This window comes from Mus musculus, chromosome 6, assembly GCF_000001635.26.
Source record: "Mus musculus strain C57BL/6J chromosome 6, GRCm38.p6 C57BL/6J".
Lineage (NCBI taxonomy): Eukaryota > Metazoa > Chordata > Mammalia > Rodentia > Muridae > Mus > Mus musculus.
The window spans coordinates 130,709,303-130,781,391 of record NC_000072.6 but is presented as its reverse complement, the minus strand read 5'-3'; the positions used below and the strand labels follow the sequence as shown (position 1 = coordinate 130,781,391).

The window sequence follows — 72,089 nt, the reverse complement described above, 5'->3', positions numbered from 1 at the left end:
GTAGACAAAGCTCCACTACATATGTAGCAGAGTATGGCCTTGTCGTGCATCAATGTAAGGAGAGGTCCTTGTTCCTATGAAGGTTCTATAGATGCTCCAGTGTAGGGGAATCAAGGGCAGGGAGTAGGGAGTGGGTGGGTTGGTAGAGGCCCACCCTCATCGAATCAGAGGAAGGGAGGATGTGGTAGGGTGTTTCTGGGAGGGAGGGATTCCAGGAAATGGGATACCATTTGAAATGTAAATAAAGAAAATATCCAATAAAAGAAGAAGAAGAAAATATTGAAGACATTCTGAGTCTTGCAGGCAAATGGATGGAACTTGAAAATATCTTCCTGAGTGAGGTAACTCAAACCCTAAAGGCCTTGTATAGTATGCACACACAATAATAATTATAAAATAGCCAAAAAAGCCCCTTACAGAATACCCAAATACAGTCCACAAAAGTAGAAACGCTCAACAAGCTGAAGTGCCCAAATGAAGATTGCTCATTTCCACTTGAGACCAAGAAAAAAGGAATCACAAGAGGGGAGGGAGGGAGGGAACTCAGCGGAAAAGTAGATAGGGTGGTCTTGAGAGGGAGATGGAAGACCTTATAATGTTTTGGGTGAGGGAAAAGGATTGAAACCTGAAGTCCAGAAAAAAAATATAAACAGTCAGCCTCAGAAAATAAGGGGTTGTAGGGAGACCTGGGAGGTGAGAGACTCCCAGGACTCAAGTGGAGGGACATTAGATGAAATGCCAGACAGTAGGGAATGGGAAATTACAGAGCCTACCTCCTGTAGGAGGATAGTGCATCAAATGAGGGATAGGGTTGCCATCCAACAGTCACTTCTCTGACCCAAAACTGTTCCTATCTGAAAGAATCACATGGATGTAAATGGAGAGGAACCAGAGGAAAAGAAGTTCCAGCAACAGGCCCAAAGTTGGATTCAGCTCTAGGGGATTTCCCAAGGCCTGACTTTATTACTGAGGTTATGGAGAGCTCACAATAAGTGACCTATCATGACTGCCTTCTGAAAGCAACTGAGACAGTCAGATATAGATATTTCCACCCAACCAATGGTCAGAAGCAGCTGTTCTTAAATTAGCGAAGGTTGGAAGAAGCTGAGAAGGGCAATCCTGTAGGAGGAACAGCAGTCTTAAATAATCGAGACCACTGAGATCTCTCAAACACTGAACCACCTCCATGAAGAAATTAGAGCCAGGCATGGTGGAGCACACCTTTAATCCCAGCACTCAGGACGTAGAGTCAGGTGGATTTCTGAGTTTGAGGACAGTCTGGTCTACAGAGTGAGTTCCAGAACAGCCAGTGCTACAGAGAGAAACCCTTTCTCGAAAACAAAACAAAACAAAACAAAAATTAGAAAGTTCTATTAATTGCAAGTAAATTGTACACCTGAAAGCTCTAGAAAAAAAAAAGGAAGCAAAGACATACAAGGAAAGAAATTATAAAAATCAGATCTCAAATCAGTCAGTTACTAATAGAGAAAATAATACAAATAGCCAACAAAACCAAGGTTGGTTCTTTGATAAAAATCAACCAGATAGACAGATCCTTAGCCAACCTAACAAAAAGAAATAGATGAAATCCAAATAAGCAAATTAGATCTGAAAACAGGGATATAATAAAAGATATCGAAGAAATTCAATGAATCATAGGTCTTACTTAAAAAACATGTACTATACAAAATTGGAAAAATCTTAAGAAAATGGACAACTTTCTAGGCAGATACCACTTATCAGAGTTAAATGAAGATAAGGTAAACTATTTAAACATCACTATAACCCCTAAATTAATAAAATCAGGCATTAAAATCGCCCAATTAATATATTCCAATGCCAGATGGTTCAGTTCTTCATGGTAATGAGACATACATATAACCTCATAATTTTATCCTATTGAGCAGCTCTTCCTGGGCATTCACCCCCACAAAAGGTATTTGATTTCTGGTTCACCACAAACAAAGTATATGCATTCACATCCACCATTAAATAAATCAGTATGAATAAGCAAGGATCATCACTTCGTTAAGGATATCCTACGGTACGGTCTTCCTCTTACCGAACAGAGCCTAAATCTCTGAAGAAGAGGGTCTTCTGCAACCCCTCTTAATTTTGGTGCTCACTCAGAATCAGATTAGTTCTGCCACCCCAGACAAAGCCTTCTCTTATCTGCCTGGCATGCGGATACCCTGAAGGTAAGTTGGGACCAGAAACCACATTTGTCCCAGACCCCTTTCTTTCCCTGTCTGTTTTGGCAAAGGAGAACACAGACTATAGACTGCCATTAAAGTCTGTCTTTTGATACACCAGGTAATATGAGGCCGCTGAAACATATAGAGCAGAGGACAGAGTAAGGATTCAGTCAGAGAAGATGTACCTAAACCTTGAGAGACTTAAGGCCTCAGAGAGTGGGGAGATCTTGTGGAGTAGCATGGGGTAGAGTAGGGACATCCTCGTGCAGACAGGGGAGAATGTATGGTATGAGGATCAGAGAGAGTGCAGACTGGGAGAGAGGTAATGACTGGAGTGTAAAGAAATATTTAATAATAATAATAATAGAAATAAAAATAGTAATAAATTAAATTTTATCAAGCAAAGCAGGAAAACGACTTTGTTCTGCTTCCCCTGAGCTTATTGCTGGCTGTACTCCATGCAGCCAGAGCAGTGAGACATAACACAGTAGGGCACCTGTTTGCCCCTTAGAAACCTAAGCATAAGTTCATACATATGTATGTCTACTTTCCATTTCAAAGTGTTGTAGTATATAGGCTCTCAGGTTTATGTTCATTTCTGCCTTGTTAGAAAACATTGATTTTCTTTATTAATAGTATCTCTTTTTCTTGCAAATCTCATATAAATACAGAATGAAATATGATCATATCTATTACCTCCTTGCCCCATCAATCTTCCCCTGTATATGCCCTAACGTCTGAGCCACATTTTCTTTTTCCCTTCCCTTCCCTTCCCTTCCCTTCCCTTCCCTTCCCTTCCCTTCCCTTCCCTTCCCTTCCCTTCCCTTCCCTTCCCTTCCCTTCCCTCCCCTCCCCTCCCCTCCCCTCCCCTCCCCTCCCCTTCCTTTCCCCTCCCCTCCCCTTCCCTTCCCTTCTCTGCTCTTTTCTCTTTGTTTCATTTCTCTCTTCTCTTCTCTTCTCTTCTCTTCTCTTCTCTTCTCTTCTCTTCTCTTCTCTTCTCTTCTCTTTTTTCTTTTCTCTTCTCATCTCTTCTTGTGTCTTTTCTTTTCTTTCCCCCTTTGTTTGCCTTTTTCAGAGAATTTTACTTAAGTGGTTTTTACAAAGACTGTTGAAATATGAAAGTCATTTGTTTGGTAGAAATATCACGCTGTCTTGTCAAATAAACTGAAGTAACCCAAAAATATATTTCAGAGCTCACAGAACTTAAAAAGAGCAAAGATTGTATGCAACCAGATAAAATGTATCTCTGCATTTCCTATGTCTTGTCCAAGACTGCTTTATTCAATGTGTTACATCAACCACCTTGAGGAAATGCAGGGACCATTCTGTTTGGAATCTCAAGACACACTAAAACTTAGAGTATTTAGAAAGAAACTTTTACAGATACAATTATTGAAAAAAATTACCATCAAGAAATATTATTTTGAAATTCCTTTCTTGCCAAATGATCAAGGTCAAATTGTAATCAATCATTTACCTGCCTAGACTTTTCATACACTTAAAGTGTATTCTGGACCATTGCTGAACCATGAGCCACATACATGAATGTGAAATGTAACTCCTGTGTAAAGTTAGGTTCTTCAAACATATTATCTTTCTGCCTTTATACAGAAGTAACATTTGTTACCCTAGAACTATTCTATAAACCCTTAATAAAATTTTCTACATGGACATTTAAAAGAGCAGAACAAGAGAACAGCCTTGCATAAAGTAGGATTAGCTAGTTAGAGGGAATGAGCACATTGCATTCCTGTTAACGTTTTTTATATTTGAAGATGCCCGGAGTTGTTTATAAATGACAGTAGACGCTTGCCTCTTTATTTTCATCTAAATATGAATTCTTAAGAGAAAAAAACATCTATAAACATATAAGGGACTGCATCTTCCTTCATCGTTTACTTGGAATCAGTATTGTGATGCTGTCATAGAATCAGGAAAGAGGTTGTGGTAATCTGGAAGAGGTACATATGATGCCATTATCATTTTATCACAAACCACCTGCCATGCAATGCATGGACAGGAGTAATAGCCACAGCAATAGATGGGCACTTCACATAAACATTGCCCTAGGCTGAATTTTTGTCAATATAAATAGGACTCCTCTGTGTTTATTACATTCTCCAATGGCATTAGCCTCTGTATTCCATCCAGCTTCTTCTTCTGTTCTAGAGGATTAAACATGTTAGAAAGTGGAAAACACTGTTGCAAGTGGTTGAATAGAAAGCTGCAGCAAAATCTGAGGCTTTGGTCTGTCTTGAAAGTGGTGTTGCAAATCTACCAGCACCAAATACCAAAAAGCCACTCATTTGTAAAACTTGTGCTGCAAGTGGAATCTGCAATCAGGCACCCTCTGCAAGTCTTGCCAGTACCTGAAGATGTCTAGTTGTTCCCAAGTCAACTCCAGTCCTTTGTAGTTCATCACTGTCCAAAAATGAACTAGCACTAGAAGCATCAGTTTTTCCAAAAATATGACCAACTTTCAGTGGTCTCTCAGCTAACTCGAACCATTAAACTGTTCCAAAGCCTTTTGGGCACATTCTTAGTCAGAAAATGCAACAAATCCATATCCCTTAGATCAACTGGTTTCATTATCCATCAGCAGCTGAATAATTTCAATCCTTCCAATAGGTTCAAAGATCCCCCTAAAGCATTTCTCCAGTTATGTTAAAGTGTAATAAGCACAAGTAGAGCCTCATAAGTCCTTTTTAAAAATTGTTTACCATTGTAGCAGCTATGTCTTTTTCTGGCTGTGATGTCTGGACTATTATTGTCACTCCTAAAACTCATTGGCCATTTAATCTATTTGGTAGAGGCACTGAACTGACATCAACAAATTCCACATAGGCAATTCTTTTGAGCATCTTGAATTTCTATCAGAAATCATCCTCACAACTCGAACCTTTTCTACTGTAGAAAAAAATTCTTCCAAATCTCTTGGTGGACTTCTTGCTGCCAATTGCACACAGAAAACTGCCCTTGCATCCCTTTCCTCAGGAGTGAGATTATCAATAGTTTCCCTCATAGGGCTCTTGTCTTTCATGAATGGAGTTTTCCTTATCAAACATCTTCTGTTTAACACAATCTTTCCTCAGATGGGACTGTTAAATTTTGGTCCGGAGTAGGGACTTATGTAGAGGCCTCAGAAATCTTCTATCTGGGCTTTGTGAGCATCTTTGAGACCCTTATCCTAGTCAAATGTGAACCAATCTTCTCCTGGCTGCCTAGGCATCAAGTTGAAGAACTTTTACCTCCTCTTTTAGTCCCCATCTGCCTGGCTGTTGCCATGCTCCCACCTTGATAAGGGATTGAACCTCTGAATGTGTAAGCCAAAGCAATTAAAAGTTGCCGCTTATAGGATATGCTTGATCATGGTGTCTTCACAGCACTGAAATCCTAACTAGGTCTCAGTAATAAACATAAATGTTTAATAAAGCAAATTTCCCACATGACCATGTAACAGAAGAGTATAGAAGATTCCTTCCTAGTGTCCATGTTCTCTCTAGTCATAGACTTTTGTCTTAAATAGAATTTAAACATGACATCCCTCAAGTGGTAAATGCTTCAAATCCAGTAAGAATACAATTAGTTTCTCCTAACAATGGTTCTACTAGGCATATCTGCCTTAGAATGTACATAGCTAGATATGATAGGAACAAAGACCTTGATATATTTACTCCTCCCAGAAGACTGCAATATACTTTCTGACCTTTGGATAGGTAGTCAAAGGACAAAGTTTTCCTGATTAATTTGAGTTTAAATGGCTATGTTGTGGTGTCACAGTGTGTTGTGTCTTCAGCAATAGTGAGTTACCACGTAGTTACGTTGAGTAAGCAAGTATAGAGGCAATAGATTGTGCAGTGCTGAAGACCTCTGTGGTCCCTGACTTGCACTTGATTTTCATTTAGTAACTCATGTTTTGTGACGTCAACTATAAACTTTCTAACTAGTACATTTCCATAAGGTATTTTCATACAGCTTTTGTTTGAGTTAATCAGTCTTTCATTCTCTCCTGCCTCTTATCTTGCATTTCTCCTCTCCATTGAACACTCAGTCTTCAGAATCAACTCCTCAGCTATCATATGAAACACTTATCATTTCCTGATATATTGATGATTTTAGAAACTGTAAGTACTGATTTCCCCCAAATAATTCTGGGTTTGTCATAAAATAGTGCTTATAGTTAGTTATATGCTGATCTGTCCTTTATATGTTTAAACATATTTCAAAATTTTTCTTTCTTTTGAGATAGGCATTTACTCAGCCAGGCTACCCTTTGAACACCTAATTCTCATGTCTCCATCTCTCAACTGCTGGAATAACAGGCATGTGTACCTGTCCTGTTATTTTGTTCTTGAATAATAACAAGCAAACTTATTTTAAATGGGTTACTTTGTAACCCCAATATCTGAATCCTAGTGGATTGAATGTACTGTTGCTGCTGGCTTTTGCTCATGGTGACATTACTTTGTGTCTTTCAATGTTTTTCTTTTTACTGTACAGAAACTCTCTGAGGCATGCTACCCATATTGGTAACTTTCTGAGAAATCTTTGTTCCATTAAGTGCCATTGAACATGACAGCTCTGGCTCACTTCTAGTCTAAATGTGGCCCTGGCAGAGTGGACAGCTAGGTTCCAAATCAAAAGAAAAATAACTTTATCTCTGCTCCAACAATACTCTCAAGAAGCTGTCACAGTTTTCATCAAAAAATAGATTATACATTATCAGATAGATTAATATGTTCATATCATATCAATTACTATTATTAACTTTGGTTTTCCTATATAAAAGAAGAAAAGTATACAACGTTTCTATGTAAAGCATCATTTCAAAGAAGCTATTCCTGTTCCCGATGCTTATACCTTATACTGGCTAAAGTTACCATTGCTTGCCTCAAGGACTGGACAGAATTAATGTAATTTTTTATAGTCTATAGCAACGTACAGAGGGAGATATGTACAGCAGATAACATATGGAGTGATGTATCAGAAGCTGAGAGCACACCTTCATCCTGATTAATACATCTGTCAAGATCAATCTGGAGGTTCCTCAGAAGACTGGATATAGATGTACCTGAAGACACAACTATACCACTGTTGGGAATATACCCAAAAGATGCCCTACTATGCCACAGGGGCACATGGTCCACTATGTTCATAGCAGCTTTATTTATGATAGCCAGAAGCTGGAAACAACCTAGATGTCCCATGACAGAAAAATGGATACAGAAAATGTGGTTCATTTACACAGTGTTATACTACTTAGCTATCAAGAATGAGGACATCCTGAGTTTATCAGTCAAATGGATGGAACTAGAAAATATCCTGAGTTAGGTAAATCAGACTCAAAAGGACATGCAAGGTGTTTACTCACTAATAAGTGGATATTACATCCCTCCCAAAAAATATTACCCAATATTCAGTGTACATAACTCAATAAGCAAAACAAACTGAAGTACCCATGTGAGGATGCCTCAGTCCCACTTGGGAGAGAGAAGAAAGAAAACACAAGTAGGGCGGTAGGGAGGTACCTGGAAGGAAAAGTGGATAGGATGGGGGACAATGTTGTGGGGGAGGGGAGAGGGGAACCTTATCTGGTATTGAGTGAGGAAAAAAGACTGAAAACCTGAAGACCAGCAGAAAGAATGTAAACAGGAAACCTCAGGAAATAGGAGGTTGTTGTTACCCTCCAGAATGCACCAGAGACCTGGGAGGTGAGAGACTAAAAGGACTCAAAGGGAGAGACCTTAGATAAAATGCCACACAGAAGGAGTGGGAAATTGTAAAGCCTACTACCAACAGGAACATGTCAATTGAGGTATGAGTTTGCCATCCCATAGTCCCATCTCTGAATCATAATTTTTTTTTTGTCTCAAACAGTTCAGGGATGAAAATGTAGAAGAACCCGAGGAAATGAAGGTCCAGCAACAGACCCAAAGTAGGGTCCAGCTCAAGGGGAGGTCCCAAGGGCTGACACTTTTACTTAGGATATTGAGAGCTCCCAAAAAGTGACATATCATGAGTTCTTCCCAAAAGACCCAGCAAGCAGCTTTTAAAAAGAATGATTTCATAAAATTCCTAGGCAAATGAATGGACCTGAAGGGCATCATCCTGAGTGAGGTAACCCAATCATAAAAGAACTCATATGATATGTAATCAGTGATAAGTGGATATTAGCCCAGAAACTTAGAATAACAAAGATACGAGATACAATTTGCAAAACAAATGAAACTCAAGAAGAACAAAGACCATAGTGTGGACAGTTTTCCCCTTCTTAGAATTGGGAACAAAACACCCCTGGAAGGGGTTACAGAGACAAAGTTTTGAGTTGAGATGAAAGGATAGACCATCTAGAGACTGTGATACCCTAGGATCCATCCCATAATCAGCCTCCAAATGCTGACACCATTGCATACACCAGCAAGATTTTGCTGAAAGGACGCGGATATAGTCGTCTCTTCTGAGGCTATGCTGGAGCCTGACAAACACAGAAGTGGATGCTCACAGTCAGCTATTGGATGGAACACAGGGCCCCCAATGGAGGAGCTAAAGAAAGTACCCAAGGAACTAAAGGATTCTGCAACCCTATAGGTGAAACAAAAATAGGAACTAACCAGTACCCCCAGAGCTCATGTCTCTAGCTGCATATGTAGCAGAAGATGGCCTAGTCGGCCATCATTGGGAAGAGAATACCATTGGTCTTGCAAACTTTATATGCCTCAGTATGGGGACATGCGAGGGCCAAGAACTTGGAGTGCGTGGGTAGGGAGTGGGGTAGGGGGAGGGTCTTGGGGACTTTTGCAATAGCATTTGAAATGTAAGTGAAGAAAATACCTAATTAAAAATAAATTAAATAAATAAACAACAACAAAAAAGAAATAGTCACATTTAGAGATTTGCACCCAACCAATGGAAAGAAGCAGCTCACCCTTCTTGTTCAATTAGGGAAGGCTGAAAGAAGCTGAGAAGAAGGGTGATCCTGTAGGAGGGCCAACAGTCTTAATTAATCTGGATCCTGAGATCTCTCAAATAGTGGAGCACCTAAGAGACAGCATACAACACTTTATATGAGGCTCTGAGCAAACATACAGTATAAGCCTAACACGGTCTTTGCTCATTCAGAGATGATGCACCTAACACTCAAGAAACTGGAGGCCTCAGGGAGTTTAGAGTTCATGTTGGGTGTGGGTGGAGTCATCCTCATAGAGATGGGGTGGGGTGGGGAAGAGGTGTGTGATGTTGAGAAGTTGGAAGGTGGATGGGAGGTGTGGAGGATAAAATACGGAGTGTAAAAAATAAATTAATATAAAATAAAATAAAATTCAAAAACATAAATTGAACAACTCTAAAATGAAACTTGAAGCCTAGTACTGTAGTAAAGATATCACTGTGAGAAAAGTGCCTGGATATTGAGCTTGAAGAACTGGGTTTAGTTGGTATCTTGGAACCCAGGTAAAAACTCTGGTACATTCATGTACTCCTAGTAATCAGAACACAAAGACATGTATGATCCTTACTAATTGTGATCAGTCAGCTTATTCTACTTGGAATCTTTGTTACACAAAAAATGTTGTACTGCGTTATCTGAGAATGCATGACTAAACTTGATCTCTTACATTATATCCATGCCTTTATATCCCTACATGTAAATGTACCTAAACAAACACACACATACACCCCCACACACACATATTCTCCTTTCAATCATCACTAGAATTCCTGAATATTTTTCAGAATTCTTTCATTCTTTTTGCCCTGGATTTACTCTTTGTGGCTGGATTCAAAATTGACAGGAATAGAGACACAGATCTGTTAGGTTCTGTTGATATACCTTATCAACCATCACTAAATTTGTTTTTATAATCTTCTGGAACTTACCTCATTGACATCTCCAGAAGGTATGTCTTGGGAACAATGATCATTTCAATAGTTCAACTTCAATAGTATAATTACCAGACTCAGCAATTCTCACTCTTTACCCTTCTCTGACAAGACATGAAACCAACAAATTGCCCCCTCTTGCTTCATGAGTCACCCTCAATGAACAAAAATATCATTATGATTGAAGTTACTGTTTTATCCTGTCATGATATCATTACCAGCATGCAAGCACTGGAGAGGTTGAGATAGGAGGATTGTCAGTTTGATCTCAGTCAGAATAACAAAGTAAGATAGATTGAATGATTGTCTTTCTCACGCAAGGGGAACTGCTTAGCAGGATGTCTAGAAGAGCTGGCTAGGCCAACCACACACCTGCACTGTGCTTATAGAGATGCCCTATGTCAGGTCACATGCCCTCACATCTTGAATCTTTTCCTTGGTAATATTAAGTTTGTTTCAGGTTTTTGAAAGTTCTATATCACAAAGTCATGTTCTCTATTTACAGAATGTCTATACATCTATACTTGCACAACAATAACTTTTCATAGAGCATTGACATTGGCTAACTAAGTCTTCTCTGTGAAATGTTGAGAAGTGGTGTGAGTCATATTGGCAAGCTGTGAGTACTGCATCCTTGTACCTTCACCATTGTAGTGGGTGATGCAAGGGCCTTACCCAATCTTCTATTTGGGAACTTTATGTACCAAGATTATCATTTGGTAATACAGAATGTTCAGCAGTGTTACTAAACATGAAGCTCAGTTTTAGTAGCAGAGTTGTACTTCTTTGTGGAAATATACCACATTTTCTATTTCCATTTTTCCCTTAATGGATACACAGTTGTTTCTAGCTTTTGACCAGTATAAATAAGACTGCTATGAACATAGAGCAGCATGTATCTTTGTTCTATTTTGGAGCCTCTTTTGTAGTATATGCTCAGGAGCAATATAACTGGGATTTTAGGCAGAATTATTTTAAATTATGTGAAGAAACACCAGATTGTTTTCCAAAGTGGTTTTAGAAGTTTCAAATCCTACCAAAAAAGGGTTGCAATAATACTGAACAAAATTCTCCCAAAAGGAATCCACGATCAGATCATAACCATCATTCACCAAAATCAGATTCCACTTTTTAAGTGCATTTGTTACTTAAGCGGTATGTAATGGCTTCAGTATTCATTTATAACATTGTACTATGCTGACCTCTTCTTTTTAATCTAGTGACAGTGAAATGTCACATTCCATTTCTAGTCATTATTATTGAACATAATGTAGTTTGCAAACCCTTCTTCAGATTCACAATAGTTTCAATATCCTTGTAAGTCAGGCAAGCCTAGCAATATTTAATGCAAATTTGTAACTTAAGTAATTGAGCCTGTGGTATAAGTGTCCCTCTATTGTTGTGTCAAGGCACCATGATTAAAGTGCCTTAAACAGGAAGAGAGTTCATGTGGGACTTTTAGTTTCACAGGGTTAGAATCTATGATTGTTATGGGAAAAATCATGGCAGTAGGCATGAAGGAATGGCAGTAGCAAATCTTCAGGTACAAACACAAAGCAGAGACGACTAACTGCCAATGGCATAGTCTTTTGAAGTCTTAAGGTCTATTTCCAATCACAGGGACCTCCTACTGCTTTCCATACAGTCCCACAGACTGGAGAGAAAATTATTGAGATACATAATCTTAATAGGGCTTTTCTCTTTAAAAACAACTATAGGCATACTAGGTTGTGCCTGAATATTTACCATGGCAATTTTTTGCTGACTGGATCCTGGTATAGCTGCTTCCTGACAGGCTCTGCCAGAGTGTGACAAATACAAAGGCAGATGCTCACAAACAACCATGGGACTGAGTACAGGGTTCCCAATGGAAGAGTTAAACAGTAGACTGAATGAGCTTAAGGGTTTTGCAACTGCACAGGAGGTACAGCAATATCAACCAACAAGACCCCATAGATATTCCAGGGACTAAAGCAACAACCAAAGAGTATACATCGAGGGACCCATGACTACATCCACATATGTAGCAAAGGGTGTCCTTGTTGTGCATCAATGGGAGTAGAGGCCCTTAGTCCTGTTAAGTCTCAGTCTCCCAATGCAGTGAAATGACAGGTCAAGGACAGGAGAGGGTGGGTATTTTGGGCAACACCCTCACAGGAGCAGGTGGAGGGAAAATGGCGTAAGGGAATTTGGGGGGAAACCTGGAAAGGGGATAACATTTGAAATGTAGAAGTGTAAATAAATAAATTATCTTATAAACAACAAGAACCACAACAAAATGATGGTAATGCACATGTCAGTTATGGCAATAGTCAAAGCTAAAACTCCCAACTTATATTTAACATGCTTCTATCTTGTACTGATTTTCTGAGATGATATTTTTTCAGTCTGCTTAGAAGTTCTTTCAAATGCCCACAATTCTAAAAGGAGGCTTCTTAAAACTCCAGAAATAAACATCACAAACCTGATATTCTTGAAATTGGTCAGATATACTAGACTCTTCATTTCCCAAGTTTATATAATCAGTAAGTCCTGCTGAGACATTCCAGCATACTAAACTTTCTAGAAGTTTCTCAGATCAAAGTACCTGGTTAGAATAGGCTCAGATCCCCTAATCTGCCCAGAAGAGGCACTATCCAACCTGGTAGGCTGTTTCCCATACTGGAGTGATTTTCAGTAATTTTGCTCCCTTTGAGTCATTATTGTTCTTGTGAGTAGCTCAAATGAAACATACCAAAGAGTTAATGCGTTTGCATTTCTTATTCAAGTAGTATGAAAACTAGCTTAGATCAGATTGTCCTGTTGCAAATATTGACACTTAACTATTTTCTCCAAAACTGTGTGTAATACAGGTAAGAATATGATATGCCTGATTTGGAGAGTTAAGTGTTGACCACTCCCTTCTTGGGTGACATACCTATCTCTTTGTTGCTGAAGAAATCTTCACTTCTGGCTCCTTGATTAATGGCCAAGTAGCATGTGTTTCCTTTGCCAGGCATTAGCACCTAGTCTGTAACATTATTAGGGCACAACAGAGAACAGGATTGCTCTATCTTACAACACATGCACCATGTTTCATTAGTACCAGATTAGAGAGAGAATACCTACAATCTTAGTGCATTTCCAGATCTTGGTCACTTTCAACCTTATTCTTGAAGAAGTATCTGTTTCACTGGCCTGGAACTTATCAAGCATGCTTCAGTGTCTCTCCAGTGAGTCACAGGATACACATGATTATGTCACCAGTGCTGAGATTACAATTATGCACTGACCCACTGAGAGTGATGCAACTAGTTATATGGATTCAACTCATGCTAGCAAGGAAAGGACTTCACCATTTTCATCCCAGGATATATATATATATTTGTGTGTGTGTGTGTGTGTGTTTGTATGTATGTGTGTGTGTTTGTTTACATGGACAGACATGTATGTTAATATTAATTTGAATACACACACACACACACACACACACACACACACACACACACACATATATATATATATACACACAAAATTTGTACCTCATAAAACTGAAAAGCTTCTATAAGACAAAAGACACAGTCCACAGAATAAATCAATAGAACTTGAGAACCTACAGTTGGGAAAAAATTCTTCAAGAACTCCACATCAAACAGAGAGCTAATATTCAAAATATATAAAAACTCAAGAAGTTAACCTTCTTAAAACAATAACTCATTAAAAAATGAGGTACAGGGATAAACATAAGTCACCACAGACTAATCAAGAATGGCTAAGGAGCACTTGAAGAAATATTCTATGTCCTTAGATATCAAGTAAATGCAAATCCAAAGGAACCTGAAGTTCCATCTTTCTCTAAGATTAAACACTCATGCAGAATCACATGCTGGCAAGCATGTGGACTGATCCTGGTGGGATTTCAAACTCCTTCAACCACTCTGGAATTCAATCTGGTGGTTCCTCAGAAAATTGGAAATCGTTCTTACCTGAAGACCCAGCTATAGCAATCTGGGCATACACACAAAAGATGCCACAACATACCACATGGACACATGTTTCACTATGTTCATAGTAGACATATTTGTAATAGCTAGAAGCTGAAACACACTGGATGTATGTAAACTGAAGAATGAATACAGAAAATAAGGTTCATTTACACAATCGAATAATACCAAATGTGTTAGTTAGGGTTTTACTGCTGTGAACAGACACCATGACCAAGGCAAATCTTATGAAAAACAACATTTAATTGTGCCTGACTTACAGGTTCAGAGGTTCATCAAGGTGGGAGCATGGCTGTATCCAGGCAGGCATGGTTCAGGAGCTAAGTGTTCTATGTCTTCATGCAAAGGCTGCTACTGGAAGACTGACTTCCAGGCAACTAGGGTGAGGATCTTATACCCAAACCCACAGCTACACACCCTTTCCAACCAGGTCACACCTTCAAATGGTGCCACTCCCTAGTCCAAGGATATACAAACAGTCACTTGCCACTCCCTGGTCCCCATAGACTTGTTCAAAAACATGAGTCTATGGGGGCCATACTGAAACATAGCATAATGCAAAATGCATTTAGTCCAACTTTCTTTTTTTTCCATTTTTTATTAGGTATTTAGCTCATTTACATTTCCAATGCTATACCAAAAGTCCTCCATACCCACCCACCCCCACTCCCCTAACCACCCACTCCCCCTTTTTGGCCCTGGCGTTCCCCTGTTCTGGGGCATATAAAGTTTGTTTGTCCAATTGGCCTCTCTTTCCAGTGATGGCCGACTAGGCCATCTTTTGATACATAAGCAGCTAGAGTCAAGAGGTCCGGGGTACTGGTTAGTTCATAATGTTGTTCCACCTATAGGGTTGCAGATCCCTTTAGCTCCTTGGGTTCTTTCTCTAGCTCCTCCATTGGGAGCCCTGTGATCCATCCATTAGCTGACTGTGAGCATCCACTTCTGTGTTTGCTAGGCCCCGGCATAGTCTCACAAGAGACAGCTACATCTGGGTCCTTTCGATAAAATCTTGCTAGGGTATTCAATGGTGTCAGCGTTTGGATGCTGATTATGGGGTGGATCCCTGGATATGGCAGTCTTTACATGGTCCATCCTTTCATCTCATCTCCAAACTTTTTCTCTGTAACTCCTTCCATGGGTGTTTTGTTCCCAATTCTAAGGAGGGGCATAGTGTCCACACTTCAGTCTTCATTCTTCTTGAGTTTCATGTGTTTAGCAAATTGTATCTTATATCTTGGGAATCCTAGGTTTCGGGCTAATATCCACTTATCAGTGAGTACATATTGTGTGAGTTCCTTTGTGAATGTGTTACCTCACTCAGGATGATGCCCTCCAGGTCCATCCATTTGCATAGGAATTTCATAAATTCATTCTTTTTAATAGCTGAGTAGTACTCCATTGTGTAGATGTACCACTTTTTTGTATCCATTCCTCTGTTGAGGGGCATCTGGGTCCTTTCCAGCTTCTGGCTATTATAAATAAGGCTGCTATGAACATAGTGGAGTATGTGTCCTTCTTACCAGTTGGGGCATCTTCTGGATATATGCCCAGGAGAGGTATTGCTGGATCCTCCGGTAGTACTATGTCCAATTTTCTGAGGAACCGCCAGACTGATTTCCAGAGTGGTTGTACAAGCCTGCAATCCCAACAACAATGGAGGAGTGTTCCTCTTTCTCCACATCCACGCCAGCATCTGCTGTCACCTGAATTTTTGATCTTAGCCATTCTGACTGGTGTGAGGTGGAATCTCAGGGTTGTTTTGATTTCCATTTCCCTGACGATTAAGGATGTTGAACATTTTTTCAGGTGCTTCTCTGCCATTCGGTATTCCTCAGGTGAGAATTCTTTGTTCAGTTCTGAGCCCCATTTTTTAATGGGGTTATTTGATTTTCTGAAGTCCACCTTCTTGAGTTCTTTCTATATGTTGGATATTAGTCCCCTATCTTATTTAGGATAGGTAAAGATCCTTTCCCAATTTGTTGGTGGTCTTTTTGTCTTATTGACAGTGTCTTTTGCCTTGCAGTCCAACTTTCAAAGTCCTCATAGTCTAAAGCATTAGCAACAATGTTAAAAGTCCAAAGTTCAAGGTCTCTTCTTAGATTCATTCAACTTAATTAACTGTAATCCCCAAAGCAAGGCAGGAAACCAGCTGGGCAAACTCCAAACTCTTCATCTCCATGGCTGATGTCAAAGCGGTCTTCAGATATCCACTCCTTTTTCATCTTTGTTGACTGCAACAAACTGCTTCCTCCTGGGCTGTTTCTACTGCTTGTTAGCAGCTTTCCTCAGAATGTATCCCATGGCTCTGGCAACTTTAACATCTTTGTGTCTCTAAGACAATTTCAATGTTACAGCTTCTTGTTTCAGTGTCTGGGATTCCACTTGATCTTTTGGACTCCTCCTAAGGGCTGGCATCACTTTTCCAGCTCTGCCCTCTGTAGCACTCTAAACTTAGGTTGATCCACTTCACTACGGCTGTTGTTCTTGGTGATCATTTCATGGTACTGATATCTTCAATACACTTGGGTGTTCCACTCCAACTAGGCTTCACCAATAGCCTCTCATAGGCTCTCTTCAGGGTGCCAAGCCTCAAATCCTTTGCATTACCCCTGCAGTCCTTGGCCATCAACTACAGCTGAGGCTTCACCTTCTCCAATGGCCTTCCCTGGCCTCTCACAGTGCTAAACCTCAGCTTCTCTCCATGATCCCTTCATTCCTTCACAAGCAGTATCACCTGAGTGACTCCTACACATTACCAAGTCCAGCCGCAGCATGAGGTACAACCTTGGGTATCTCTGGAACACAGCTTCTTTGTGCTCCCAGAAAACAATTTCCAGAAGATTTCACCTCAGTGATGCTGGTCTCTTCTTAATCACTGCTAATTCCTTAGCTCCAGCTAACCAGCATCAATTTTCCCAGTAGTTCGTTCTATTCTTAACTCTAGAGCCATAGGCACATGGCTGAAGCTGCCGAGTTCTGCTGCTTACAGGAACTAGAACATGATCCCCTTGTACTATTACATTGTCACTAGCTTTATGTTTTCTAAATCCTTCACTTCCTAATCGTGGCTATGCTGGTTCTTGTTCTGTAGATTGACATTGAATGCAGAGATCAGCATGCCTGTCTCATGGGATTAAAGGTGTGTACCACTATGCCTGGTTCTAAATTTAGCTGGGTAGGTCTTTCCCCAAGGTCCCACTCCCTTAATCTGTTATTTCCTAGAACACAGGATTTTGCTCCATTTCACTTCCTGGTATCCCTTTCATACTCGAACCATATATTTTATATTTTGCCTTTCTAAGCTTGCTATGCTTGTTCAAACTTCTCTTTCTGAGACTTAACCAGAGAACAAAGTCTCTGCTGGGCTTTTTTGAAACTTCCTTTGTCAATGCAAGAAATGCAATTAATCCAAGTCTCTTCACCTTAGCCTCAGACAGACATTTCAGACAAGGGTTAAAAAGTAGCCACATTCTTCACCAAAATACCACAAAAACAGTCTTTATTCCACATACTGAAATTCTTCTCCTTTGAAATCTCTTGGGCCAGGTCAAAACAGTTCAAATTACTCCCAGCAACAAAGTCTTCCATATTCCTACTAGGATGACCCATTAAGCCCCATTTAAAGCATTCCACCGAGTTCCAAATCCAAAGTCCAAAAATCCACATTCTTTCAAATAAAAGCATGGTCAGGCCTATCACAGCAATACCCCACTCCAAGTAACAACTTCTTTGTTAGTTAGGGTTTTACTGCTGTGAACAGACACCATGACCAAGGCAAGTCTTATAAAAAACAACATTTAATTGGGGCTGGCTTACAGGTTCAGAGGTTCAGTCCATTATCATCAAGGTGGGAGCATGGCAATATCCAGGCAGGCATGGCACAAGAGGAGCTAAGTGTTCTATGTCTTCATGCAAAGGCTGCTAGTGGAAGACTGACTTCCAGGCAACTAGGGTGAGGATCTTATACCCACACCCACAGTGACACACCCATTCCAACGAAGTCACACCTATTCCAAAAAGGCCACACCTTCAAATGGTTCCACTCCCTGGTCCAAGGACAAACAAACCATCACACCAAGCAACTAGGAAAGAGGACATAATGAATTTGCAAGCAAATAGATGGAAGTAGAAAATATCTTGGGTGAGGTAACCCAGACCCAAAGGGACATGCGTGGCATGTACTCACTAATGAGTTTGTAAGTAGCCCAAAAGTACAGAATACATAGTGTAAAAGCCACAGATCATAAGAAGTTTAAAAAGCTGAAAGACCCAAGTGGGGATAATTTATTTCCACTCAGAAGGAGGAAAAAGATAATCATGTCTTTCAGAAGGAGGGAGTGACCTGGTATGGAAAGGGAGGGGGAAAAAGAGAACAGGATCAGGAATGGTAGAGACAAGAGAGAAGCCAAGAGGGTGAGAAAAATGAATAAAAATGTGCAGCCTGAGTTGGTTGGGAGTTCAGGGGACCCTCTAGAACTTACTAGAGACCTGTGAGGTGAGACATTCTCAGGAGTCTATGTGGGAGACTTAAGAGAAAATGCCCAAAGGCGTGGAGAAGGAACTCAAAGAATTCACCTCCATTAAATAGCAAGACACTCAAATGGAGAGACTTTGTTAACAAACCGCTGTCGAAATTTCTGTTCCAAAATTGTTCTTCTCTGAAAGCACTACAGTGTCAAAATTTGTGAAGATATTGTAGGAAAGGAGGTCCATTGACTGTTCAGTCCATTGACTGACCCAACAAGGGATTCATCTCGTAGCAGGGCACCAAGGCCTTACACTGCTATTTTTTCAATGATGTGCTTGCAGACTGGAGCATATTATGGCTGTCTTTTTAGAGGCCCTACCAGCAGCTGACTGAAACAGAAACACATACTAGCAACCATACATTGGACTGAAGTTAGGGACCCCTATGGATGAATGAGGGGAATAATTAATGAAGCTGAAGGGCACATGATTCCACAGGAAAACCAGCAATATTAACTCCCTGTGAACCCCGATAAGCCCACAAATACTGAACCAGATACCCTCCAAATTCTGAACCAACAAAGAGGCAGCATTCACTGGGTAGTCTGAGGTCTCTGGTATATATGTAGAAAAAGACTGCCTGATCTAGCCTCAGTGGGAGAAAAGGTGCCTAAATTCATGGAACTGAAGCCCTAGGGAGTGAGGAGTTCTGTTAGAGGGAAGCCCTAGGGAGTGGGGAGTTCTGTTAGAGGGAAGCCCTAGGGAGAGGGGAGTTGTGTTAGAGGGAAGCATCTCCTCAGAGGAATGAGGTGGAAGATTGGGATGAGGAAACCTAGGAGTAGGGACTGGGGAAGGGAGCAATGGCTGGAATGTAAATGATTAATAATTGATCATCATCATAATAATATTTACTTTAGTAGATAAAAGAGGGTCTTCAGAACATGATGTAATCTGATATGATGACAATTTATTCATGGTGATGAAGCCTCACAATTTTTATCTCTTTCTCTCTGTCTCAAAGTTTCATTGTGCCTTATTTTTCTTTTTCTTTGCTTTTTTTATTTCTTTTTCCTTTTCAGTTCATTTTGGGTATATCTTTGTGTACAAGAGATTTGTAAAGTAACAGAAGCCAGGGGACCACTTCAGGAAGTACTTTTTTTTTGTTTGTTTGTTTTGTTTCTCACATGGTGGGTCTTTAGGAAGGAACATAGGTACTCAACCTTGCTGACTGTCACCTTTGGTGTAAAGCTATCTCTTCAGTAAAAACTTCTTCTATTAATATGGCCAACTTTTATCACCTTAATATTTCTAATCTGTGGGCCACGTATTCAACGTATGAGCCACATGGAACACATCACCTTCACATCACAACACTTGGAATGTAATTAACTATGTTTTCTAAATTCTCCACATATACAGTGTTGTATGTGAGCACCCATATACTCACGATTACAACAATAATTTAAAATATTGTAAGAAGCAATTTGAGCAAAAGAAGAGTTAGTTTGGGCTCACAGTTTAAGGGCATTAATCCATCATATTAAAAGATGTGCTATTACCTGCAACTGGGATAGAGAAACAAGATGTTCTCAGGCTTCTTCACTCAGGAAACCAAATCAGTAGGTAGTAGATCTATATGTAAAAGCTCTGGGTGCTTTCTTCCTAATAATCTACAATCCTGGTAAATAACACCATTAGCTGAGGACCAAATACTAAAGACACTGTATGTCTTGAAGGATCTTGAAAGAGATGATTCACTGTCAAACAACAACTTTCAATAATAGAGGCTAGTAAGATCATGAATAAAAAATTGTCTGATATGATATCTGCTAATAATTCAGTCTCAGTACCATGAGAACTATAGATTTTGGGCCGTCACACTTTCTATAGAGAATAGAAAGACACAAGAAATTAGGTTGTTACCTTCATCTTGCAATTCCCATGTCTTTCAAGTCAGGTTCACCATAGTAATTTAATCCTTTCTCGGTTTTAGATGTTAAATAATTTTAATTTATTAATTTACATTTCAAATGTTATCCCTCCGAGTACCCCCCCCTGGAATTCCCCTACCTCATCCCCCTTCCCATGATTCCATGAGCGTGTTCTGTCACCTACCCACTTATGCTCCTCACCCCCAAATTTCCCTACACTAGGAAATAGAACCTTCACAAGACTAAGGGCCTCTCCTCCTATTAATGGCAAATAAGGCTATTCTCTGATACATATTTGGCTGAAGCTATGGGTCCCTCCGTATGTACACTTTTGTTGATGGTTTATTCCACAGGAGCTCTGGGGTGGGGGTATGGTTGGTTGATATTGTTGTTCTTTGTATTATGATGCAAACCCCTTCAGCTCCTTCAGTCTTTTCTCTAACTCTGCCATTATGGTCCCCATGCTCAGTCCAATATTTTTTGTGAGCATCAGCATCTGGATTTGTCAAGCTCTGGAAGAGCTTCTCAGGAGACAACTATATAAGGCTTCTGTCAGGAAACACTTCTTGGTTTCCAAAAAATGTCTGGGTTTTGTGTTTGTAATCCTTCCTCTTTTTTTTTTAATTAGGTATTTTCTTCATTTACATTTCCAATGCTATCCCGAAAGTCCCCCAACACCCCCTTACTCCCCTTCCCACCCAATCCAACTTCTTGGCCCTGGCGTTTCCATTCCCCTGTACTGAGGCATATAAATTTTGCAAGAACAATGGCCCTCTCTTTCCATTGATGGCCAATTAGGCCATCTTCTGATACATATGCAGCTAGAGACAAGAGCTCCAGGCTGTATTGGTAAGTTTATATTTTTGTTCCATCTATAGTGTTGCAGACCCCTTTAGCTCCTTGGGTACTTTCTCTAGCTCCTCCATTGGGAACACTGTGATCCATCCAATAGCTGACTGTGAGCATCCACTTCTGTGTTTGCTACCCCCCAGTATAGCCTCACAAGAGACAGATATATCTGGGTCCTTTCAGAAAAATCTTGCTAGTGTATGCAATGGTTTCAGCATTTGGAGGTTGATTATGGGATGGATCCCCGGGCATGGCAGACTCTAGATGGTCCATCTTTTGTCTCAGCTCCAAACTTTTTCTCTTTAACTCATTCCATGGGTGTTTTATTCCCATATCTAAGAAGGGGTAAAGAATCCACACTTTGTTCTTTGTTCTTTTTGAGTTTCAGGCTTTTTTTTTTTTTTTTCAAATTGTATCTTGTATCTTGGGTATTCTAAGTTTCTGGGCTAATATCCACTTATCAGTTTGTACTTATCATCTGAGTTCTTTTGTAATTGGGTTACCTCACTCAGGATGATGCCCTCCAGGTCTATCCATTTGCCTTGTAATTTCATAAATTCATTCTTTTTAATAGCTGAGTTGTACTCCATTGTGTAAATGTACCACATTTTCTGTATCCATTCCTCTGTTGAGGGACATTTGGGTTCTTTCCAGCTTAACCCTATTATAAATAAGGCTGCTGTGAACATAGTGAAGCATGTGCCCTTCTTACCAGTTGGAACATCTTCTGGATATATGCCCAGGAGAGGTATTGTGGGATCCTCTGGTAGCACTACGTCCAATTTTCTGAGGAACCAGACTGATTTCTAGAGTGGTTATACAAGCTTGCAATTCCACCAACCATGGTGGAGTGTTCCTCTTTCTCCACATCCTCACCAGCATCTGCTGTCACCTGAACTTTTATCTTAGACATTCTAACTGGTGTGAGGTTGAATCTCAGAGTTGCTTTGATTTGCATTTCCATGATGATTAAGGATGGTGAACATTTTTTTTTCAGGTGCTTCTCAGCCATTCAGTATTCCTCAGGTGAGAATTCTTTGTTTAGCTCTGAGCCCCATTTTTTAATGGGGTTATTTGATTTTCTGGAGTCCACCTTCTTGTGTTCTTTATATATATATCGGATATAAGTCCCCTATCTTATTTAGGATAGGTAAAGATCCTTTCCCAATTTCTTCGTGGCCTTTTTGTTTTAGGAATTCGAGGCCTATATGGAAACATGATAAAAGTAATCTACAGCAAACCAGGAGCCAAAATCAAAGTAAATCGTGAGAAGGTGCAAGCAATCCCACTAAAATCAGGGATTAGAAAACGCTGCCCACTTTCTCCATATCCATTCTACATAGAATTTGAAGTGCTAGCCAGAGCAATTCGACAACAAAAGGCAATCAAGTGGATATAAATTGGAAAGGAAGAAGTAAAAATACCACTTTTTGCAGATGATATGATAGTATGTATAAGTGACCCTAAAAATTCCACCAGAGAACTCCTAAACCTGATAAACAGGTTCAATGAACTAGCCGGATATAAAAATAACTCAAACAAGTCAGAGGCCATTCTCTACACAAAGGATAAACAGGTTGAGAAAGAAATTAGGGAAACAACACCCTTCAGAAAAGTCACAAATAATATAAAATACCTTGGCATGACTCAAACTAAGAAAGTTAAAGATTTGTATGAGAAGAACTCCAATACTCTGAAGAAAGAAAATCAAGAAGATCTCAGAAGATGGAAAGATCTCCCATGCTCATGGATTGCCAGGATCAATATAGAAAAAATGGCTATCTTGCTAAATGCATTTTACAGATTCAATGCAATTCCCATCAACATTCCAACTCAATTATTCAATGAATTAGAAAGGGCAATCTGTAAATTCAGTTGGAATAACAAAGAACCTAGGAGAGCAAAAACTCTTCTCAATGATAAAAGAACCTCTGGTATAATCACCATGCACTACTTAAAGTTGTAGTACAGAGCAATTTTGATAAAAACAGCATGGTATTGGTATAGCGACAGTCAAGTAGACCAATGGAATAAAATTTCAGACTCAGAAATGAACCCACACACCTATGGTCACTTGAATTTTCACAAGAGAGAGAAAACCATCCAGTGGAAAAAGACAGCATTTTCAACAAATGGTGTTGGCACAACTGGCGGTTTTCATGTAGAAGAATGCGAGTTGATACATTCCTATCTCCTTGTAATAAGGTCAGATCTCAGTGGATCAAGGAAATCCACAGAAAACCAGAGAGAATGAAACTTATAGAGAGGAAAGTGGGGAAAAGCCTCAAAGAAATGGGCACAGGGGAAAAATTCCTGAATAGAACAGTAATGGCTTGTGCTGTAAGATCAAGAAACAACAAATGGGACCTCATAAAATTGCAAAGCTGCAGCAAGGCAAAAGACACCTTCAATCCTTTCTCTCTTAACAGTCTCAAAGTGACCATTAAAATGTAATCTATGAAGTCAGAAAGATTTGCAAAGCATCACTGAATCTTATACCTGACCCAGGCCCTATATAATATAATAAAACCAACTCTTCCAAGTTGCCTTCTGACCTCTATACATGCCTTGGGCATGACACTGCACACTGATGAGTGGGTGGCCATATACCAACACATGACTTTGTGCACAGATAGAGACACACTCACTCATACACACAAGACAAAATAACTAAGGTAAGTTACAATGTAAATCCATGTTAAGAAGCAGCACACTGAATTTGGTGGACATGAGACTACAAGGCTCACATTCTGCAATGTTACTGTACATGCTATTAAAACATGGACATATTAATGCCTGTATGGACTTCTTTGGGCTTGTCTTCATTTATCTATCTCCATTGTTTATCTTAATTCCAAATTGGGCAATACATGTTCAGGGAGAAAGAACAAATTTTCATCCTTGCATTCACCAATGTTCTGAGCCCACTGTCTTTTAATGGTCTGTATTCAAAACATATTCCCTGCTTCATAGGCAGAGTGTCCCTGGGGGAAGTCATTTCAAAATAGTGCACCTTCATGTCAACCTTGTTTCTCTGATTTTCCCTTTTTCTGTTCAACCTTACTGTTTCCCATTTCCAGGAATCTGCCCATGCTTTTTCCTTTCTTTCCTCTTTGTATTCCATATTATAGCTTACATGCCAATTTTCTTCTAATTTCACATTTCTGTCTCAGAGTAATCCCAATAAATATAATTGTATTTTCTAAGAAACATTACAAACTTCTTAAATCAGCAAGTGATTTTCTTTTCAGACAGTGTCTAATGCCGAATAAGCTGGCCTTGAATGTACCTAAGGCAGTCATGATTTTCATTAACCCTCTGATTTATGTGTATCCAGTCTCTTGAGTTTTGACATAGTGGCATATGACACTTTCTTTGTTTTTGTAAGGGGCTGTGACTAAAATAGGATTTTGCACAGAATAGCCAACCATCCTGCTATCTGGATTTCTACTTTTGATTCTTGAAGAATTCATCATCATCTTCCTTATCCCTCTATTCCTGTGTGTGTGTGTGTGTGTGTGTGTGTGTGTGTGTGTGTGTTTCTGGTCTTGTTTCTATATTTATGTTCACTCACTTGTGAGAGTATTTCAAAAGGCCTAAATTAATGTTGGAATGTCTTTCTCAACCTATTTACACCTTATTAATTTTTTAACCTCATTTATATATTAGTGTATCTATTGGGACATTTATGTGACATACTATTGATAAAAGAGAAAATCTAAGTTGGCTTTCATCTTATAACTTGTACATTCCAGGGATAAACTTATTCTAGAGGGCTTGAGTACACAGTCATCTCACTGTGTACTGCCTCATATTTCTGTGACAATGTTTCTCATTGTACCTGAATCTCATGAGTTTGGTGAGACTAGGGGGCCGTGGGGTTTCCGGAAACACTCAATCTACCAATTCCAATAACCAGTGCTGTGATTACAGAAACACATCTGCCATTCCTGCTTTTTATGGGGTGCTGAAAATGTGAACTCAGGCCTGCTCACTTAGGTTCAAAGCACTTGACATCCTGAGTCATCTGTTCAACCGTTTTTGAAATTTAATTCATCATTTTTCTACAAAGAAAATATTTCTTGGCAGCAGCGGTCGCCATCTTCGTTCCGGGACTCAGCAGAACTTAGGAAATTAGTCTGAACAGGTTAGAGGGTGCGCCAGAGAACCGGACAGCTTCTGGGACGGGCGGAAGCACAGAGCCGCTGAGGCAGCACCCTTGGCGGGCCACAGACAGCCGGCCACTGTCCGGACCAGAGGACAGGTGTCCGCCTGGCTTGGGAGGCGGCCTCAGCCTCAGCAGCAGAGGTCGCCATCTGGGTTCCAGGACTCCGTGGGACCTAGGAAATTAGTCTGAACAGGTTAGAGGGTGCGCCAGAGAACCGGACAGCTTCTGGGATGGGCAGAAGCACAGAGCCGCTGAGGCAGTACCCTTTGCAGGCTGCAGACAGCCGGCCACCGTCCGGACCAGAGGACAGGTGTCCGCCTGGCTCGGGAGGCGGCCTCATCCTCAGGAGCAGCGGTCGCCATCTTGGTTCCAGGACTCCCTGGAACTTAGGAATTTAGTCTGCACAGGTGAGAGTCTGCACCACAGAAGCTGACAGCTTCTGGGAACTGCCAAAGCAACACAGCTTCTGAGAGAGGCCCTGTTTTGGGCCTTCTTCTTCGACCAGGAGGAGGTCCAAAAACAAGATATCTGCGCACCTTCCCTGTAAGAGAGCTTGCCAGCAGAGAGTGCTCTGAGCACTGAAACTCAGAGGAGAGAATCTGTCTCCCAGGTCTGCTGAGAGAAGGTAACAGAATCACCAGAAGAACAATCTCTAAACAGAGTCAACTATAACTACTAACTCCAGAGATTACCAGATGGCGAAAGGTAAACGTAGGAATCCTACTAATAGGAACCAAGACCACTCACCATCATCAGAACCCAGCACTCCCACTTCGCCCAGTCCAGGGCACACCAACACACCTGAAAACCTAGACCTAGATTTAAAAGCATATCTCATGATGATGGTAGAGGACATCAAGAAGGACTTTAATAAATCACTTAAAGAAATACAGGAGAACACTGCTAAAGAGTTACAAGTCCTTAAAGAAAAACAGGAAAACACAATCAAACAGGTAGAAGTCCTTACAGAAAAAGAGGAAAAAACATACAAACAGGTGATGGAAATGAACAAAACCATACTAGACCTAAAAAGGGAAGTAGAAACAATAAAGAAAACTCAAAATGAGGCAACACTGGAGATAGAAACCCTAGGAAAGAAATCTGGAACCATAGATTTGAGCATCAGCAACAGAATACAAGAGATGGAAGAGAGAATCTCAGGTGCAGAAGATTCCATAGAGAACATCGGCACAACAATCAAAGAAAATGGAAAATGCAAAAAGATCCTAACTCAAAATATCCAGGAAATCCAGGACACAATGAGAAGACCAAACCTACGGATAATAGGAGTGGATGAGAAGGAAGATTTTCAACTCAAAGGACCAGCAAACATCTTCAACAAAATTATTGAAGAAAACTTCCCAAATATAAAGAAAGAGATACCTATGAACATACAAGAAGCCTACAGAACTCCAAATAGACTGGACCAGAAAAGAAATTCCTCCCGACACATAATAATCAGAACAACAAATGCACTAAATAAAGATAGAATACTAAAAGCAGTAAGGGAAAAAGGTAAAATAACATACAAAGGCAAGCCTATCAGAATTACACCAGATTTTTCACCAGAGACTATGAAAGCCAGAAGAGCCTGGACAGATGTTATACAGACACTAAGAGAACACAAATTCCAGCCCAGGCTACTATACCCAGCCAAACTCTCAATTACCATAGATGGAGAAACCAAAGTATTCCATGACAAAACCAAATTCACACATTATCTCTCCACGAATCCAGCCCTTCAAAGGTTAATAACAGAAAAAAAAAATACAAGAACGGGAACAATGCCCTAGAAAAAACAAGAAGATAATCCCTCAACAAACCTAAAAGAAGACAGCCACAAGAACAGAATGCCAACTTTAACAACAAAAATAACAGGAAGCAACAATTACTTTTCCTTAATATCTCTTAACATCAATGGTCTCAACTCCCCAATAAAAAGACATAGACTAACAAACTGGCTACACAAACAAGACCCAACATTTTGCTGTTTACAGGAGACACATCTCAGAGAAAAAGATAGACACTACCTCAGAATAAAAGGCTCGAAAACAATTTTCCAAGCAAATGGTATGAAGAAACAAGCTGGAGTAGACATCCTAATATCTGATAAGATTGACTTCCAACCCAAAGTCATCAAAAAAGACAAGGAGGGGCACTTCGTTCCCATCAAAGGTAAGATCCTCCAAGAGGAACTCTCAATTCTGAATATCTATGCTCCAAATACAAGGGCAGCCACATTCATTAAAGAAACTTTAGTAAAGCTCAAAGCACACATTGCACCTCACACAATAAGAGTGGGAGACTTCAACACAACACTTTCACCAATGGACAGATCATGGAAACAGAAACTAAACAGGGACACACTGAAACTAACAGAAGTGATGAAACAAATGGATCTGACAGATATCTACAGAACATTTTATCCTAAAACAAAAGGATATACCTTCTTCTCAGCACCTCATGGTACCTTCTCCAAAATTGACCACATAATAGGTCACAAAACAGGCCTCAACAGATTCAAAAATATTGAAATTGTCCCATGTATCCTATCAGATCACCATGCACTAAGGCTGATCTTCAATAACAAAAAAAAAAAAATAACAGAAAGCCAACACTCACGTCGAAACTGAACAACACTCTTCTCAATGATACCTTGGTCAAGGAAGGAATAAAGAAAGAAATTAAAGACTTTTTAGAGTTTAATGAAAATGAGCCACAACGTACCCAAACCTTTGGGACACAATGAAAGCATTTCTAAGAGGGAAACTCATAGCTCTGAGTGCCTCCAAGAAGAAACGGGAGAGAGCACATACTAGCAGCTTGACAACACATCTAAAAGCTCTAGAAAAAAAGGAAGTGAATTCACCCAAGAGGAGTAGACGTCAGGAAATAATCAAACTCAGGGGTGAAATCAACCAAGTGGAAACAAGAAGAACTGTTCAAAGAATTAACCAAACGAGGAGTTGGTTCTTTGAGAAAATCAACAAGATAGATAAACCCTTAGCTAGACTCACTAGAGGGCACAGGGACAAAATCCTAATTAACAAAATCAGAAATGAAAAGGGAAACATAACAACAGATCCTGAAGAAATCCAAAACACCATCAGATCCTTCTACAAAAGCCTATACTCAACAAAACTGGAAAACCTGGAAGAAATGGACAAGTTTCTAGACAGATACCAGGTACCAAAGTTGAATCAAGATCAAGTTGACCATCTAAACAATCCCATATCCCCTTAAGAAATAGAAGCAGTTATTAATAGTCTCCCAGCCAAAAAAAGCCCAGGACCAGACAGGTTTAGTGCAGAGTTCTATCAGACCTTCAAAGAAGATCTAATTCCAGTTCTGCACAAACTATGTCACAAAATAGAAGTAGAAGGTACTCTACCCAACTCATTTTATGAAGCCACTATTATTCTGATACCTAAACCACAGAAAGAACCAACAAAGATAGAGAACTTCAGACCAATTTCTCTTATGAATATCGATGCAAAAATCCTCAATAAAATTCTCGCTAACCGAATCCAAGAACACATTAAAGCAATCATCCATCCTGACCAAGTAGGTTTTATTCCAGGGATGCAGGGATGGTTTAACATACGAAAATCCATCAATGTAATCCACTATATAAACAAACTCAAAGACAAAAACCACATGATCATCTCGTTAGATGCAGAAAAAGCATTTGACAAGATCCAACTCCCATTCATGATAAAAGTTCTGGAAAGATCAGGAATTCAAGGCCCTTACCTAAACATGATAAAAGCAATCTACAGCAAACCAGGAGCCAACATCAAAGTAAATGGAGAGAAGCTGGAAGCAATCCCACTAAAATCAGGGACTAGACAAGGCTGCCCACTTTCTCCCTATGTTTTCAACATAGTACTTGAAGTATTAGCCAGAGCAATTCGACAACAAAAGGAGATCAAGGGGATACAAATTGGAAAGGAGGAAGTCAAATTATCACTTTTTGCAGATGATATGATAGTATATATAAGTGACCCTAAAAATTCCACCAGAGAACTCCTAAACCTGATAAACAGCTTCGGTGAAGTAGCTGGATATAAAATTAACTCAAACAAGTCAATGGCCTTTCTCTACACAAAGAATAAACAGGCTGAGAAAGAAATTAGGGAAACAACACCCTTCTCAATAGTCACAAATAATATAAAATATCTCGGAGTGACTCTCACTAAGGAAGTGAAAGATCTGTATGATAAAAACTTCAAGTCTCTGAAGAAAGAAATTAAAGAAGATCTCAGAAGATGGAAAGATCTCCCATGCTCATGGATTGGCAGGATCAACATTGTAAAAATGGCTATCTTGCCAATAGCAATCTACAGATTCAATGCAATCCCCATCAAAATTCTGACTCAATTCTTCAAGGAATTAGAAGGAGCAATTTGCAAATTCATCTGGAATAACAAAAAACCTAGGATAGCAAAAACTCCATACTTATCTCCTTGTACTAAGGTCAAATCTAAATGGATCAAAGAACTTCACATAAAACCAGAGACACTGAAACTTATAGAGGAGAAAGTGGGGAAAAGCCTTGAAGATATGGCCACAGGGGAAAAAATTCCTGAACAGAACAACAATGGCTTGTGCTGTAAGATCGAGAATTGACAAATGGGAACTAATGAAACTCCAAATTTTCTGCAAGGCAAAAGACACCGTCAATAAGACAAAGAGACCACCAACAGTTTGGGAAAGGATCTTTACCTATCCTAAATCAGATAGGGGACTAATATCCAACATATAGAAAGAACTCAAGAAGGTGGACTTCAGAAAATCAAATAACCCCATTAAAAAATGGGGCTCAGAACTGAACAAAGAATTCTCACCTGAGGAATACCGAATGGCAGAGAAGCACCTGAAAAAATGTTCAACATCCTTAATCATCAGGGAAATGCAAATCAAAACAACCCTGAGATTCCACCTCACACCAGTCAGAATGTCTAAGATCAAAAATTCAGGTGACAGCAGATGCTGGCGAGGATGTGGAGAAAGAGGAACACTCCTCCATTGTTGTTGGGATTGCAGGCTTGTACAACCACTCTGGAAATCCGTCTGGCGGTTCCTCAGAAAATTGGACATAGTACTACCGGAGGATCCAGCAATATCTCTCCTGGGCATATATCCCAGAAGATGCCCCAACTGGTAAGAAGGACACATGCTCCACTATGTTCATAGCAGCCTTATTTATAATAGCCAGAAGCTGGAAAGAACCCAGATGCCCCTCAACAGAGGAATGGATACAGAAAATGTGGTACATCTACACAATGGAGTACTACTCAGCTATTAAAAAGAATGAATTTATGAAATTCCTAGCCAAATGGATGGACCTGGAGGGCATCATCCTGAGTGAGGTAACACATTCACAAAGGAACTCACACAATATGTACTCACTGATAAGTGGATATTAGCCCAAAACCTAGGATACCCAAGATATAAGATACAATTTCCAAACACATGAAACTCAAGAAAAATGAAGACTGAAGTGTGGACACTATGCCCCTCCTTAGAAGTTGGAACAGAACACCCTTGGAAGGAGTTACAGAGACAAAGTTTGGAGCTGAGATGAAAGGATGGACCATGTAGAGACTGCCTTATCCAGGGATCCACCCCATAATCAGCATCCAAACGCTGACACCATTGCATACACTAGCAAGATTTTATCGAAAGGACACAGATGTAGCTGTCTCTTGTGAGACTATGCCGGGCCTAGCAAACACAGAAGTGGATGCCCACAGTCAGCTAATGGATGGATCACAGGGCTCCCAATGGAGGAGCTAGAGAAAGTACCCAAGGAGCTAAAGGGATCTGCAACCCTATAGGTGGATCAACATTATGAACTAACCAGTACCCCGGAGCTCTTGACTCTAGCTGCATATGTATCAAAAGATGGCCTAGTCGGCCATCACTGGAAAGAGAGGCCCATTGGACACACAAACTTTATATGCCCCAGAACAGGGGAACGCCAGGGCCAAAAAGGGGGAGTGGGCGGGTAGGGGAGTGTGGGTGGGTGGGTATGGGGGACTTTTGGTATAGCATTGGAAATGTAAAAGAGCTAAATACCTAATGAAAAATGGAAAGAAAAAAAAAGTAAATATTTCTTTGTAGACTAATCCTACATCTTGCATTTCTGAAACTCTCTCCCAGGTCATATAACCATAAAATGGGAAAATCATACCTGGTGAAGCAAAACATCATGACATCCTTTTAAATTGAGAACCTCTTCAATATTAGTTTTCACAATTTAATCCTTCTAAAACCATATGGTTCCCCCTTCTGTTTCCCAGAAATGCCTTAAATCCTATCCTAACTTTTCTTTATACCAGAACATCCACCTTCTATCAACCTCTAGTTCTAACTTCAATGTTTCAAATTAAATGAGGCATTTTAAACTTTTTTTTAGCACTTATTTTTTAATAAAGTACAAGGTTCTCAAATACCACAGTCAGGATACAGCTTTAGAGAGAGCCTCTCTCTTAAATTTTAGGGGAAATGCATTGGGACTGAGCTGCATGTTTGCTATGTATGTAGTCTGGCCCCCATTTCTGCCCTTGTACATTTCTTGGTTGCTGGCTTAGTCTCCCAGAGCTCTGAGCGGTTCAGGTTAGTTAGCTCTCTTAGTTGGTCAGTCTGTGATGTTCATATTCCTTTCAGGGCATTCAATCTTTTTTCCTAACTCCTCCTTTAGAGTCAGGAAACACAATTGGAAATTTAGCTGTGTTTATTTGCATATGTTTCTGTCATGTATTGGTGGGAGCCTCTCAGAGGAAAGTTATACTAGGCTCCTGTCTGCAAGATTAACAGACTATCATTAGTAATGACACAGATTGTTTGCTTTCCAATTGTATGGTATTCTAGTTGGTCAATACAAGTAAGGTAATAATAATAATAATAATAATAATAATAATAATAATAATAATAATAATAATAATAATCCAAGTGAAAATAATGGCATTATAAATTCTTGTAAATGGATGTGGTTTTGATGCATAAAGAATATCTCAGACAAAATTTCTTTGCATCAAATATAAAATCCTTTTTACCTAATGAAAAAGAAAGATGAATAGCATAAGGAGGCTGAGAATAAAAAATGATGTGGGCATAAACCTTCCAAATGGCATGAAAAGGGTTCAAGGTTCTTTGTATTTAGAGTAATATGAATATTCAGGAGCACATCTATATACAACAGAGAGATTTGTCTAGTCAAATAAAAGATATCTGCTTGTGTCTGACTCCATAGTCAAAGTTCACAAAACATTTCAACTCACAAACATCCAGGGGTGATTATTTAATGGAATCACTGCATACAAAAAGTGTAAATGTTTCTATCTAACTTAGAATGTCTCTATAACAAGCACATACAATTTAAGAAATAGTCATGTTGTATCTCCCTTTTGTTGCAAGCCCATTGCACAGAATATGTCGATCTGCCTTTAATGTGCCAAAAGTCTTCATAATGGTATGTACAATATATTTTATTATAAAAAAGATAATTGCAATATAGATTTATTAATTAAAAGTACATCATAAAATTTGAAAATATCTTTGTAAACTAAGCGTACATCTTGCATTTCTGAAACTTCTCCCATCCAGGTTATATAGCCATAAAGTGTGAAAATCATACCATGTAAAGCAAAAATATTGAAAAGAAGAAATGAATGAAAATTTCCAACAAAACCTTGAAGCACAATTTGAATTCATGGTAGTATTCTTGTAGAAAATAGGTGAATTTTGCAGCAGTACAAGTTATCTCCTTATGTTGCCCAGTATATCCTTTGTAGAAATTTAATCACATTGTTTGGTAAAGATGCTTTTAATGTAACTATTTTCAGCCTCTTATCAGTCAAAAGTGCCAAGATGGAAGAAGTTGTAGGAGAATGAATTTCAGCTGCTTTCAGTGACAGGTGAACGGACTAAAAGAGGTGCAGGAGTGTCACATATAGGCGTAAATAAGTATTATTCTTGTTCATGAGTCCAAAAGAAGCAATGTCACTGTTAAAATGACCTGTTTAGGTAATATGATCCTGGGACGTCCTTAAAAAACCATGGATTTGTGGGAGTAAGATGGTAGAAGAAATATCTCTGTTGAGATCGTAGTGAAGCAGACATTTATTGCCTTGATTTTCTTCACTCCAGGAAAGTCTTGCTTACCAGTATGAGAAATCTCTCCAGCTGGTGATACTTCTACGCTTAGGGCCATTATCGAAAAAATATGTGTCAATTCTCTTTTGATAGGTCATCTCAGGTAAATATATGGAAATTCTTACAAAAATCTTGTTTCTTCTGCCTGTAGAAGCTCCATTTTCCTTCCTATCTCCTCTGGCACAAGGCATGGTGTGTGGCCAGTATTGATTCCTGCTTTCTACTCTTCAATTTTTGTAGAAATAGGGAGAGTCACTCCTTCTACATGCATATGGTTCCTGGAAGGTGAAATTTTAATGTAAACCTTTGTGAGATATTCACTTCTGAATGACAAAGGAAAGATGTCTTCTTCTAAGGTAAATGTATGCATGGGTTTTGGAAAATTTGACTGCTTTTAAAGAAATAGTTCATTTTTAGAACTTTCAAACCTTCTCTATTCTAGCTCAAATTTACAGAAGTATTTTTTCATATGATTCTCACTATTACTTCCTTAAAAGTGATGTCACTGGTGAGCTAAAAACAGATTTTCCCTTTTACCAGTCTCCTTCATATTTTTCAATATGACTTGCATAAATGAAAACATAATGTGAAAATATGTAAATATCTCTATTAACAAAACTGAGTTTACATGAGACTAAAGATGAATATATATACTTGATTTTTTTCCATTTTTTTTAGGTATTTAGCTCATTTACATTTCCAATGCTATACCAAAAGTCCCCCATACCCACCCACCCCCACTCCCCTACCCACCCACTCCCCCCTTTTGGCCCTGGCGTTCCCCTGTACTGGGGCATATAAAGTTTGCGTGTCCAATGGTCCTCTCTTTCCAGTGATGGCCGACTAGGCCATCTTTGATACATATGCAGCTAGAGTCAAGAGCTCCGGGGTACTGGTTAGTTCATAATGTTGTTCCACCTATAGGGTTGCAGATCCCGTTAGCTCCTTGGGTTCTTTCTCTAGCTCCTCCATTGGGAGCCCTGTGATCCATCCATTAGCTGACTGTGAACATCCACTTCTGTGTTTGCTAGGCCCCGGCATAGTCTCACAAGAGACAGCTACTGTGTCTTACTTAAGTCATTATTTTTCTGTGAGGAGAGGTGCATGTTTCTTGAATGTTTCATCTCAGGGCCTTTTGCAACAGCTCTCTGCCTTCCTTCTGCTGCAACCATTTAATAGATTTCTTCATGTCATGCTGACCCATTTATGATTTTATTTTTATTGATACTCCAGAAGTATAATGTTGGTACTCCTCTGAAGATTGCTGTAAATATCTCTGTTTCTTGCTGGCTTTGGTGATCACCATTAGATCATTTAGGGGATTATGCAATGTGTCCTCAAAAAGGTAACGACCATCATCATGAATTTTTCTTGACTTTTGGAACTGTTCAGAGAAGTGAGAACTTTTTTTCTCTCAAAAATCATTTTTCAAATATGCATGTTAGTTATTAGTATCAAAAAAGTTCTATATTTAACTATCATTCCTTTGATCAATTGACAAAAAAAGAGAATACTGTTATTTTTAATTTTAGGGTCTATTGACTTTCATGGATGTGGCTATAGAGTTCTCTAAGGAGGAATGGGAATGTCTGGATTCTGCCCAGAGAGCTTTGTACAGAGATGTCATGTTGGAGAATTACAAAAACCTGGTTTTTGTGGGTAAGTATATTTTTCTCCATAATTTCTACTTCATTTAGAGATATATAAAATTACTATTACTATCTGGTTCTGACATCCATTAATTAGTCTTTCTCTTTTACTTTATATGTTTTTAATATTCTCTGATTTATAGTTAATATGTTATGTACCTTTATTTTGCTTTTAGTCTTAACATGCTGATCAGTAAATATTATACCCTTTTTGAAAAGGCAGCATGTTGCTTTTATAAATGAATGTACTTTGACTCCCAAAGTTGACTTTACTGAATGTTGTAAATGTACAATGAAATTCAGAATTTAAAAAGGTTTCAGTATATAGACTCTAAAACACTTTGGAAAGAAGTGAATATAAAATTTCATTCATTTATCTTTTATTCTTTCCATGTCACTTTAATATTATAGTTCTGTGCTAGCATGTGAGTATGTACAATGGCATATTTTTGTGCTCATTTGAATGTACAGGTGTTGCTGTTTCAAAGTCAGAGGTAATCTTCTGTCTAGAACAAAACAGAGAAACATGGATTGTTGATAGAGAAGATATGGAAGGAAAAAAACAGGTAATTTGAAAGGAAGTTTTATGTCATGTGATGAATATAAAACCAAGAGTAATCTAGACCTGACATATGGCTAGAAAAGCTCTGCAATAGAAATTGTTCCTAAGAATTTCTTTCGAAATAATGAATAAAAGAAAATATATTACCATGGATACTATATGATCTCTGCCTCATTTTACCTGAATACTCATGTTTTGAAATATACTGTTTTAACGATTTTACAAAGTATCAGATTATATTCTAATTACTCTTATTTTTTCTGTTACATGTGAATGATCAGTAATGATCATTTATATTTGAGTAATTTATAGATTTATTTCATTTTTATTTGTGTTAGAGTATATATTTCCTCTTATTTTTCTCTTTTTCAGCTTCTTGCAGACCATCTCCACTCTCTGAACAAACTCAATATCATGGTTTCTCTGACTTTTCTGTCTTTTTGTCTCTTTTTCTGCCTTTATCTCTCTCTCTCTCTCTCTCTCTCTCTCTCTCTCTCTCTCTCTCTCTCTTTCTCTTTCTCTCAGATGAAAAAAAGTAGAAACCAAAAATGTATTTAATCATGGAGTCTGATTTGTTCTAGCAATATTTCTTGAATCGAACATGTGTCCATACATAGTATAAAATTTATTTTCCCTCTCTAAGAAATTGTGAACTTTGTATAATTTCTGCCTTTGGGTGACACATTCTAACTCTTTCTCCTTCTTAAAGCTAGGGTATTGTCTTCCTTGTACTGGTCTTGTGATTGCTGTCATATTCTCATTGAGCTCATGTGGACATTGTTCTGGTTGCATCAGAAAACATGCATTTTATTTAGCATCATTCTTTAAATCTGGCCTTTAAAATCCGTTTGTGTCACCTTGTGTTTAGGTTCTTGATTCTTGGTTGGAGGTTATTATAAAAAATATATATAAGAATACAGGCTCTGAAGTCCTTCTCTTTCTGTATATTTTTGATATACAAATCAAGTTTCTCCACTGAATTCTTAGTGATGTACATTTCTAGTAAAAACGGTATAACTTTTAGAGTCATATTACTGCCAATTTTATTTGTAGTACTAAAAGTAGATTTTTGATGAATTTGAGAATTCCTCTTTCTCTGAAGAACTTGGACGTTTCATGGAGATTACATTTAAACTGTAGAGTACTTTTGGTAAGATAGCAATTGTTACTAGGTTAATCCTACCAATGAGCATGGGAGATCTGTCTATTATCTGAGGTCATCTTAGAATTCTTTCTTCAGACACTTCAACTTCTTATCATACCTATATTTTACTTACTTTGTTTGGGTCACATCAACATATTTTATATCGCTACTGGCAATTTTATAGGTTTCATTTCCCTAATTTCTTTTGCAGCCCATTTATCCTTTAATCAGAAGAAGACTACTCATTAGTTTGAGTTAATTTATATCCAGCCACTTTGCTGAAGTTGTTTCTCTGATGTAGGAGTACTCTGATGGAAATTTGTGAGTCAGTTATATATACTATCAAAAAACTCAGGATAGCTGAATCCATTGTTTTTTAAAACATTCATTCATTCATTCATTCATTCATTTAAGAATTTGAGCACTGTGTTGCTGTCTTCATACACACCAGAAGAGGGCATCCGTTCCAATTACAGATGGTTGTGTGACACATTTTGATAGCTGGGAATTGAACTCAGGACCTCTAGAAGATCAGTAAATGCCCCGAAGCATTGGCCCATCTCTCCAGCCCCCGAAAAATCCATTACTAACAATAAATATCTTCTGTGGGAGTCCCTTACCCTGACCTCAATCTTTAGTTCAGAATACTAGTGATTAAAAACTGCATGGAGTTGGTACAGGCAGTTAGATAAATGGAATTGAATAGAAGAGAAAAAAATGAAACCACACATCTATGTTTAATTGACTTGGAAAGAGAATTTACAAGATATTTGACAGGGAACGCAAACCCATTCAGTGGAAAAAAGACAGCATTTTCAGCAAATGGTGCTGTTACCACTTGAAGTTGACATGTAGAAGAATACAAATTCATCCATTCTTATCTCTTTGTGCAAAGCTCAAGTCCAAGTGGATCAAGAACCTCCACATAAAATCTGATTGGATGAATCAAATAGAAGAGAAAGTGGGAAAGAATCTTGAACACATTGGCACAAGGGGAAATTTCCTGAACAGAACAACACAGGCTCATGCTCTAAAGTGAACAATTGACAGGACTTCAGAATATTGAAAAACTTAGGCAAAGGACATTATAAATAGGATAAAACAGCAAACCACTTATTGAGAAAATATCTTTACCAACTCTATATCCAAAATTTAAAGATAACTCAAGAAGTTAGTCTTTAGAGAACAAAATAAGACTGTTAAAAAAGGGGTAAAGAGGTAAATAAGAATTATCAAATGAGGGAAATCATATGGTTGAGAAGCACTTAAAGGAATGTTCAACATTCTTAGTCATCAGGGATATACAAATCTAAACGACCTTAGATTTCACCTCAGACCAAACATAATGGCTTAGATCCAAATCTCAGGAAATAGAAGATGATGTCAAGGATGTGGAGAAAGCAGAACACTTTTCCATTGCTGAAAATACTGCAAACCTTGTAAAACTACTATGGAAATCAACTTGACAGTTCCTCAGAGAACTGGAAATAGTTCTACTTGAAGACTAAACTATACTGCTACTAGGTATATACGCAAAAGTTCCTCCAGCATATAAAAAGGAAACATGCTCCACTATATTTATTTCAGCCTAATTTGTAATAATCAGAATATGGAAACAAACTAGATATCCTTCAACATAATAATGAATACAGAAAAAAGTGGTACATTTTAACAACAGTGTACTACTCCACTAATAAATGAAAGGACTTCGTGAATTTAACAGGCAAATGGATGAAATAAGAAAGTATCATCCTGAGTAATATAACTCAGAAACAAAAGAACACTAATGTTATATACTCAATGATACTTGGATATTAGCCCCAAAACACACACAAGCCACAATATGAGCCACAAACTGTATGGAGATTTAGAAGAAGTAAGACCAAAATCTAGATGCTTCAATCCTACAAAGAATGTGAGACAAAATTATCACAGGAGGTAGAGGGAAGGAGGAACTTGGGAGGGGAAGACGGGATCAAGTTCAGGTATTGAAAGAAAGAGGAGAGAAATTCGGAGGTTCAGGATATTGAATAGAAACATGTAGCAATAAAGAAAAAGGAATGGGTGGTAGCTACTAGAAAGTCCCAGATTCCAGGGAATGTAGAGGTTCCAAGGACACAAATGAGTGTAGCCAAAATAGTCAAGAAAGTGAACATATAACTAACAGAGACTATCTCCAGTAGATAGGCACAGCCTCAATTTGAGGGATAAGACTACCCACATATATAAAAATTTTAACTTAGAAATTTTCTGTCCAAAGGAAAGACAGGGATAAACATTAGTACAGAGACTGAAGGAAAGGCCATATATAGACCAACCTTCTTATGTAACAATCCAGTCTGTATACAGCAATCTGCAACACTATTGGTGATGTCAAGAAGTGCTTGCTAAATGAATCCTGGTTTAGCTGTTCCCTGAGTGGTTCTACAAGCATTTGACAAACACACATGCAGATACACACTGACCTGTGGACCCCAATGGATGAGCTAGGGGAAGTAATAAAGGAGCTGAATGGGATTTAATCAGATATGAACAGCAATATCAACTAGCTGGATCTTTCAGAGCTCCTAGGGGAAAAATCATCAACGAAAGGGTATAAATATAGAGAGTCATTGTTCCAGATACATATGTAGAAGAGGATCATCTTACCAGGCATCAATGAGAGGGAAGGCCCATCTTCATATGAAGGCTGGATTCTCCAGCATAGGGGAATGTTATAGTGGTGTGGTTTAAGTGGGTGAGTGGGTAGAGTACAACACTCATAGAGGTAAAATGTAGGAGAAAAATAGAAGATGGAATGGGGTGTTTGTGCAGGAGTACCTGGGAAGGAGGATAACATTTGAAACGTAAACAAAAGGATTAATTAAAAAAAAAAAGAATAGTAGATTTTATTGTAGGGCCCAGGTTCCTTTTGATCTCATATTCTTAGCCTCATAAGCAGTATCCCCTATGGGTTTTAAGTCACAAAGCCATAATGCTGGCACTTTAAAATTGGTAGGAAACTTGAAACCTGTTGGAACATTATAACCACGAATGGACATATATTTGACTAAGATCTGAATTGGACCTCAAAAATTCTTTATTTGGTGAGAGTAATAATTTGTTTAATCTTCCTATAGTGTTGTAGTACCTGAAAATACTATGAATATCATTCAGTAGGTATGAACCATAGGTGTGTGGGATCATTTCTGGGTGTTCAATTCTATTCCATTTGTCTACCTGTCTTTTGCTATACAAGTACCATGCAGTTTTTATCTCAATTGCTCTGTAGTACAGCCCTAGGTCAGGCATGGTGATTCCACCACAGCTTCTTTTATCATTGATAAGAATTTTTGCTATCCTAGGTTTTTTGTTATTGCAGATGAATTTGCAAACTGCCCTTTCTAATTCATTGAAGATTTGAGTTGGAATTTTGATGCATTGAATCTGTAGATGCTTTTGGCATGATAGACATTTTTACTATATTAATCCTGCCAATCCATGAGCATTGGAGACTTTTCCATGTACTGAGATCTTTGATTTCTTTCAACAGAGACTTGAAGTTCTTATCATATGGATGTTTCTCTTCCTTAGTTAGAAATACAGCAAGGTATTTTATATTATTTATGACTATTGTGAAGGTTGTTGTTTTCCTAATTTCTTTCTCAGCCTGTTTATCCTTTGTGTAGAAAAAGGCCATTGATTTGTTTGGGTTAATTTTATGTCTAGCTACTGCACTAAAGCTGTTTATCAGGTTTAGGAGTTCTCTGGTGGAATTTTTAGGGTCACTTATATATACTATCATATCATCTGCAAATAGTGATATTGTGACTTCTTCCTTTCCAAATTGTATCCCCTTGATCTCCTTTTGTTGTCTAATTGCTCTGGCTAGGACTTCAAGTACTATATTGAATAGATAGGGAGAAAGTGGACAGCCTTGTCTAGTCCCTGATTTAGTGGGATTGTTTCAACTTTCTTTCATTTACTTTGATGTTGGCTACTGGCTTGCTGTATATCACATTTATCATGTTTAGGTATGGGCCTTCAGTTCCGTATCTTTCCAAGACATTTGTCATGAATGGGTGTTGGATAATTCAATTGCTTTCTCAGCAACTAACGAGATGATCATATTTTTTTCTTTTAGTTTTTTTTTTTAATATAATGGATTACATTGATGGATTTCCTTATATTAAACTATCCCTGCATCCCTGGCATGAAGCCTACTTGATCATGATGGATGATCATTTTGATGTGCTCTTGGATTTCGTTTGTGAAAATTTTATTGAGTATTTTTGCATCAGTATTGCATCAATATCAAAACAACAGTTATTTGTCTGAAGTTCTCTTTCTTTTTGGGTCTTTGTGTGGTTCAGGTATCAGAGTAGTTGTTGCTTCATAGAATGAGTTCAGTAGAGTACCTCATATTCTATTTTTGAAGTAGTTTGAATTTTGGTTGGGAGACTATTAATGACTACTTCTATTTTTTTAAGGGGATATGGGCTGTTTAGATAATTAATCTGATGCGTTTTTAACTTTGGTACCTGTTATTTGTCTAGAAAATTGTCCATTTCATCCTTGTTTTCCAGTTTTGTTGAGCCTCTTTGTATAGCCTATTGTAGTAAGATCTGATGATACTTCTGATTTCCTCAGGTTCTGTTGTTATGTCCCCCTTTTTAATTCTGATTTTGTTAATTAGGATACTTTCCCTGTGCCCTCTGGTTAGGTTTGCTAAGGGTTTATCTATCTTGCTGACTTTCTAAAAAAAATAGCTGGTGGTTTGGTTGATTCTTTGCGCAGTTCTGTTTGTTTCCACTTGGTTGATCTCAGCCCTGAGTTTGATTATTTCCTGCTGTCTCCTCTTGGGTTAATTTGCTTATTTTTGTTCTAGAGCTTTTAGGTGTGCTGTCAAGCTGCTAGTGTGTGTTCTCTCTAGTTTCTTTTTAGAGGCTCCTAGAGCTATGAATTTTCCTCTTAGAACTGCTTTCATTGTGTCCCATAAGTTTGGATATGCTGTGACTTCATTTTCATTATAAGCAAAAAAGCCTTTATTTTCTTTCTTTATTTCTTCCATGACGAAATTATCATTGAATAGAGTGAAGTTCAAATTCCAGGTCCATGGTGATCTGATAAAATGCATGGCATAATTTCTATATTTTTTGTATCTGTTGAGATCTGTTTTGTGACCGATTATATGGTCAATTTTGGAGAAGGTAAGATGAGGTGCTAAAAAGAAGGTATATCCTTTTATTTTAGGGTAAAATGTTCTGTAGATATATGTTAAATCCTTTTATTTCATAACTTTTTTTTTCACAGTGCCTCTGTTTAGTTTCTGTTTCCAGAATCTGTCCATTGGTGAGAGTGGTGTGTTGAAGTCTCCCACTATTATTGTGGATGGTGCAATGTGTGCTTTGAACTTTACTAAAGTTTCTTTACTGAATGTGGATGTCCTTGCACTTGGAGCATAGATATGCCAAACTGAGAGTTCATCTTGGAAGATTTTACCTTCCATGAGTATGATGTGCCCCTTCTTAACTTTTTTATAACTTTGGGTTGGAAGTCCATTTTATTTGATATTAGAATGGCTACTCCAGCCTTTTTCTTTGGACGTTTGCTTGGAAAATTGTTTTATAGCCTTTTACTCTGATGCGGTGTGTATGTGTTGTTGCCTGAGGTGGGTTTTCTGTATGCAGCAAAACCTTGGGTCCTGATTATGCAGCCAGTCTCTTAGTCTATTTGTTTTTATTTTGGAATTGAGTCGATTTATGTTAAGAGATATTAAGGAAAAGTTACTTCCTATAAATTTTGCTGTTAGAGTTGGGATAGTATTCTTGTGGCCATCTTCTTTTAGATTTGTTGAAGGGTTATTTTCTTGCTTTTTCTAGGGAGTCATTTCCATCCTTGTGTTGGAGTTTTCCTTTTATTATCATTTGATGGCTGGATTTGTGGAAAGATATTATATGAATTTGGTTTTGTCATGGAACACTTTGGTTTCTCCATCTATGGTAACTGAGAATTCTTCTGGGTAGAGAGGCCTGGGCTGGCATTTGTGTTCTCTTAGGGTCTGTATAACATCTGTCCAGGATCTTCTAGCTTTCATAGTCTCTTGTGTGAAGTCGTGTGTAATTCTGATAGGTCTGCATTTATATGTTACTTTTCTTTTCTCCTTATTGCTTTTAATATTCTATCCTTATTTACTGCATTTGCTGTTCTGATTAGTATGTGTTAGGAGGAATTTCTTTTCTGTTCGAGTCTATTTGGAGTTTTGCAGGCGGCTTTTATGTTCATGGGCAACTTTTTTTTTGGGGGGGGGGGAGGAAAGTGTTTATTCAGCTTACACTTCCATACTGCTGTTCATCACCAAAGGAAGTCACGACTGGAACTCAAGCAGGTCATGAAGCAGGAGCTGATGCAGAGGCCATGGGGGGATGTTCTTTACTGGATTGCTTACCCTGGCTTGCTCAGCCTGCTCTCTATAGAACCAAGACTAACAGCCCAGAGATGGTCATGGGCAACTCTTTCTTTAGATTAGGGAAGTTTTTTTTCTATAATTTTGTTGAAGATTTTTGCTGGTTCTCTTAAGTTTAAGATCTTCATTCTCACCTATACCTATTATCTTTTGGGTTGGTCTTCTCATTTTGTCCTGGATTTCCTGGATGTTTTGAGTTAGGATCTTTTTGCATTTTGCATTTTCTTTGATTGTTATGTGCATTTTTTCTAAGGAATCTTCTGGACCTGAGAGTCTCTCTTCCATCTCTTGTATTCTGTATTTTATTCTTGTATTCTGCTTGCATCTATGGTTCCTATTTCTTTCCTAGGACTTCTATCTCCAGAGTTGTTTCTCTTTGTGATTTCTTTATTGTTTCTATTTGCATTTTTAGATCCTGGATGGGTCTGTTCAATTCATTCACCTGTTTGGTAGTGTTTTTCTCTAACATTTTAAGGAATTTTTTGTTTTCTCTTCATTGGCTTCTAGCTTTTTACCTGTGTCTTCTGTATTTCATTCTTAAAGTCCTCCATCATTATCATAAGAAGTGACTTTAGATCCATTTGTAGCTTTTATGGTGTGACGGTGTATTCAGGACTTGCTAGGGAGGGAGAATTTGTTCCTGATGATGCCAAGTAACCTTAGTTTCTGTTGCTTCTGTTCTTACGCTTGCCTCCTTCCATCTGAGTATCTCAAGTGCTTGCTGCCCTCAATATATCTGATTGACTCCTGTCTTTCCTATATTCCTAGTTGGTTCAGAACTACTCAGAGTCCAGGTTTCTCTGTGATCCTGTTATTCTGGTCTCCTGTGAACCTGAGATTCTGGGTGTGTCAGGGTTTTTGGCAGCCAAGCCACATCTGAGACCCTGAGATCCTGGTGTAACCAAGCTCCTCTTATCCTGGGATCCTGGAATCCTAAGAAACTGTGCTTGTTACAGTGCCTGGAATTGGTGTCTCCTCTCAGGACTATGGGTCTGTCTGGTGTGTTCAAAAACGAATGTGTACCTGTAGCAATAAGAAGGAACCTGATTGGCTGGGCAGGCAGGGAAGACAGCACTGTTTGCTCCTGCTGTCACAGGCCCATCACGATTGGTCTGGAACAGATGTTGTGTTCCACTCACTAGTGATCCTCAAATCGGGAGGACAGTCTTCTGGGGACTGTGGGAACTTCTGCCAAGTTTGCACCCAAGGTGACATGGAGCTGCTGCTGCCAGGAGTCTTTTTATCTAATTTCTTGGGTTCTTTATATATTTGGGTATTAGTCACCTGTCACATGTTGGGGTCATGTGTTTCTTATCACAGTATATAGTCTTCCATTTCATCCGATAGATGGTATTGTTTGCCTTGCAATCACTTTTTAGTTTTAGGTGATCCCATTTAAATATTATTGATCTTAGAGCCTTAGAAATCTGTTTTGCTCAATATGTTGTCTCCTGTACCATTGCATTCAATTCTATTCCCCACTCTGTTGGATTGTATTTGATTGGGCTAAGGACTAGCACTGTCAGGAGAGGATTTTTGGCCTTTTTGGGGTGGGTATGTCACTGTGAGCATCAGTTTTAATACCCTATTCCTTCCTGCCTGGAAACCAGTTGTCCCCTGTTTGACTGCAGAAAAAGATAGCAATCCCTTGGCTCTTCCTGTGCCATGCATTTCTGGATGCTTCCATACTCTCCCTTTGATGACAATGGATTGAACCTTTGTACTTGAGTTTGTATTCTAGCCTCTAAGCCTGACATGTTCTCTTACATTTCATGTGTTGTTGATGATGCTTATATAAAAACTACTGAACATTTTTCTAGATTTTCTCGTTATAGGATTGTCTCAGATTCTTCATTGTTCCTATTTCCTTTTCATATCTTAACATTTTTTTTATTAATTTTATTTATCTATTGGAATATATTGCCCTATACTACTTAGTATTAATTTTTCTTCTTTTTAAAGGCTTCTACTTGTTTAATTATATTTTCTATTATTTCTTTAAGTGAATCTCTGTAAATAAATTTTATTTATTTCTTTTTAAATCTCTTCCATCATCTTCATAATGTTAGTCTCAAAGTTATTTTCTTACACATTAGGTATTTGAGGATATACAGTGTGTAGAGTTGTAGGATAGCTATGTTATAGTAGTACCATATTTCCCTCAATTTTGTTGATTAATTTTTTTTCCAATCATTAGGCCATCTGGAGGTACTGGTGTTCCCAGTCCTGGTACTCACTGTTAGCTATCGGACTTTGCAGGTTGAGCTGGTAGTTCCTGGTAGTCTAAGGACTCTGGGATTTCACATAGACATTTTTCCCTGGGTGGCAGCAACCTTCCAGGATTGCAGACAGAGACTGTAGTCACAGATATGTTCATCCTTCTTGTTGTCCAAGGTGTTGGCAGGCTTCTAGGAAGGCAGTCAGAGCTTGTGTTTCCTCATGGCAGCTGTGTTTTCCAGAGAATCCAGTAGGGAGAAGATTGGTAACCTTACCTGTTTGACCAGGATGGAAACAGCCTCCAGGGATGTAGACAGACATTTAATCCAGGGAATGGAGTGCAGATCTGGGATTCTGAAATTATAATTTAAAAATTGTGTAACTGTTCAAATGTCTGGTCAAGACTTTCATATTAAAATAAAGTTTTACATAGTAATATGTTTGGAAAATTGATTTTCTGTGCATCTAGCCCTTTATCATTTTGCACAACAATCAGATATTTTAAGAATACATGTCTCAGTGAATATTCCTTAACATATGACAAAATTTTGAAATCCTCTATTCTTATGTGCCTGATAGGATTTTTCTGGTATACTTAAAATTTTAACATGTACCTTTTTTCCTTGATTTTTTTTTTTTTTACATTTTAGATCATATCCTATTTTTAATTTGCTCGTTTTTTTTTCTAATTCACTTTATATGTGAATTACTGCTTCACTCCTGGTCACCCATTCCACAATCCTTCCCCAATACCCTATCCAATTCTATTTGAATTGGTAGAGTTCCCATGTGTATAACTCCAAATGGCACTTCAATTCCATACCAGACTGAGTGCTTCCTCTACCACTGAGTCCAGATGAGGTAGCCCAGATAGCCAAACATATACCATGTACACATAACAACTTTTTAGATAGCCCACATTCCAGGTTCCAGGACCCACATGAATGTCAAGATGCACACCTATTACATATATGCCTAGGTCCAATTCATGCATGACATATGGTTGGTGGTTCCAATTCTTAAAGTCCCATAGGTCCTAGTTATTTGACTCTGTTGCTCTTCCTGTGGAGATTTTATCCCCTTTGGGACCCACAATACTTCTTCCTTTTCTTCCATAAGAGTCCCAAAGAACCATCCACTCTTTGTCCAATGATATCTGTATCTGTCTGAGTCAACTGTTGGATAAAGCCTCTCAGAGGACAACAAACTCCTGTTTGTAGGCATAACAGAATATCATTAATAAATTCATGGACTGGTGCTTGCACATGGGAAAGGTCTCAGTTTCATCCAGTTACTAGTTGGATATTCCCTTAGTTTCTGCTCCATCCCAAATAATTGTGTTTTTTGTAGACAGGATAAATTTAGATTTGAAAATTTTCCATGTAGGTTGGTATCTCTAACACTCTATTTACATTCATGCCGGAAAACAGGAGGTCACCCCTTCAGGATCCATATCTCCAATATAGCCACTCACAACTAAGATCACCCCAAATGATTCATTGATTCTTCCCTTATCTCTGGTATCTATCTCATCCTGAAGATATCCCCCATCACCGTACACCATCAATTGCAGATTTCTATTTATTTTCATAAGCATCACTCCTTTTATCATGTTCTTCTTTATGCTAGTTTCTGAAACCCACATTCCCCTCCCTAACCCACAGACTCTCCCAGTTCCCTTTCTCCATCTGGCTTTTATGCTATTTCTCCTTTCTAAATGAAATTCAGGCATCCTTGGTTGGGCATTTCTTCATTTGAAGGATCTTTCGGTCTTAAGACTGTAATATGGTACATTTTTTTATTTTTTTTTCCATTTTTCGTTAGGTATTTAGCTCATTTACATTTCCAATGCTATACCAAAAGTCCCCCATATCCACCCACCCCCACTCCCCTGCCCACCCACTCCCCCTTTTTGGCCCTGGTGTTCCCCTGTACTGGGGCATATAAAGTTTGCAAGTCCAATGGGCCTCTCTTTCCAGTGATGGCCGACTAGGCCATCTTTTGATACATATGCAGCTAGAGTCAAGAGCTCCGGGGTACTGGTTAGTTCATAATGTTGTTCCACCTATAGGGTTGCAGATCCCTTTAGCTCCTTGACTACTTTCTCTAGCTCCTCCATTGGGAGCCCTATGATCCATCCATTAGCTGACTGTGAGCATCCACTTCTGTGTTTGCTAGGCCCCGGCATAGTCTCACAAATGACAGCTACATCTGGGTCCTTTCAATAAAATCTTGCTAGTGTATGCAATGGTGTCAGCGTTTGGATGCTGATTATGGGGTGGATCCCTGGATATGGCAGTCTCTACATGGTCCATCCTTTCATCTAAGCTCCAAACTTTGTCTCTGTAACTCCTTCCATGGGTGTTTTGTTCCCAAATCTAAGGAGGGGCATAGTGTCCACACTTCAGTCTTCATTCTTCTTGAGTTTCATGTGTTTAGCAAATTATATCTTATATCTCGGGTATCCTAGGTTTGGGGCTAATATCCACTTATCAGTGAGTACATATTGTGTGAGTTTCTTTGTGAATGTGTTACCTCACTCAGGATGATGCCCTCCAGGTCCATCCATTTGGCTAGGAATTTCATAAATTCATTCTTTTTAATAGCTGAGTAGTACTCCATTGTGTAGATGTACCACATTTTCTGTATCCATTCCTCTGTTGAGGGGCATCTAGGTTCTTTCCAGCTTCTGGCTATTATAAATAAGGCTGCTATGAACATAGTGGAGCATGTGTCCTTCTTGCCAGTTGGGGCATCTTCTGGATATATGCCCAGGAGAGGTATTGCTGGATCCTCCGGTAGTACTATGTCCAATTTTCTGAGGAACCGCCAGACTGATTTCCAGATTGGTTGTACAAGCCTGCACTCCCACCAACAATGGAGGAGTGTTCCTCTTTCTCCACATCCACGCCATCATCTGCTGTCACCTGAATTTTTGATCTTGGCCATTCTGACTGGTGTGAGGTGGAATCTCAGGGTTGTTTTGATTTGCATTTCCCTGATGATTAAGGATGTTGAACATTTTTTCAGGTGCTTCTCTGCCATTCGGTATTCCTAAGGTGAGAATTCTTTGTTCAGTTCTGAGCCCCATTTTTTAATGGGGTTATTTGATTTTCTGAAGTCCACCTTCTTTAGTTCTTTATATGTGTTGGATATTAGTCCCCTATCTGATTTAGGATAGGTAAAGATCCTTTCCCAATCTGTTGGTGGTCTTTTTGTCTTATTGACGGTGTCTTTTGCCTTGCAAAAACTTTGGAGTTTCATTGGGTCCCATTTGTCAATTCTCGATCTTACAGCCCAAGTCATTGCTGTTCTGTTCAGGAATTTTTCCCCTGTGCCCATATCTTCAAGGCTTTTCCCCACTTTCTCCTCTATAAGTTTCAGTGTCTCTGGTTTTATGTGAAGTTCCTTGATCCACTTAGATTTGACCTTAGTACAAGGAGATAAGTATGGATCGATTCACATTCTTCTACACGATAACAACCAGTTGTGCCAGCACCAATTGTTGAAAATGCTGTCTTTCTTCCACTGGATGGTTTTAGCTCCCTTGTCGAAGATAAAGTGACCATAGGTTTGTGGGTTCATTTCTGGGTCTTCAATTCTATTCCATTGGTCTACTTGTCTGTCTCTATACTAGTACCATGCAGTTTTTATCACAATTGCTCTGTAGTAAAGCTTTAGGTCTGGCATGGTGATTCCGCCAGAAGTTCTTTTATCCTTGAGAAGACTTTTTGCTATCCTAGGTTTTTTGTTATTCCAGACAAATTTGCAAATTGCTCCTTCCAATTCGTTGAAGAATTGAGTTGGAATTTTGATGGGGATTGCATTGAATCTGTAGATTGCTTTTGGCAAGATAGCCATTTTTATAATGTTGATCCTGCCAATCCATGAGCATGGGAGATCTTTCCATCTTCTGAGATCTTCCTTAATTTCTTTCTTCAGAGATTTGAAGTTTTTATCATACAGATCTTTCACTTCCTTAGTTAGAGTCATGCCAAGATATTTTATATTATTTGTGACTATTGAGAAGGGTGTTGTTTCCCTAATTTCTTTCTCAGCCTGTTTATTCTTTGTGTAGAGAAAGGCCATTGACTTGTTTGAGTTAATTTTATATCCAGCTACTTCACCGAAGCTGTTTATCAGGTTTAGGAGTTCTCTGGTGGAATTTTTAGGGTCACTTATATATACTATCATATCATCTGCAAAAAGTGATAATTTGACTTCCTCCTTTCCAATTTGTATCCCCTTGATCTCCTTTTGTTGTCGAATTGCTCTGGCTAATACTTCAAGTACTATGTTGAAAAGGTAGGGAGAAAGTGGGCAGCCTTGTCTAGTCCCTGATTTTAGTGGGATTGCTTCCAGCTTCTCTCCATTTACATTGATGTTGGCTACTGGTTTGCTGCAGATTGCTTTTATCATGTTTAGGTATGGGCCTTGAATTCCTGATCTTTCCAAAACTTTTATCATGATGCCATATATATATATATATATATATATATATATATATATATATATATATATGTGTGTGTGTGTGTGTGTGTGTTGTTTGGGGGCTGGTTGTCTCAAACAGGCTGATAATTTCAAATTATATACATTTGCCTGAAAATTCATGAGGCCATTGTTTTCCACATCTGAACAGTATTACTTTGTATAGATTTACCATATTTTCTTTATCCATTCTTCAGATGAGGTTTCCATCTAGGTTGTTTACAGTTTATAGCTTTTACAAATAAAACTCCTATGAGTGCCACTGAGGAAATATCTTTGTTATTTTGAAATTGGATAGATGACTTGTACCATACTGAAGATTCAGTTTCACAGAAGGAATAAGTTTTATTATTGGGTTCCAACACTTTTGTTTCAAGATATAATGTTATAATAAATACTTAATTATGACATTCATAATATTATAAAATAATTATCATGTTTCATGAAATTGTTCATTTTTAAAAAAATTGCTGCATTACAGTACTGTATTTGTATGATGACCAAATTGGTTCTGTTTCATGCATTATGTATGTATATTGTTTTTATCTAACTCCAAAATGCCATATATTTATTTGTTTTTAATATTTGCAGGTCTGTCATGTGATTATACCAAGAAGCTACTCCTCAAAGGACATACACAGAATTGCATCCACAACAAAATAACACGAAGATTTGTATGCAGTACACTTTCAGATCTATATCAAAACAAGTTCTGGGAATATAGATGTGATAGTACAGAGTATGAACTATTTGATTATGGAAGGGGTCAATTGGAAAAGCACATCTTTTTCATTTCTGAAAATTATCAAAAAGCCCTAACTTCCCCTGAAAGAAGTCAGCCTTGTTTACACTCATTTTCACAACTGGAGGATTCTCAAGGAAATAATTCACAAGATTTGAAACATAACATTATTTTTCACGGAAATACACAAACATTACAAAGTGACATTTGGAAGAATAAATTGTGTTTCCTGATTTATATATTACAGAATATGAGATTAAACAGTGCTTTGGTGATTTATGATCAAAAGAGATTGTGGAGCAGAGAAAAAGGTACTGAATATCATCAAGGTGAAGGAAACTTCTCTCAAAATTTATGGCAGTTCCCAAAACAAAACCTACTCAGTGACAAGTTATACAATGTAGATCAACATAAGAAAGAATCTATGAATGCAATGAATCATGGAAGATATAATGTGAGAGGTAATTTTAAAAGCTCTCACAGAATAATTGATATTAATATAGGCTATGTTAAGAATCATTTACTAATGTATTAAAAAACCAATCAATATAGAGAGATATTATATCAAGATAATGCCATATTAGAAGATGCTATTTGTAAAACAAATCTAAGTGAAAATCAGATAAGCAGCTTTATTCCAGAATATCATTATAGCAAGCATAGAAAAATGGCTCTGTCTAATCACTGCTCCCAGTCTTCTTTGCAACAGTATAACATACAAAAACTTTGTATAAATGAAAACAAGAATGCCATTTTAAGTGAATCTTCAATTCATAGCTGTTATACTGGACCATGGATAAATGGAGAGTCTAAGAGATACCTGTATGAAACATATAGGGATGCCTCAAATGAACCATTAAGCTTTGAGAGGCCACAGAAAGCAAATAAATGTAATAAGTATGGGAAATCATTTATCCAGTCCTCAAATCTTCAAGCTTATAATAGAATTCCTACCCAAGAGACACCTTACAAATGTAATGAATGTGGAAAATTCTTTACCTGCTCCTCAAGTCTTAAAGCTTACCATGAAAACTTTAAAGGAGAAAGACTTCATAAATTTAGTAACTGTGGAAAATCATTTTCACAGTCCTCAAAATTTCAAGTTCACTACAGAATTCACCCAGGAGAGAAACCTTACAAATGTAACAAATGTGGGAAATTTTTTACACAGAACTCAGACCTTAAAGTTCACTACAGAATCCATACAAGAGAGAAGCCTTACAAATGTAATAAATGTCGGAAATCTTTTCCACGGAACTCAGAGCTTAAAGTTCACCACAGAATCCATACTGGAGAGAAGCCTTACAAATGTAATGAATGTGGCAAATCTTTTACATGGAACAAAGTACTTAAAGTTCATTACAGAATCCATACAGGTGAGAAACCTTACAAATGTAATGAATGTGGGAAATCTTTTACAAAATCCTAAAAACTTCAAGTTCACTACAGAATCCACACAGGAGAGAAACCGTACAGATGTAATGAATGTGGGAAATCTTTTACACAGAACTCAGGATTTAATGTTCACTACAGAACCCACACAGGAGAGAAACCTTACAAATGTAATGAATGTGGGAAATCTTTTACAAGGAACACAGACTTTAAAGTTCACTATAGAATCCACACAGGAGAGAAACCTTACAAATGTAATGAACGTGGCAAATCTTTTACACAGAACCACATGCTTAAAGTTCACTACAGAATCCACACAGGAGAGAACCCTTAAAAATGAATGTGGCCAATCTTTTGTACAGCAGTCAGAGTTTAAATATCACTACAGAATGCATACAGGAGAGAAGCCTTAGAAATATAATGAATGTGGCAAATCCATTACACAACACTCAGATCATAAAGCTCACCACAGAATCCTTACTGGAAAGAAACCTTACAAATGAAATGAAGGTGGCATATCATTCACTAACTCTCCAAGTCTTTATATTCACTACAGAATCCACACAAGAGATAAACCCTACAAACGTGGACTGTGTTGCAATCTTTTACCTGGTCCTCCACTTTCCAATTCCATCAATTAACCCATACTGGAAAACAAACTTGTAAGTTTAGTAACTGTGGTAAATACTTTTCCCTGTCCTCAAATCTTCAATATCACCTCAAAATACAAACTAGAGACAACCTTACTAATGTAAGGAATGTGGAAAATCCTTGATATGGAAATAATGCCTTCAAAGACAACCCAGCATGCATCCTGGAGAGAAATATTACAAATATATAGGACATGCCAAATATATTAGCCCAACCTCAATGCTTTGAGCCCATAGATCCATGCATGGAGATAACTTAATAGAAAAATTATTGTCCCAACATTCATAAGGAAACATTATTTAAAATGAAAAAATTATTGTCAGAATTTAAATAATATTGGAACCCTATTATCAGAGAATTCTCATAAAGAAACTCTAGATTGATAATATTCTAAAACATTTTTGCACAAAATTCAACTTAAATACTTATTTCAAAAATAAAACATCAAAAATTCTTTCACCTTCTATTAATTATCTGACATCATTAATAATTGTATAGAATTCATTTTTAAATCATTAAACAGTATTCTAAAGTGAAAGGATTTTAACCAGAATAATAGTAATAAGTATGCTAATACAAGCATGTTGCATAATGTTTATAGTTTAGTATGGGAGGTAATTAGTATTTATGAGATATATTCTCTTTGAAGACTATTGTGTTCTTATACTTTGATCTTTTTAAATAGTAATTTTAATCTCTAATCCCTCCTTTTTACAATTATCAATAAATATATTAGAATTGTCTATTACTATTGCCTTGGTGGGTTTAGTGTTCATTTTATGCTGGGCTGATTCATTCATATCTTCCAATTCCTGATTCATAATGCCAACAGAAATATGTTACAAAAAATAAATTTGATTGCTTTTGACAAATTCTAAGACAATGGTTTTGAAGAGAGTATGTGTTGAGCAGGGAAAATCATGAGGTTTCCTGAGTATGTAACGTGTGTGTGTTTTATGAATAAAATCACCTGAATTACAAGGAACATAGTTTCTGTTCCAGGGCAAAATTCTAAGTGTTCCCAGTGGGTGGGGAAGAGATTGAAGCTTTAAGATTACAAATCCTCCTCTGGTCAAAATGTTGATGGTCATAGTGCATTCTTAATAATTGTCCACAATAGAATTCTCTCTCTTATTTTTATTTTTTTCAAATCATAGGAGGTCGCAAAATAGGGAAAGGGAAAGGCCCTTTTTTATTTATTGTAAATGCCAATAAATTTAGTACTTGAATCTCTGTTTGCCACTTTGGATTTCAAGCAAACAGTATAAGGATATTTAGGGAATTTGCATTAGAGTGTGTGTGTGTGTGTGTGTGTGTGTGTGTGTGAGAGAGAGAGAGAGAGAGAGATAGAGAGAGAGAGAGAGAGAGAGAGAGAGAGAGAGAGAGAGAGAGAGAGAGAGAGAGAATAGAGCAGTGAATATCAGGGTAGAGCAAGCATCTATGGAGTAGAATAGTGAGGCCTTTGTACATATACCAATGAGAGGTACACATCTGTGCCATGTGTTACTTTCTGAGAATTCTTCACATAGATTTCCATAGATGATTTGCTAGTTTTCAATCTTGCAAATCTAATTTTCCCATTTCCCTTCAGCATTTTTTAACTGGGTATTTATTTCATTTACATTTCCAATGCTATCCCAAAAGTTCCCCACACACTCCCCCACCCATTCTCCTATCCACTCTCCTACCCACCCACTCCCACTTCTTGGCCTTTGCATTCCCCTGTACTGAGGCATATAAAGTTTGCACGACCAATAGGTCTCTCTTTCCACTGATGGCCGACTAGTCCATCTTCTGATTCATATGCAGCTAGAGACACAAGCTCCTTGGGGCTATTGATTAGTTCATATTGCTCATCCACCTATAGGATTGCAGATCCTGTCAGCTCCTTGGGCACTTTCTCTAGCTCCTCCATTGGGGGCCCTGTGATCCATTCAATAGCTGACTGTGAGCATCCACTTCTGTGTTTGCATTCCTGCATAGCTTGTTCATAAACCAATTTTTCAATTAAAGGCATAGCTGCTTCTGGGTCTTCAAATATCCCAGCTGCCTCTGTCATTCTGCCACAAAGTCTGAGAAGGACTCCTGTGCACCATGAGTAATCTTGGTCAAATGCCCACTTGCCTCTCCTTTCTTAGAGAGTGCCTTCCATGCCTTAACAGCAGCAGCTGAGATCTGAGCATACGCTCCCCAATGATAATCTGTTTGGTTAGCAGCATGCTCTCCCTGACCTGTAAGTAATTCAAATGTCCAAGTTCTTTGGTCCCCTTCCATGGTGGCATTGGCCCTTGCCTGCATCTGGCAGGAGTCCTGCCACAAGGCTTTCCACTCAAGATACATTCCCATACTGGTGGCTGCAGCTTTTACTACAGTCTGCCAATCACCAGGAGTCATAGCGTGATTCGCAAGCCTTTCAACTTGTGCTATAGTGAAATTAGAGCTGACTCCATAACTGCGAACTGCTTCTGTGAGCTCCTTAATCTGTATATACTCTACCAGAGCATGAACACGCCCTTCCTCAGCTCCTTCAAAAACTGGGAATGCTTGCTGCACTTTTCTCTGTTCCTCTTTTGGAATGAATGAATCTGAATGATACCTCTGCACATAAGGCTCTGAATGGTACCTCTGCACATAAGGTTCTGAATGGTACCTCTGCACATAGGGCTGAGGTGCACTAGGACCCTGAAGCTGACAGTCCAGAGGCAGAGCAGCAAGCTGGCTTTCGCCAGCCGCTTTTTTGCCTTTTTCTGGACTGAGTAGCTTGCTTTTTATCTTGCTGGTACCTTTCTCACTTATAATGAACTGCTTCCTCCTCCAATTCCGTTTCTTCAGAGGAGCGAAGTCCTTCATCTGATTCTAAGCTACTAAGAGCTAGCCGCTTAAACTCAGCTAGTGGCGGGTATAAGTTCCTTCTCCTAGAAACCTCCACTGATTGATCTTTTTTCCTTTTCCTTCCAATCTCTCCCCAGGTATTCTTCCCTGACATTAACTTTTCCTTGAGTTCACGACCCGTGGAAAGGCCTGTATGCTTAATTGGTGCACCATGTTTCCTCTTTGCTCCTACTCTCTCTCCCTGCTTTACCTCTGATAGACTGTCTTAAATTTCATCCAGAATTCTCTGCCCTGCCTTAACCACTTGTTGACATGTGAAAAGGAACAAAAAGGCTTCTAACGCTGGAGAAAGTTCAAGGCCAGACATACCTCGTAAAGCTGTAATTTGTTCCGAGGTTCTGGTTCTGCCTTGCGAAGGAGGGATCTCCCATGCGCCAGTGTGATGGTAGTTCCCGGGTTCCTCAGCGCCACTTATCCTGAGCTTTTGTCCCCACTGGCAAGAATACACTCAGGACAACCAGAATCTTCTGCAGCAAAGCTTTTATTGCTTACTTATCAGGAGGGAAGACCCCCGAACCAGGAAAATGGCACTGCTTATATAGCCCGCAGCGTGACATTTCAGCACCTGATGTGGCGTGACAGCTCCTGATTCATTGCTTGCCCATCACCCCATGACTATGCCATGAGATGGGCAGTGACTAGGCATGAGGTCACTCTTGCACTTGCGCATAAGGCTTGTTTACTAGTTAGGCGCAGTGGAAGCCAGCGCCATCTTATAATGGCGATTGCTCATGTGCGCGATTGCTCGAGGCACAGCTCTCCACATATGACATATGAATATATTTACTAAAAAGAATACAGTTCTCAAGAACTAAGATCAATAAATGACAACTGTGTATTTAACCATGTACATAACCATATATATAGTCTATCTACCTATCTACCTCTCTATGTTTATATATGTATACATATCTATTTCATCGTATAACATATAGATAAACTTCTATGAATTTATATCTATCTACCATTTACCTGTAGTTATATTTGTGTAGACAAAGATAAAATTGATGTTCTTAATATAGACTGTATATATATTAATTTATTTATAGATATGATATAGGGCATAGTGTATCATTTATTGCAACTGTTTCTGTGTTTGTGGTTTCAGGTTTTTGTGTTTAATTCCATTTCATAGTCTTGGTAAAGTTGAAAATCACAGTGAGGAATATTTTCTGTCATTTCTAGAAGGTATTTATTTGGTTTTTAGACCTATTATATAATGACATGTCATCTGCAAATAGGGATAGCTTCATTCGCTCTTTCTTACTTGTATAACTTTAATTTCCTTCCTTTTCCAGATAGAATACAGAATATAATATTAAATAGGTATTGGTATAATAGGCATCACTGATTCATTCCTAAAATGTGTATGATTACTTCAAGTTTTCTTAATTTAAAATGATATTACATATAGAATTTACATCTACAGATCTTATTTTTCAAATTTATTTATTTATTTACATCCCAAACAGAGTCTCCACTTCCAGTACCACTGTCACAGAATCCCTCCTCCCATTCTCTCTCCCCTTCTCCTCTGAGTGGGTGGAGTCCCAGTGTACCTCCACAGCCTGCCCCATCAAGTATTTGCTTCCTTAGGGGCATCCTCTCACACTGCAGCCAGACAAGGAAGCCCTAATTGCCTGGGGAGTTTCTCAGACCTTGGATGCCCTTTCCTTGGTTGATCAGCCTCTGAGAGCTGCCAAGGGTCCAGGTTATTTGACTCTGTTTGAGTTCCTATCTCATTCCTTTCCTCAACCCTTCCATAAGAGTCCCTGTTCTTTATCCAGTGCTTACCTATGGGTGTCTGTATCTGTTTAATTCAGCTGCTGGATGGAGCCCTTTAGAAAGGAGTTATGCTAGGCTCCTGTCTGCAAGAAAAAGATCATATCGTTAACAGTGTCAAGGACTGATGTGTAACCAGGGCATGCTTCTCAAGTTGGGCAACTTATTGATTGGCCAATCTGTCAGTCTCTATTTCATTTTTGTCCCTGCATTTCATGTAGATAGGGCAAGCCTTGCTTTGAAAGTATTGTTGTTACCTTTCCTCATTCATCCACTGGGAGTCTTGCCTCTCTAGAGGTATTTGCCTCTTTTGTAAAATCTGCCTTATCACTGAGAAAATACCATTCATTTTTTTTTTTAGGTCTGGGTTACAATATTCATCATGAAATATTTTAATTCCATTCATTTGACTATTTGACTGCTGAATACAAGATTACAAGATGTCCTTTTTTTTTTAACAGCAGAACAGCATTCCATTGTGTAAATGGACAACATTTTCAGTATTGATTCTTTAATGAGGAACATCTGTGTTGCTTCCAGTTTCTTGTTATTAAAAATAAAGCTTCTATGAACATAGCACAGATCCTAATGTTATGGTGGAGCATCTCTTGTACATATGCCCAGTAGCAGTATAGTTGGATACTTTGTTCCTTCTTAGAAGGAGAACACAATACTCATAGAATCAAATATGGAGATAAAGTATAGAGCAGAGCCTAAAGGTAAGGCCACGCAGAGACTGTCCCAATTTGGGATTTATATTATATGGAGTTACCAGACCAAGACACTATTGTGGATACCAAAAAAACATGTGCTGAAAAAAAAAAACCTTATATGACAGTCTCCAGAGAGGCCCTGATAGAGCCTTATGAATACAGATGTAGATGTTAGCAGACAACGATTGGACTGAGTGCAGGGTCCTTAATTGAGGAGTTAGAGAAGGGACTGAAGGAGTTGGAAGGGTTTGCAACCTCATAGGAAGATCAACAATATAAACTAACCAGATCCCCCAGAACTCCTAGGGACTAAGCCATCAACAAAGGAGTAGACAAAGCTCCAGGTGCATATGTAGTAGAGTATGGCCTTGTCAATCATCAATGAAAGGAGAGGTCCTTGTTCCTAAGAAGGCTGGATAGATGCCCTAGTGTAGGCGATTGGAGGTCAGGACGTGGGTAGTGGGTGGGTGGGTAGAGGACAAAACTTGTAGAATCAGAGGGAGTGAGGTTGTGATAGGGTGTTTCTGGAAGGGAGGGAAAGAAGGAAGGTGGATAATATTTGTGTCACAAAACAGTCTCTAGGCCACATACTAAAATTTTTCTCCACTGAAACCTCTTGGGCAAAGTCTGCATAGTTCAAATTATACTCAGCATGAAAATCCTCTACATTCCTACTAGGATAGTCTCACTTCAAGCTTTCCACTGCTTCCCAAACTCACAGCCCCCAAATTCTCATTGTTCCAAAGAAACGCATAGTTAGGCCTTTCACAAGTATACCCTACTCCTGATACCAACTTCTGTCTTAGTGTTTTATTGCTGGAAAGAAACACCAGAACCAATTCAACTCTTATAAAGGACATTTAATGGGGAATGGTTTATAGGTTCAGAGATTCAATCTATTGCTAACACAGGAGCATGGCAGCATCCAGAAAGCTGTGGAGCTAGAGGAGGAGCCGAAAATTCTGCATGTTGATCCAAAGACAGACAAAAGATTGCCGTCCACATTACTAGAAGGATTTTATGAAAAGCTCACTTCCACGGGGACACACTTGTTCCAACCAGTGCACATATTCTCCATCAAGACTACACCTCCAATAATCCACTCCCTAGGCCAAGCATAGTCAAACTACCATACTGGGATACACTCAGTCTTTGTCAAGAATCTTTGTCTTGCAGTGTGCAGTAGTCAGAACTGAGCAGCAGGACAGGCCATAGTTCCAGTGGAAACAGAATATGTGCTCATAAAACTCTTCCCCAAACACAAACACGAAGATTCAGAGAATAGCACAGATAAAGAAGCAAAAAGAACGTAAGAGCCAGCTGCTACAGAAAAGCTCTGTGAAATTCTGACATGTGGACATGACAGCTATCCCACTCAGGAACTCATAGCAGCTGTGTTTACCTACGTGCAACTGCACAATATCTAGACAGCTAAATTACTGCATGGATGGGGAGATACTGCTGCCCTTAACACGGAGGGTCCATTCATATTTATTTTGACAAAAATGCAGCTCAGGGCAATGTATATGTGAAGTGATGATCTATTGCTGCTGCTATTACTACAGTCTGTGTATTTTGTGGGAGGTGGTTTGCTTGTAAAATGATAACAGCAGCCTTTATACCTCTTCCAACTTACAACAACGTCTTTCCTGATTTTTTGACCGCATCACAACTATTGCTTCCAAGTAGATGATGAAGGTAGATATAGTCCCTTAAATAGCTTTTTTCCTCTATTGAGAATTCATCTTGAGTTATTTTTTATTTACATGAACATAAAGAGGTAAGGGTCTACTGTCATTTGTATACAACTCCTGTTATCTTGAAAAATAAAAATGTTAACAGGAATGCAGTGTGCTCATTCTCTCTAACTAGCAAATCCTTCTTTATGCAAAGATTTTCTCTTGTTTGGCTGTTTTAAATATCCATGTAGAAAAGTCCATTAATGATCTATAGAATGGCTGTAGAGTAACAAATGTGCTTTCTGTATAAAGGAAAGCAGGTAATGTTTTCATGTTTCAGAAACCTAACTTTTTACACATCAGTTACATTTCATATTCATGTATTTGGCTCATGGTTCGGCAAAGGTTTCTGGAATACACTTTTAGCATGTGAGAAGCCTAGGCGGTAGATGAATGCTTAGCATTTAACCCTGATCATTTGGCAAGAAAGGAATTTCAAAGTAATATATTTCTTTTGGTGATTATTTTCAATTATTATATCTGTAAATGTTTCTTTGTAAATACTCTTATGTTTTAGTGTATCTTGAGATTCCAAACAAAATGGTCCCTGCATTTCCTCAAGGTGGTTGATGTAACAGGTTGACTAAAGCAGTCTTGGGCAAGAGATAGGAAATGCAGAAATACATTTTTTTCATGTTGCATATAATCTTTGCTCTTTTAAGCTCTGTGAGATCTGAAATATATATTTTAGGTTACTTCAGTGTTTTTGACAAAACAGCTTGATATTTCTATCAAACAAATGACTTTCATATTGCCAACTGTCTTTGTAAAAAGCTCACGTATAAAATTCTCTGAAAAAGGCAAAATAAAATAAGGAAAGGAGAGGAAAGGAGAAGAGAGGAGAGGAGAGGAGAGGAGAGGAGAGGAGAGGAGAGGAGAGGAGAGGAGAGGAGAGGAGAGGAGAGAAGAGAAGAGAAGAGAAGAGAAGAGAAGAGAAGAGAAGAGAAGAGAAGAGAAGAGAAGAGAAGGCATGGTGGCACATTCCTTTAATCTCAACATTCAGGGAGCAGAGCAATGCAGATCTCTGAGTTCAAGGTCAAGGTACAACCCAAATTTCAGGACAGCCAAATTTAGGCAGTGAGGAAATTGGAAAACAGAGAGTTGATAAAAGAATAAGTCAATAGGGCATGTTGCATCCCCGGCAAGTAGAAGTTTTGGCTAAGGGACCTGTATTGAGAGTAAAGAATTAAAGGATTTTCAGGGACTATTGATGGAAGTTAGCTGGACCTAAAAAATTAGCAGTGATAAAGAAGAAACCACTATGTCTGAGGTAAATTCTTCTGTGAATTATTATTATTATTATTATTATTATTATTATTATTTGTGAGGACCTAGAAGTTGTCTTTGAGAGAGCCAAGGTTATACTTCCTGCTGTAGCTGGATTTGTTAATGTGTATGAATCATCCAATCTGGTACTGGTTTTGACAGTATGAAAGGGCCATGGAGGGAAGGTGAGTCTTGACACTGTGAGAGTCCAGGGAAGACCCATTGCTAATGGTTCAGTCTCAGTTGCAATTGATAGTCCATGACTGTGGTGGGTCACAGAAAAAAATTGAGGTTTAGTTCCATAAAGAGAACCTATAAGAGGCTATTTTTGAAGCCTAATTTCAGCAGAAGACCCCAGCATTCTGGAGAGTCCAGTATCATGTGATAGCCACCAAGAACAGCAGGAGTGGTAGAGTGGAGTCAACCACAATCTAGAATGCTACAAAGAGCAGAGCTGGTGAAGTGATACAAGTCCTTTGTAGAAACACCGAAATTTATGAGTGGATCCTAGATATTGGAAGCTGTGTATGGTGGAAAGCTTCTAACAGGGAGTGGAACCAGCCCAGGTTAAAGAAGTTGTTGCAGTCCACAAATACAAAAAGGGAATTAGAGATTTTAACACTGCTTTTATATGAGACATAGAGATGAAGAGTTTGGAGTTGCCCAGCTGATTTCCAGTCTTTATTAGTTCTAGTATTTCCTCAATATGGAATTTAGGAATGCTTTTAAATGTCCTATAATGTTGGAGGTATGTGATCTGCTTTTACATTTAAGTGATTGAATCTCAGAATGAACTTTTGGACTTTTAACATTGTTGACAATGCTATACTATAGAGACTTTTGAAGTTGGAACAAATGCATTTTGCATTATGCCATGCTTATGTGTGTCACCCATAGACTCATGTGTTTGAACAAGTCTATGGAGGCTAGGGAGAGGTGTAGAGTGGTTTGAATATCCTTGGACTATGGAGTACCACTATTAGAAAGTGTGGCCTTATTGGAAAAAGGTGTGTCTGTGTAGGGGTGGACTTTGAGACCCTTATCCTAGCCAAATGGAAGCCAATCTTTTCCTGGTTACCTAAGATTCAAAACGTAGAACTTTTAGCTCCTCTTTTAGTACCAATCTGCCTGGATATTGACATGCTCCCAAAAAGATAAGGGACTGAACCTCTGAATGTGTAAGCAAATACCAATTATAGGTCGCCCCTTATAATATTTGCTTGATCAAGGTGTCTTCACAGCACTGAAATCCTAACTGGGTCTCATTAATAAACATAAATGATTAATAATGCAAATTTCCCACATGACTATGTAACAGAAGAGTCTAGAAGATTCCTCCCTAGGGTATATGGTCTCCTCAGTCATAGAATTTTGACTTAAATAGAATTTAAAAGATTACATCCCTCAAGTGGTAAGTGCTTCAAATCTAGTAAGAAAACAATTCGTTATCCCCTAACAATGGTACATCTTGCCATATCTTTCTTAGCTTGTATGTAGCCAGGTATCATAGTAGTAAAGCCTTTGATAAATTTTATCGTCCTGGAAGACTGCAATATATTTTCTGACCTTTGGATAAGTAGTCAAAGGACAAATATTTCCTGATTGATTTCAGATTAAATCTTTATATTCTGGTGTCACACTGTGTTGTGTCTTCAGCAATAGGGTGTCACCATGTAGTTAAGGTGAGTAAGCAAGGATAGAGGCAATAGATGTCCTGTGTTGGAGAACTCTGTGGGTCCTGCCTTGAACTTGATTTTCATTTAATAACTCGTGTTTCTGTGGCTTAATTATATATATAATTTAGGTTTTTCTGTATGGAGTAACTCTGTGTCATCCTGACTGTGCTGCAAATTAGTCTACAGACCAACTTGTCCTAAATTTCAGAACCTTGCCTGCCTCAAATCCTGAGTGCTAGGATAAAAGTTGTGTGCCACCCCGCACTCCGGTCTCTTTTTATTTTCTAGTTACATTTTTTTTTCATAGAATATATTGTGATCAGGTTTTCTAACCCCATATCCTCCCAGGTTTAATCAGTCTTTCATTCTCCCCTGTCTCATCTTTCATTTACTACCTCCATTGAATCTTCAATCTTCAGAATGAACCCCTCAGCTTTCATATAACACACTTATCATTCCTCTGAAATATATAAATATATTGGTGATTTTAGAAACACTAAATACTGATTTCCCCCAAAATAATTCTGTGTTTGTCTTAAAATAGTGTTTATAGTTAGTTATGTGATGATCTGTGCTTTATATCTTTTTTTCCATTTTTTATTAGGTATTTAGCTCCTTTACATTTCCAATGCTATACCAAAAGTCCCCCATACCCACCCACCCCCACTCCCCTACCCGCCCACTCCCCCTTTTTGGCCCTGGCGTTCCCCTGTACTGGGGCATATAAAGTTTGCAAGTCCAATGGGCCTCTCTTTCCAGTGATGGCCGACTAGGCCATCTTTTGATACATATGCAGCTAGAGTCAAGAGCTCCGGGGTACTGGTTAGTTCATAATTTTGATCCACCTATAGGGTTGCAGATCCCTTTAGCTTCTTGGGAACTTTCTCTAGCTCTTCCATTGGGAGCCCTGTGATCCATCCATTAGCTGACTGTCAGCATCCACTTCTGTGTTTGCTAGGCCCCGGCATAGTCTCACAAGAGACAGCTACATCTGGGTCCTTTCGATAAAATCTTGCTAGTATATGCAATGGTGTCAGCGTTTGGATGCTGATTATGGGGTGGATCCCTGGATATGGCAGTCTCTACATGGTCCATCCTTTCATCTCAGCTCCAAACTTTGTCTCTGTAACTCCTTCCAAGGGTGTTTTGTTCCCACTTCTAAGGAGGTCGCCATCTTGGTTCTGGGACTCAGCAGAACTTAGGAAATTAGTCTGAACAGGTTAGAGGGTGTGCCAGAGAACCGGACAGCTTCTGGGACAGGCGGAAGCACAGAGCCGCTGAAGCAGCACCCTTAGCGGGCCGCAGACAGCCGGCCACCTTCCGGACCAGACGACAGGGTTCCGCCTGGCTTGGGAGGCGGCCTCAGCCTCAGCAGCAGCGGTCGCTTTATATCTTTAAAAATATTTCAAACTCTTATTTTTTTCTTTTGAGATAGGTATTCATCTCAGCCAGGCTACCCTTGAACTCCTGACTCTCATGTTTCCAAATCTAAACTGCTGACACAGCATGCATGTGTGCTTGTGCTGTTCTTTTGTTCTTGATCAATACCAAGCATACTTATTTTAAATGTGTCATTTTTAAATCCCAGTGTCTGAGTCCTTATGGGTTGAATGTACTGATGCAGCTGGCTTTTGCTCATGGTGATATTTCGTTGTATCATTCAATGTGTTTTTTTCACTAGTACAGACTATCTGAGTCATGCTACACATAGTGGTAACTTTCTGAGAAGTCTTTCTTCCATTAAGTACCATGGAATACGACAGCTCTGGCTCACTTCTAGTCTAAATGTGGCCCTGGCAGAGTGGACAGCTAGGTTCCAAATCAAAATAAAAATAACTTTCTCTCTGCTACAACAATACTCTCAAGAAGGCTGTCAAAGGTTTTATCAAGAAATAAATTATACATAATCAAATAGATTAATATGTTCATATCAATTATTATTGTTATTAACTCTGGTTTTCCTATATAAAAGAAGAAAAGTATACAAAGTTTCTATGTGAAGCATCATTTCAAAGAGGCTATTCCTTCTCCTCCTGCTTATACCTTACACTGCCTAGAATTGCCAGTGTTTGCCACAATGACTGGACAAAGTTAACTAAATTGTTTATAGTCGATATCACCATACAGAGTCAAGTATGGGCAACAGATAACATTTGGACTGACATACCAGAAGCTGAGAGAAAACGTTCATCCTGATTAATAGATCTTCATAGACCTTGGCTATGCTACAGAACTCTTCCCCATTACTGTTGCAACTGTTCATGTAACTACTTCCAGACTTAAGTTTTTAGTAAGGAAGCTCAATTGATTGAAGTTTTCTGTGGCTTCAGCAAGCATTTTCTCCAATGGGAAGGTGCCATAACCTCTACACTTGTTACAGTATTAGCTGCTAAACAATCCAGTGAGAAACTGGTTTGTTTCTGAGTCAGATAGTTTCTGGAACAGTGAAAAGAAACACATTGAATAACACAAAGAAATGTCACCATGAGCAAAAGCCTGCAGCAACAGTACATTCAATCCATAAGGACTCAGATACTGGGATTACAAAATGACACATTTAAAATAGTTATGCTTGGTATTGTTCAAGAACAAAAGAACAGGACAGGTACACATGCCTGTTGTGTCAGCATCTCAGATTTGGAAACATGAGAATCAGGAGCCTACCTTGTGTTTCTTGGGTAGAGATGTATGTGAGCATCACTAAGTGAGGTAAAGTCAAGAGGTCATGATTCAGACTATGTGCTTCTTATGTATCTGTGAATAGTTAGTGACTGTAGGATCCCTTTCCTATTTTTCTATGTTCATCACAATCCTGCATTGACAGCACTCACTATGTCTCATGGCTGGCTATTGTGTATCCTTATTCCTACTATATTTTACCTGTCTTGTCTATGATTCATGGGCTGCTTGGCCATTTGTCCTTTGAATTTTTCTTATGGTAAATTTGAAAAGTCTGTTTCTCCCAACTAATCTAAGGCTCAATAAAGTTGTTGATTCTTGAAGATGCTCCCTTTGCCATCTGATTTCTGTATATTACACTCCTGCTTTATTTTATTTGGCACACTTTATAAACGTGCTATTTTGAGTCAAATTCACTTGCCCAAGCCAGCCTTGAATTCCTGAATTCTTGCCTCTTTGTCCCAAATTCTGAAGCTACATTTGTCCATACTTGTATTTATCCACATTAATAATTTAAGATTTGATCATTTTTCATAGATTCACTATTCATCTTTCCCTGCCTATTATGAAAAAGACTGGCTGACACATTATGCTAATTATTTCAGAGTCTTACCTCTATTGAACCCTGGTCTATAAAGGAATTGTCTTCCTTTCCCACATATATTGAAGAAACTTTTAATTATTAGTTATTATTTGATCAGATACCTGTTCCTAAGCCAAGTCAGAACTGGTTTTTTATCCTGCTAATTCAGACTCCCAAAATCTTATCACCCATTTTTCCTCTCAAAGGATGAGTTTATAGATATGTATCACCTTTCCTTTGATTTATATTCTATTCAACTTTTAAAATTATTTTCACAGCAATGTAGATTTGGGACACCTAATAAACAATACAGCAGAGACTGCAGTGTGTTGAATACAGGGAAGTCTTTCAATCACCATGTTTCAATGAATAACTTTTAGCTTTGACGTTAAGAAGAAAAAGACAAAAAACCAACCAAACAAACTGTGTTCATAAACCATCATTTGTACCTTTATTACACACCTTTTTCTCTATAAAAAGCAGGCATATGAGACCTTGTATTGTATTTTACATACATTTATTTCTTCCTTTAAATCTATTGTCATTGCTCAAAGTATAATATGAGAGCATTTTCAGTATAAAACTATTGCTTATTATTTCAGCAATGATGGAAAAAAATTCTACTTGCTGGATAAAGATACTGGTATGAAAAGCATAATGTGTTGAGCTGTTATCAGAGACAATATTTTTTGTTACTATGTTAATGTATTTTTGGGTGGATTAATTTGCATGCACATATACAGGTCCCACAGCAACAGAGCAATTAGTGGACATCTGAAAAGAATTAAATCTCTCCTTTAATTATGAGGCATCTGAGGGCTAAACTGAGCTCCTCAGGTTTGGTGTCAACAGTCTCAACCCATTTAAGCCACTGGCCTAAGACAATACTTTAGCAGTTTAGGGAAAAACATATTTTAGTGATACACATTTATTTAATTCCATATTCTATGCATTTTAGTCAATAAACTTTGCTTCAAAAATCATGGTCATCTAAAATATAAGCTTAAATTTTAATAACTGACTATTATATATTTTGTTTTATACTAATTTTCAGGCAATGAAATCAGTGAAGAATATAGGAGACTGTCTATATCTCTGTGTGACAAATCTCCATGTTGATGACTATGGTAAAAATATGTCTGTATGTGTAAAAAGATATCAGTGTGCCTTGAGAAGGAAAGGTAAAAAAGACACGTTGTCTTTTTTCTTTATTATTATTATTATTATTTTATTTGTTTACATTTTAAATGTTGTTCTGCTTTAAATGAGCAGCCACCCAATACCCTTCCCTGTTGTATCAAGCACACACCCTTTCACTCAGGGCAGACATGGGAGTCCTCTGGTACTTATGTAGTGGGGGGCAATAGACTAGATCATGTATGATCTTTGGTTGGTGTCTTCATCTCTGGGAGCCCTGAGGGGTCTGGTTAACTGATACTGTTTTTCGTATGTTGTTAAAATCACCCTCACTCCTTCAGTCCTTCCACAACCAAACCCAGAAACTATAGCAGATGCCAATAAGATTTTGCTGACAGGAGACTTATTTAGCTGTCTCCTGATAGGCTCTGCCAGCCAATATAGAAGCAAATATATCCAGCAAATATAGAAGTGGATGCTCACAGTCATCCTTTGGATGTAGCACAGGGTCCCCAATGAAGGAGCTAGTGAAAGTTCCCAAGGAGCTGAAGAGGTTTGCAGCCCCTTAGGAGGAACAACAATGAATAACAATGAAAAAGCAAGTACCCCCCAGAGCTATCTTTGAGTAAGTCACCAATCAAAGAGCACACATGGTGGGATGGTTCTAGCTACATATGTAGTAGAGAATAACCTAGTTGGTCACCAATGGGAGAAGACACCCTTTTTCCTGTGAATGTTTTATGCCCCAGTATAGGGTAATGCCAGGCCTAGAATGCAGAAGTAGGTGGGTTGCGAAGAAGAGGGAAGGGAAAGTGGATAGGAGATTTCTGGAGGGGAAACTAGGAAAGGAGATAACATTTGAAATATAACTAAAAAAATCTAATGAAAAATAAAAAATAAACAATTTTCACAACATACTACTTCAATAATAAAATTCAAGAAATTTATGATTGATCTATTACTATGTTCTTTTTCATGATCCACATTCATGTATCTCAGTTTCTTTACACTATGTCCTCAGTGTCATTGCTGTGCTGTGTAGTCACTTGTAATGTCCTTGTAAACTTTGGTTTTGAAATGCTTCTTGACTTGAGTTTTCTTTGTTGATTTGATCCTGACCCCCCCCCCCCCCAAAAAAAAAATTCGGCCTTGAAGTTGTAGTATTTTCATAACAATATTTGTGCAATAATAAGCCATAATACATTAGAGTTGTATGAAATATGCACACCTCTTCAATCACTATTGTACTCAGTAGTTTTATGTCCATTTGACACAAGATAAAATCATATCAGAGGAGGGAACCCAGTTCTGAAAGTGCTTTAATAAGATCTTGCTTTAAGTAAGCCTGTAGACATTTTCTTAACTAGTGATTTATGAGTGAGTGTGAGTCAGATTGTGGGTGTCACCTCTAGGATAGTGGTCATAGTTACTCTATTAAAGAAGAATGAACAGGTTCCACGGTCATCCACACACGAATACTGCCTGAAGAGAGCTGGTCTCTCAGCAGTGCTCTCACTCCTAAGCTCAGATGTAAGATCACCACGTTTGATCCTATGACTGTCCAAAGCAGGACTCCCCAAAGAGAAAAAAGAGAAACAAAGAAAAAAAAATACAAAGTATCAGAAAAACTAAAAGTTGGTTCTTTGAAAAAATCAAAAAGATAGATAAAGCCCTAGCCAAATTAACTAAAGGACTAAGAGATGGTATCCACATTAATGCAATCATTGATAAAAAGGGAGACATAACAAGAGAAATGGAGGAAATTAAAAAAAAATCATCAGATCTTTCTGTAATAGACTATATTCAACAAACTGGAAAGATAGGTGAAATGAATCATTTTCCAGACAGATGTCATATACCAAAGTTAAATCAAGAGCAATGAACCTATCTAAACAGGCCCATATCAGACAAGAAAATAGTAGTCATTAAAAACTTCCCAACCAAAAAGAGCCCATGGCAAGGTGGATTTAGTAAAAATATTTATAAGACCTTCAAAGAAAACCTGATACCAATTTTCTTCAAATTATACCATAAAATTGAAACAGAAGGAATCTAATTTGTTTTACAAAGCCATAATTTACTCTGATACCTAAATCACAAATGGACCCAATGAAAAAAGCGAACTTCAGACCAGTCTTGCTTTTAAAGATTGATGCCAAATCACTTTAAAATTCTAGTAGATCAAATACAAGAACAAATCAAAAATATCATTCAACAATATCAAATAGACTTCATCCCAGGGAAGCAAGGTTGGTTTAATATATGAAAATCCAGTAATGTAATCCACCATATAAACAAACTTGAAGAAAAAGTACATGATCATCCCTTTAGATGAAGAAAAATCATTTGACAAAATACAACACCCCTTCATGTTAAAAGTATTGGAGAGATCAGGTATTCAAGGCCCATACCTAAACATAATAAAAGCAATTTACTTCAAACCAACAATCAGTATCCAATTAAATAGAGACATACTTGAAGCATTTCCACTGAAATGGGGACAAGACAAGGATGCCCACTCTCCACATATCTATTTAATATTGTACTAGAAATTTAGCTCAAACAATAAGACAACAAAAAATATCAAGCACATACAAATTGGTAAAGAAGAAAGAAAGGTATCACCATTTGCAGATGATATGATAGGGCTCATGAGTGTTCCTAAAAATTCTAGCAGAGATCTTCTCCAACTGATAAACAACTCCAACAAAATGCTGGAATATAAAATTAACTCATAAATCAGTAGTTTCCTTTGTACAGGCTGAGAAAAAAATTAGGGAACAATTCCCTTCACAATAGCCAAAAACAGTATAAAATATGTTGGGGTAACTCTAACCAAAGAAGTGAAAGACCTGTATGACAATAGTTTCAAGTCTCTCAAGAATAAAACTTAAGGAGATCTCAGAAAATGTATAGATCTCCCATCCTCTTGTTTTGGCAGAATTAACATAGTAATAATGGGTGTCCTACCAAAGGAAAACTATAGATTTAGTGCAATCCCCATCAAAACCCCAACACAATTCTTCAAAGTCATGAAAAGAACAATTCTCAAATTCACCTGGAAAGGTTAGAAAACCAGAATAGCAAAAACAATCCTTATCTATGAAGGAATAGCTGGGTGGAATCACCATTCCTGATCTCAAGCTTTAATAAAGACAATAGTGATAAAAACTGCATGGTACTGGGACAGAGCAGACATGTTCATCAATGGAATAGAATTGAAGACCCAGAAATAAAACCAGATACTTATGGTCATTTGACCTTTGAAAAATAATCCAAAATATACAATGGAAAGTAGAAAGGATCTTAAATATATGGTGCTGGTCTAACTGTCTGTCTTTATGTAGAATAATGAAAATAAGCCCATATTTGTCACCTTGTACAAAGCTCAAGTTCAAGTGGATCAAGGACGTCAACATAAAACCAGACACTGAATATAATAGAAGAGAATCTAGGAAAGATCCTTAAACTCATAGGCGAAAGGGGAAATTTCCTAAACAGAACTCAAATGGCTTATATTTTAAGATCAACCATTGATAAATGGGACCTTATGAAACAGGAAAGCTTCTATAAGGCAAAGGATATAGTCAAGAAGACAAACAGACAACCTATATATTGGGGAAAAAGTCTTCATTAACCTCACATCTGATAGAGGGCTAAAATCCAAAATAAATAAAGTACTCAAGAAGTTAATAACCAAAAAAACAAACAGCTCAATCAAAATATGGGGCATAGAACTAAACTGAGATTTCACAACGTAGGAATCTCAAATATTTGAGATGTACCAAAATAAATATTCAATGTCCTTAGTTATCAAAGAAATGCAAATCATAACAACTCTGAGATTCCACTTTACATCAATCAGAATGGCGAAGATCACAACCTCAAGAACAACACATGTTTGAGAGGATGTGGAGAAATAGGAACACTCCTACATTGCTGGTGGGATTCCAAACTGGTACTCTGAAGATCCGTCTGGAGGTTCCTCAGAAGACTGGAAATAGATGTACCTGAAGACTCAGCTACACCACTCTTGGGAATATACCCAAAAGTTGTCCTACCATGCGACAAGGACACATGTTCCACTATGTCCATAGCAGCCTTATTTATGATAGCCAGAAGCTGGAAACGACCTAGATGTCCCATGACAGGAAAATGGATACAGAAAATGTGGTTCATTTACAAAGTGTTATACTACTCAGCTATCAAGAAAAAGGACATCCTGAGTTTAGCAGGGAAATGTATAGAACTAGAAAATATCATCCTGAGTGAGGTTACTCAGACTCAAATGGACATGCAAGGTATTTACTCACTAATAAGCGGATATTACATCTCCTCCCCTCCCCCCCCAAAAAAAAATTACTCAAGATCCTGTCTACAGAACTCGAAAAGCTCAAGAAGCTGAAACACCCATGTGAGGATTCCTCAGTCCAACTTGGGAGAGAAAAGAAAGAAAACACATGTGGGCAGGTAGGGAGGTACCTGGGAGGAAAAGTGGACAGGATGGGGGTTAGTGGCGTTGGGGGAGAGGGGAACCTTATCTCGTATTGAAAGAGGGAAAAGGACAGAAAACCTGAAGACCTGCAGAAAGAATTTAACAAGGAACCCTAGGAAATAGGAGGTTTGTGTGTCCCTCCAGAATGTACCAGAGACCTGGGAGGTAAGACACTACCAGGACTCAAAGGGAGAGACCTTAGA

The 72,089-nt window shown here is 38.4% G+C and overlaps 1 protein-coding gene and 1 pseudogene across 1 annotated transcript; one reads left to right on the top strand and one right to left on the bottom strand.

Moving 5' to 3' along the window:
* Gm18423 (predicted gene, 18423) lies at nt 3,260–5,369 on the bottom strand (annotated as a pseudogene).
* Nucleotides 33,769–53,672, top strand: Gm6600 (predicted gene 6600). The gene is made up of 4 exons (NM_001384242.1): nt 33,769–33,990; nt 35,167–35,293; nt 35,755–35,849; nt 50,731–53,672. The coding sequence occupies exons 1-4, from the start codon at nt 33,976–33,978 to the stop codon at nt 50,800–50,802; spliced, it is 309 nt and encodes a 102-aa protein (NP_001371171.1). The 5' UTR covers nt 33,769–33,975; the 3' UTR covers nt 50,803–53,672.
* The last annotated feature ends 18,417 nt before the right edge of the window (nt 53,673–72,089 follow it).

Bases quoted from the DNA above. Each gene is read 5' to 3' on its own strand.
- Gm6600 (NM_001384242.1), top strand. The intron at 35,294-35,754 runs GTAAGTATATTT...TTGAATGTACAG, and splicing joins CAAAAACCTGGTTTTTGTGG to GTGTTGCTGTTTCAAAGTCA. The intron at 35,850-50,730 runs GTAATTTGAAAG...TAATATTTGCAG, and splicing joins ATATGGAAGGAAAAAAACAG to GTCTGTCATGTGATTATACC.